Source organism: Salvia hispanica, chromosome 1 (genome assembly GCF_029641045.1).
Source record: "Salvia hispanica isolate PSC_SH4W2 chromosome 1, Shi_PSC_v1, whole genome shotgun sequence".
NCBI classification, from domain to species: Eukaryota; Viridiplantae; Streptophyta; class Magnoliopsida; order Lamiales; family Lamiaceae; genus Salvia; species Salvia hispanica.
In genome coordinates, this window is record NC_142692.1 from 2,623,396 (window position 1) to 2,678,470 (window position 55,075).

General features: G+C 38.1%; 4 protein-coding genes and 1 pseudogene across 5 annotated transcripts; 2 read left to right on the forward strand and 3 right to left on the reverse strand.

Annotated features, from left to right (window-relative positions):
* Positions 1-492: 492 nt before the first annotated feature.
* On the reverse strand, positions 493-2,938 carry LOC125221453 (uncharacterized). Its single transcript, XM_048123572.2, has 5 exons — positions 2,237-2,938; positions 1,829-2,184; positions 1,629-1,744; positions 818-997; positions 493-710 (listed from the first exon to the last, which is right to left on the reverse strand). Exons 1-5 carry the CDS (start codon positions 2,936-2,938, stop codon positions 493-495), a joined length of 1,572 nt encoding a protein of 523 aa, XP_047979529.2.
* A 3,970-nt stretch (positions 2,939-6,908) lies between these two features.
* On the reverse strand, positions 6,909-9,847 carry LOC125224094 (UPF0481 protein At3g47200-like). The gene is made up of 4 exons (XM_048127441.2): positions 9,729-9,847; positions 8,965-9,620; positions 7,462-8,132; positions 6,909-7,095 (listed from the first exon to the last, which is right to left on the reverse strand). Exons 2-3 carry the CDS (start codon positions 9,607-9,609, stop codon positions 7,470-7,472), a joined length of 1,308 nt encoding a protein of 435 aa, XP_047983398.2. The 5' UTR covers positions 9,610-9,620; positions 9,729-9,847; the 3' UTR covers positions 6,909-7,095; positions 7,462-7,469.
* Positions 9,848-12,155: 2,308 nt separating this feature from the next.
* Positions 12,156-14,238, reverse strand: LOC125218941 (UPF0481 protein At3g47200-like; annotated as a pseudogene). The gene is made up of 2 exons (XR_016135601.1): positions 13,519-14,238; positions 12,156-13,009 (listed from the first exon to the last, which is right to left on the reverse strand). The product of XR_016135601.1 is annotated as a UPF0481 protein At3g47200-like (transcript).
* A 7,815-nt stretch (positions 14,239-22,053) lies between these two features.
* On the forward strand, positions 22,054-27,548 carry LOC125218943 (uncharacterized). The gene is made up of 10 exons (XM_089063108.1): positions 22,054-22,335; positions 23,204-23,293; positions 23,385-23,519; positions 24,299-24,404; positions 25,173-25,225; positions 25,510-25,557; positions 25,674-25,709; positions 26,108-26,150; positions 26,319-26,649; positions 27,337-27,548. The coding sequence occupies exons 1-10, from the start codon at positions 22,207-22,209 to the stop codon at positions 27,359-27,361; spliced, it is 996 nt and encodes a 331-aa protein (XP_088919234.1). The 5' UTR covers positions 22,054-22,206; the 3' UTR covers positions 27,362-27,548.
* A 3,133-nt stretch (positions 27,549-30,681) lies between these two features.
* Positions 30,682-31,485, forward strand: LOC148933073 (uncharacterized). Its single transcript, XM_089062420.1, has one exon. The coding sequence runs from the start codon at positions 30,682-30,684 to the stop codon at positions 31,483-31,485; it is 804 nt and encodes a 267-aa protein (XP_088918546.1).
* Positions 31,486-55,075: the final 23,590 nt, after the last annotated feature.

Here is a 55,075-nt window from a genome sequence, read left to right on the forward strand (position 1 = left end):
GTTGTGTTGCCTACTGCAAGGGGTTGCTGCAAAGTAAGACAGATAAAGCAGGTTTGTCCTTGGACGGTTTCCTTATATTATAGGAGTGGACTTAGCTGTTGGCAGATTGGAGCTCTGAGTGATATAAACATGTGTAGGGGTGCTTCTTACAACCACGGTTGTGCTAATGCCAAGTACTTGGCACGACTATTCAAGGAGGATATGAGGTTATTTCCCACGATGACGGTGGCTCAGTTTGTTGAGAAGGTGCATTGGGAATTGAAGATAATCATTTATGTGGGAAAGGTGAAGCGTACAATGGCACGTGCGAGGAGACTGATCGAGGGTGATACAATCAAGCAGTACAAGAGGTTGCATGATTATAGGCAGTGGCGGATCCAGAGACTTAAAACAGAGGGGGCGAAATTAAATAAAAAATAAAATAATAAAATATTAAATATCATTAACTTCAATATATATTTTTATATAATAACAAAAATTACATATTACAATTCAAGTAGCACTTGCATCCGCTAATCGCGATGACTGGCTTCTACGGGTATCCATATTTTGAAAACGTGTCAAGATTCTTTCACTAGAAACGGTGGTGAAGATGGACCTTTCACTGTATATCACCAAACTATCATTCAACCATTCATCTCCCATCCAGTTCCGTCGATCAGTCTTGACAATTTTCATATCAGAAAATATTTTTTCAACGGATGCAGTTGCTACGGGTAAGAGTAATACCAATTCAATCAAGCGATAAACTAATGAAAATATATATGCTTCTTAGTTTCTACCATCTTCCGAGCTAGGCCACCCAAATCTTCAATACCAATCAATCGGTCATCTTTTCTCATCACTCCAACAAATAGTTCAAGTTCTTCAAGCAACATTGTTCGTTCATTCGATGAGAAATCTTTTGTATAAAGACTAGCAAGATGAGCAAGCTTCTCAACATCAAAAGCGGCGAAGTCATTTTTCGGATTGAGACATGCCATACAACGAAGCAAGTCTATGGATGATTCAGAAAATGATTTTCCATCTCTTGCATGAGTAGGTCAATGACCTAATTGTACAAGCAAAATTAAGTATAAAAATAAATCTAATGTAATAAATTAATAAGATATTAAATTTTATCAAATTACCTGGCAAAATATTTCAACGCGGTAATGATGGTAGTTAGTGATCTTTGTGCCATTCCTCATGCAAATCCGTTTCGGAGCAACATCATCCATTTTAGTACCGCAATGTCATTTGCCCCACAAAAACTATCCACTTGTTGCAAGAAAGTATCACATCCAACTTCTCGAATTATCTCAAGCTTTCTTTAGCATTCTCAATCAAGTAAATTGCATTTAAAATATCTTGATCTCTTTCTTGCAAGGCACAAGACAATGGTTGAATCATTCCTAACAATTTTTTCATCAAGATCATAAGAAATACAAATTCATATGTGTCCATTTTTTTTAGAACACCAACCACTTTTCCCCTTGTTGGGACCTCAGTTCCATCAACAAGTACGTTTCCAAGCACTTCTGTTACCGAAGGCCACATACTTTCAAGATGAATTATAGAGGCATAATGAGATCCCCACCGAGTGTCACCCGGTCTCTTCGAAGATGTTTCTTGATTTTTGCCTTTACCTGTTTCAATCTCCTTGTTCTCCAACATTTGAACAAGTCTATCATGTTCATTTTGTCGAAGTTGATCGGCCATTTTGGAAGAAGATCCACATAATACAACAATTAAGCCAAGATAACTAAAAAAATCACAAACATATTGATTTGTTTGAGACACAGCTACACAAATCAATTGAAGCTGGTGGGCAAAACAATGGATATACCAAGCAGATGAATTTTCCTTTAAAATTAATGCTTTCAATCCATTGAATTTCCCTCTCATGTTTGATGCTCCATCATATCCTTGGCCCCTCAGTTTTGACAAAGATAATTCAAACTTAGCAAATGCAGAATCAATAGCCTCTTTCAAACAAATTGATTTAGTTTCTTTAACATGAACAAGGGCTAAAAATCTTTCTATTATCTCTCCTTTTTCGTTCACAAATCTTATAACAATGGCCATTTGCTCCTTTGTTGAGCAATCCCGAGACTCATCAACCATAATAAAAAAGAATCGATCTTCGAGCTCTCTCAATATTTCAAGTGTTGTTTCAACTGCACAAGCCCTAACTACATCTTTCTAATTGACGAGATGTCATTTGATTATTTCCTAGAGCATTTTTCAATATTACTTTACCAACTTCATCATTCCTCAAACCATACCATTTTAACCGCTCATGAAAATTGCCTTGATTTAAAGAAGTAGATGACTCATCATGTCCCCTAATAGGCAAACCTTGACTCAAAAGAAAACGAATAAAATCAACAGTTGCAGTCAAACGAATCCGGTATTCTTTTTCTTTTGTTGTAATACCTCTACGAACAACATAAGTCACACTTTGCCTTTGATTCAAAATATTTTCATATTCTATTCTTGCTTTTTTGTGTGAACTATTCTTATCTCCAACATGACTATTGAACTTTTCAAGTGCTTTTTTCCAATTAGAAAACCCACCAGTAGTAAATGCTTCATCCCCCGGTGCCACAGAATCACGCTTGAAAAGAAAACAATAGAAGCAATATGCGGCATCATTCAAGACACTATATTCAAGCCAATCACGATCCTTGTACCAAACATCTCTAAAACATCTATTGTCTTTTCCTTGACGTGTTTTTTTAAAATCGAGACCTTTTGGTTGACAAGGACCTTTAGCTACATACTCTCTACGAATTCGGTCACGAATATTCACATCATAATTTGCAATTGAACTTCGTTTACCAGGGTCAGCTTCAATTTCATCTTTATCAATTATGTGGTCCGGATCTTGTGACTCTTGCCTAATACTAGAAGATCCACTTGAAACTCTAGGCCTCTTTGTCAAATATTTATCCATTTGCTGATGTTTCTGATAAAACAAAAGACACCACACAAAATTAATAACTTAACAAAAAAAAATGAAATTAAATATATACCCTGACCCCACCACACCACACACTAATTCCATTCACAGATGACAGATTCACTTTCATTAGAGAAAGAAACTACACTACACGACAAACACTTGTCCACTACTCTCCTCTCCACTTTCCACACCAAGTCACCACTTTTCTCTATTTAAATAAACTACTACCATTAAATAACCCTACGGCAGTCCCCATCCCCAAATCCAAACCCTCAACTTCATATTATTTAGCAAAAAATCAAGCTCCCTACTTTATAATTTAAAATTACTTTATTAATTCTGCAAAAGGGAAGAGAAAAATTGAGATTTGAGAACTTACTTTGTCGGATTGTAGGCGTGAGAGTGAGAATGGAGAGGATTAATGAACTGAAGAAGAGCAGCGACGCAGCGTCGGCGTAGGGTTAGAAGTTAAGTAATTTGCATTTTGCAATCCCTTTCAAAAGTTTATAATTAATTAAATGCGTTTTTTAGTTATAATTGTTATATGACATATCACGACTATGGAGTGTGGACTGCTGCCATTGGGCTTAGTTATATTTGTGATTGAATGTGAGCTTTAAATTTAAAGTACTTGGCCTTCAACAAACTAGACCCAAGTTGAATTTGAATAACAACCAATTAAACTCTTCTTCTCAGGCCAGCCTCACTGCGACGCAAACTTGGTAGGGCAGAGATATTGAGGACAAATCCACGGAGCACCGTTGTCCTAGCAACTAGGCGCCTGTCGGATGGAACTGACAAGTTCAATGGAATCTACATAGCTTATGAAGCTTGTAAGACTTCATTCAAGCAGCATTGCAGGCGCATCATAGGATTGGATGGTTTCCACCTCAAAGGAAAAGGGAAGGGCATACTGCCCACTGCTATTGGATTAGATCCGAACGATCAGATCTTACCCATCGCATATGGTGTTGTAGCCATTGAGAACACTGATACTTGGAGTTGGTTTTTAAATTTGTTGGTTAAGGATCTGGACATCAAGGATTCGAGCAAGTGGACATTCATCTCCGATAGACAGAATGTACATAATTAAGTTGTAAATTAGTCAATTAATTATTAGCTAATCTTTTTTCTTCGTCATGGGCAGGGCCTGATCAATGCCATCCGAAGCTGCTGCCATAATGCCGAACATCGCTTATGTGTGTGGCATATGCACAACAACTTCAAAAAGGTTTTCCCGTCTCCAACGCTAAAAGACAAGATTTGGGAAACAGGCCGTGCAATAAATGAATACGCCTTCGACAAGGTCATGGAGGATGTGAAGGAGTTGAACACGACTGCACACATGTGGCTTACCGTGCACACTGCCAAGGAGAGTTGGAGCTAGACTTTCTTTGGTTTTGAGGCAAATTGTGACATTCTAGTCAACAACATTTCAGAATGTTACAACAGAGTCCTATTGTTTGCGCGAGAGAAGCCCTTGTATGGCATGCTGGAATGCATTCTCATGTATTTGATGGACAGGTTCACTTCCTGACGGAAGATGGCTGCAAAGTTGGAGGATTATGTCGGACCCAAGATAAGGAAGAAGCTTGAGAAGATAAAAAAAAAGATAGGAGAATGTATGGTGAGAGAGGCTGGTGAATAGGTGTATCAGGTGAACACCAAATTCAATGAACAGTTCGTGGTCGATATACGGGATCGAAGTTGCAGCTGTAGGCATTGGATGTTGACCGGGTTACCGTGGCAACACGCAATTGCTGCTATTGAGATGACTGGCGAGGATGTGGACTCCTTTATAGCTAAATACTACTTAACGGAGACGTTGCAATTGGTGTATGCGCCCATCATCTACCCGGTACATGGTCCAGATATGTGGCCGAGGACTCCCCATCCCGATATCGTTCCACCAGAACTTTCCTGATTGCCCGGACGTCCGAAGGGAGCAAGACAAAAAACGGCTGAAGAACTAACTGCAAGAAGCAAGGTCAAAGAAAAGGCAGCAAGGATAGCCCGTCAAGTTGTCACAGTCCGGGATGGGGAGGATAGACGCCAGAGAATGTCGAGGAAGGGGCTGATGTCGGAGTAAAAGTGTCGGCTTTGTAGTGAACAAGGACACAACAAAAGGATATGTCCCAAGGCATTCAATTGGGCAAATCGAAAGGTATAACTTTTTTTGAACTATTTTCATTTAACTGTAAACCACAATCAATGATACTTCTTTTCTAATTTATTTGTAGGGTCAATGGTTAGGAAGGAGCGTAATCGTGATAAAGAACAACCGACTTGTACATTGTGCCACCAACCCAGCTACAATAGGGCAAGTTGTTCAAGTGCGGTTGCGGATATGTTTACAGAACCCGGCTCCTCAAATGTTGTTGTCTCCTCTGTTCCCGCGAAGAAGAAAACACCTAGCAAGGAGAAGGGTGTTTGATGTTGGCATTTTACTTTGAAAATCATGTCATGTTGTGTAACAAATACAATCAATATTTGGTGTTGATGGTTTTTGGGTGTTGATGGTGTTAAGGTAAATACATTGCCTTATGACAATATTTTTTTGTTGATGTAACTGTGGTTGTTTTTTAGCGTGTATCAGGTGTAAATGGCTTATGACAATAGGACTATGTTGTTTTTGATGCAGTACCTTATGCCTATGATTTTTTTATCACGTAAAATGTAAAGGACCAATTCGAAGTAAAAAATGAATATGAAGGACCACGTTGTATTGTATTTTGTTGTCCATTTATTGGTTCAATTTGATGTCAGTGTATTGAAACCAACATCACTTACAAAATTTTGTCTGCAATTGGTGTGCGTAAATGTTCAGGACCAAATGGAAGTAAAAAATTTATATGAAGGACTACTTTATCTTATATTTTAGGATTGTCCCATTAGGGCTTTTTGGCGATTTTTCTAAGAAGATTATGAACGATTCACTTTAAATTTCAAATACGAACAACAGTGTTACAACAACAACAAATTCAAATAACTTATTACTTCAAATCCAAATATGATTCACTTTGCAAACACCGCATCAAATTACTTGAATATACACAAAAGTGTTGCAACAACAACAAAACAAAGAACAAAGCTCAAAACATTCACCAAGATTTTTTTCTTAATTTCGGTTATATTCAAAGCCAGCTCATCAAAATTGGCACCATCGACTGAGGTTGACGAAGAAGAGGCCCGAGCTTTGACATCACGATTTGGCTCGCACCACTTGAAGAAACTGCATTCCTTCCTCTCACATACGAAGTAAAGCTTCCCTCTCGACGGTTTGCCTTGTCCGGTGAAAATACAGAGCGCCGCCGTCTTCTTATAATAACATAAAGCGTAGCTAAATCGGAGGTCTCCAAAGTCACGAACACGGCCGCGGTCGCTCTCGATGTCGACGGAGTTCCGGCTACCCGTCGAATGGCCCATGTTTGAAGGTGTTTGTTTGTTGCAGAGATGGAGAAAACGAATTAGGGTTCTTGGGGAGAGGGAGGGGGGGGGGAGAAATTTGAATGAAATGAGTGTTGGATTTTGTATTTAATATTAGAGTATTTTCACTATTTTCATTTAAGATTTAAAAATGTAAAATCTGAAAAAAAAAATCAATTAGCTACAGTAATTAAAAAAAGCTAATCGGGTCAAATTTTCGCTAATTGACGGTTGACCGTCGAGAATTAATGGTTCCGTAAAAAATGGACGCAAACGATACCATTTTTCATTTGTTTTGAACTTACTTTTTGAAAAGTGAATGTTCTGTACCAAAATCATAAATCGACCATATATTTAGGACCAAAAGAGGATTATACTCTAGTACAACAACTTGAAGGGGCTTATAACCAAGAGTTGAAGAGCCCTCATTCCAAGCTTGAAGCCTATGTAATTTATCACACAAGAAGCGCCCCCATCGTAATTGTTGCTACCATTCTTGGCTTGAAATTTGTCACCCAAGAAACCATTAATTGGATTTTAGCAATTTATCAAGCAATATTTCTCAAGTCTATCATCAAATAAAATACAATTAATATAATTAACAATCAACACATTTGCACTTTAATTAAGAAAACTCTTCACCATATCAACCCTTGCCTTAATTCTTGAGCATCTTCATTTGTGCCTGAGAGAGAATCGACTTCCAACACCCTTCAAACAACCTGTTGGAGCATATCCAACATGAAAAGATATATAGAAGAGCTATTTACTTTCTCAAAGAGTGAAATATACACTTTTAAAAAGTAATTAATATATTCCAAAAGAATAAAAAGGCATATAGAAAGGTTTAAAAATTAAATAATAGTACAAATGATATTAAAAAACATAAAGTGCAATAATATCTTCTCCCTTGGACAATAATTTTTTAATAAAAAAGAAGGCAAATATGATAGTTGTAAGATTTTACCTCTTCATACCTCTTCAAAATGGAAACATGGAAACATGTATAATACTTTCTCAAATACCTTTTCCCTTGGAGAATGATATTTCACGAAAAAAAGATAAATAAGGTAGTTAGATGACTTTACCTCTCCATTTACCTCTTTCCTTGGAGATATTGTAATATGCTAAACACCGTTTGCATGACTGCAAGATAAAGCCCCCATACACCAACTAAAAGAGTAAACATAGAGAAAGGTTTACTAAAATAGTTACGTAACAAGTTAGCCCTCCACATATTCCAGTGTTCTGTGCAATGCTTATGCACATCCTCAAACATCTTTGCATACACGAAGCTATTCCCCGGTTCAGCCACCGAATCACCCAGCTTGTTCACCATCTCCGCTACCTTATGTTCATCCCCTAACCAGTTGTGGATGATCCCTTTTTGAGACAGTCTCTCCACATCCATGGAGGAATCAACGATGGAGTAAAGGAATTTGACATAATCAGTCACGAAGTTGTTTTGATTATGCTCAAAATATTGCTCGTACGCAATGAGGTTCTGCAAGAACGACTCTGTCCTATCCTCGATGGTTAGTGGCGCCATTGTCATCACCCCCTTTTCGAATCTAACGTCGAACAACGTCTCTCCTTGTGATCGGTTCTCAAACTTGACCTGAGCCTCCTGAAGTCTCGTTGCGCTGCTGATGAACCGCAACCGCGTTCCTAGTGTTATTACCTGGTGACTGCTTCCTCCGCCCAAGCACTGGGGCGGAGGAAGCCAGCTCTGATGGAGGAAGTCGAGCAAATGCTTCACCTGAAAGATATGTGGACTAGATTAGGTTATTCGACGTTAATTAATTAAGGTTGGACTTTAATCAATGTGCCTGCAAATATTTGTCACACTTACTTTTTACTACTTTTAGTAATGGATGTCACATTCTACTAACTCATTCCCCTCACATTTTAATATAAAACTGCATAAAAGTAGAACTCACATTCTACTAACTTTTTCAACTCACTTTCTATTACATTTCTTAAAACTCGTGCCGGGTGAAAGTATGACGTTTATTCACAAACGGAGGGATTAGTAGCATGTGAACCTAGAGTCTACTGTGCGGTTAATAAATACTCCATCTGTCCCAACTTAAGAGTCCTAATTAGTTAGGGCACAGGTTTTAAGTAATGTAAAGAAAAGTGACCGAGTTGAATAATTTAGTGGAATATGGGTCCCACTTATATATATCACTTTTATAATACAATGTGAGTGGAATAAGTTGGTGGAATATGGGCCTACATATCATTTATGGTAAAAGTGAAATAAGACTCTTAAGTTTGGACGGACGGAAATGACAAAACAGAAGTCGTAAGTTGGGACAGAGGGAGTACTTCCCTTTGTGCGCCATTAAATGTCTCATTTTAACAACGGCCAATAAATAACTCATTTCACTACTAAGCAGACCTCAATATATAAAAATATGGACCACATTGTGCTACTAATTTTTTCTCTCATATTCTTTTACCAAGTCAAACAAATTTTAAAATCAAAGCCGATAAAAAGTAGGACATTTAGAGGTAGTATTCTCTTTCACGTTTGTTGCTATTCCCATTTCATTTCATTAGACGATGACAAGAATTTATAACATAACCTGGCGAGGATCTACAATCGGCATTGCCTTGCTGCCCTGTCCAGGATAGAGACTGGTGAAGAAGTTGAAGAGAAGGTTCCAAAACCTAGAATGCTGGCCAGGTGCCTCGATGAGGTCGTAGAGCTCGCACAACACGAAGAAGGGCAATTGATTCTCAAAGAGCATGAGATCACGCTGCAAGCTTTTGATCATCCAGTTCATTTGGAAGATGGGATCATTCTCCTCCCTCAAGATCACTGTTTCAAACTTGCGAACTAGCTGGATGATAAAGCAACCATCTAGAACAAGCATTTGTACGAACTCGGCCGGGGTTAGGGTTTCAGGCAAATCTGCGTAGCATTTTCTTGCCTCTGCTTCCAACCTGCTTACAGCTGCTACGTACCTTTTTATATCATTCAGTGGATCATTTGCGTCAAGCAGCTGCTGCAGGTAACGCAGCTTGTGGCCTTCCATCCTCTTTAGATGCTCATTATTATTATGATAAGGGCCGATGGCGATCACCTCGGGCTCGTAGGCCTTCGGGTTCAGGTCGCGTAAGTGTCTGTGAACTCTGTAGATTGTGCATTCCGGCTGTGCCCTGGAGACTTCTTTCAGTTTTTTATTTATCCCATCTGAGGCTAATTGAGTTATGCTATCAGGATCCATGTATGTACAAGCTGAAAAGTGAGAAATTTCTATGACTATAAGTAACATTGATTAAACTAAGTAAGAGGAGTGTATGTTTTTAAAGAAGTAACAAGTCTCTAAAATTAGTTTATACTAACCGTAGATCACCGACAGAATTTAGGCTTTCTTCATCTAAATTATCAACAAATGAATGCTGCAAAATTTAGGCTTCCTTCCTCTTTAAAACGAGATGAATGATGGGGGTGGATCGTATTTTAACACAACTAACAACGCATTGATTGGATCTAACATGTAATTAACAATGCATTGATTAGATTATATTTAACATGAGTAATTACAAATTTTTGTATCGTGCAGTGCATTGATATTCGCAGTGCTGTAAATTATTTACATATTCAAATCTGAGAACTTGAAATTTAAATTCATTGGCAAGACATATTAAATAAACTATTAGAATGACAATATCTGGAGTACTACTAATAGATGATGAATAAAATATGCAAGGACTCTTGGGATACAATTGAGTCTCTAATTATAGTTGAGACACTAACAATAAATGCATTTTTTGAAGCATTAGTGATACATTTAGAAACATAAATTAGCATCTTTAATTGCATTAGAAAATGTTTTTAACGGTTTTTTTTGTAATGTACGTTGGTATAGTTCACTCCATAGAGATAGATATGTATACATGAATTAGTTGCCAAACAATTGAGATAGAGAGGCTAAATCTTTTCTTCATTCATAATAATAAACCAAATATTAATTTTAAAGATAATAAAGGGAGGATACCCCATTCATAAGGAAACAAATCAAATCACATGAAAATCCTTATAAAAACCTGTTTTTAAACATAATAAAAAATCAAATCACATGAAAGGGACGTATTAAGATGACAACCCTCTTTATTGTAACACCATACCACCATTTTAGGCTATTGGATCTGAAAATCGTGTGCTTGTCATGCTGCCACGTGTAAAAATACGGAGGGATAAAATAGGAAATTTCTAATTTTACGTTACCAGATTGCAGTGCTGTTCATTGAATATTGCAGTCTTACCACAACAATATTGCAGTTTACCACGACTGCAATATCTAATACAGTAGACTGCAATACCTAATACAGTAAACTGCAAACCCGTGTTTTTTCACGAAACTTAATCCTAGGCGTCCATAAATGAGATCTAACGGACTATATTGGTGGTATGGTGTTATCCTATCTATGGTGGCACCATAGTGCACCCCTCACATGAAATCCTTATAAAAACCGGTTATTAAACATAATTTATAGTAGGATTTGAATAAAATTAAAGTATAATTTTAAAAAAAATAATAATACTACTATTATTTTAACGGGTTATCCAAATCCATCCAAAATTATTGGATTCCTAAGGACTCAATTCATCCATAAGCATTAATTTCGTGTATATTCAACTCGTATCGGGGTCGGGGTCGTATTGGAAGTAAGATTATAACATATGCAAGAATAGGTGGCGGATTATAAATATGTTAGGTGCGTAGACAAATTCACGTGAATTAGTGCGATTATTATGCTTAATCACATGGATTTGGTGGCGGATTATAAATAAGTTAATCACATGGATAAGTACAAAGATGCTCAATTCTTATATTAAAAAGTTTGCAAAAATTAGTGGGATTATTATACATATTTATATCCAGTCCCACTTCTAGTATTACGGCTCAACTATGAGTTAAATAGTTGAGGCCCAAAATCCATTTAATTTGAAGAGCCCAAGTCCTAAGGAGGACCCGTACCGATCCTACATTGCTCTCCTTCTTCTCCGCATCCAAATTAATAAGATAATTGAAAAAAATATATTAAAATTATGATATAATTAGTTATTTTTTAATACTGTGGCATTGACTTTTTTTTACCCAATTTTTCCTTTCAAAAAATTGTTGTTTTACTTTTTATTTTCCATCCTACTCTGTTTTGCAAGGGTGCATTCCTTTCCATGAATAGAAGATGACAATGATTGAACATGGTTTGTAAGATCAGTGGTATTGTAACACCTTTCTCTTTGTATGGATTATGCTTGCAAATTGCATTAATCACTAATACAGTTGTTGATGACATACTTGATACTAGAAATACTGAAATTAAATTAATTAATATCACCGCTCGTTTCAAAGGATATACTCCTTCCGTCCCACAAAGTTTGTCTCATTTTTTTCATTTTCGTCCGTCCAACAAAGTTTTCCCTACTTGAAATCTATCCAAAAATAGACATAAAATACACTCTTCAATCCCCTCAATGTGATATCCTTATTCCACTACACACCCCTCTTTAATACAAAATCAAACAATCTCTTAAAACGCATGCCGGGTCCTGTGACAAACTTTGTGAGACGGAGGGAGTATTTATCATTGTAAATAATACTAATGTATATCTCAAAACATTGAATTTCACGTATCTCTCGGTTTAAATTAATTATACTCCTTCGACCATATCAAATAGATGCTATAGTTGCTAGTTCTCCTATGTAGTTTATCACACAAGAAGTGCCCCATCATAATTGTTGCTACCATTCTTGACTTGAAATTTGTCACCCAAGAACCATTAAATCGATTTAGCAATTTACCAAGCAATATTTCTCAAGTCTATCATCAAATAAAATACAATTCACATAATTAACAATCAACACATGATTTTCACTTCAATTAAGAAAACTATTCACCATACCAACCCTTGCCTTAATCCTTGAGCATCTCCACTTGTGCCTGAGAGAGAATCGACTTCCAACATCCTTCAAACAACCTGTAATATAGTAAACAATGTTTGCGTGATTGTAAGCAGAAGCAGCACTAGACCAACAACAAAAGAAACAATAGCCCAAGGGCTATTAAAATGGTTACGTCTCAACTTAGCCATCCAATTATTCTTGCGCTTTCTGCAATGCTTATGCACATCCTCAAACATCTTCGCATACACGAAGCCATTCCCCGGACCAGCCACCGAGTCACCCAGCTTGTTCACCATCTCCGCGACCTTACCTTCGTCCCCTAGCCAGTTGTCGATGATCCCTCTTCGCGACAGTATCTCCACATCCGCGGAGGAATCAACGATGCAGTCAAGGAACTTGACATAATCACGAAGTTGTTTTGATTATGCTCATAATATTGCTCGTACGCGATGAGGTTCCGCAGGAACGACTCTGTCCTGTCTTCGATGGTTAGTGGTGCCATTATCATCGACCCTTTTTCGAACCTGACGTCGAACAACGTGTTGCCGTTTGATCTGTTGTCAAACTTGACGTTAGCCTCCTTAAGCCTCGTCGCACTGCTGATGAACCGCAACCTCGTTCCTAGTGTTATTACCTCGTGACTGCTTCCTCCGCCAGAGCATTGGGGAGGTGGAAGCCAGCTCTGATGGAGGAAGTCGAGCAAATGCTTCACCTAGAAGATATATGGACTAGATTTGGTTATTAAACTTTAATTAATTAGGGTTGGACTTTAATCGGTCCGTCCGCCAATATTTGTCACACTTTTTGTAATGGACATCAAATTCCACTGACTCATTCTCATCATATTGTATTATAAATCTAATATACATAAAAAGTAGGACTCGCATTCTACTAACTTTTTCAACTCACTTTCTATTACATTTCTTAAAACATGTATCGGGTGAAAGTGTGACATTTAATTGTGGACGGAGGGATTAGTAGCATGTGAACCTAGAGTCTACTGTGCGGTTAAATGTCCCATTTTTCCTTTATCAAACAGGCCTCAATATATAAAAGTATGGACTAAGTTTTGCTAACTTTTTCTATCACTTTCTTTTATAAAGTCAAAACAAAATTTTAAAATCCGAGCCAAGTGGGACACTTAGAGGTAGTATTCTCTTTCATGCTTGTTACTATTTCCATTTCATATCATTAAACGATGACAAGAATTTCTAACATAACCTGGCGAGGATCTACGATCGGCATTTGCTTGCTGCCCTGTCCAGGATAGAGACTGGTGAAGAAGTTGAAGAGAAGGTACCAAAACCTAGAATGCTGGTTAGGTTTCTCGATGAGGTCGTAGAGCTCGCACAAGACGAAGAACGGCAATTGATTCTCAAAGAGCATGAGATCACGCTGCAGGCTGTTGATCATCCAGTTCATTTGGAAGATGGGATCATTCTTCTCCCTCAACATCATACATTTAAACTTGCGAACTAGTTGGACGATGAAGCAACCATCTAGCACAAGCATTTGTATGAACTCGGCCGGGGTTAGGGTTTCAGGCAAATCTGCGTAGCATCTTCTTGCCTCTGCTTCCAATCTGCCTAGAGCCGTTACATATCTTCCGACATCATTGGGTGGATTCTTTGCGTTAAGCAGCTGCTTCAGGTAACGCAGCTTGTGGCCTTCCATCATCTTTAGATGCTCGTTATTATTATTATGGCGGTGATAAGGGCCGATGGCGATCACCTCGGGCTCGTAGGCCTTCGGGTTCACGTTGCGTAAGTGTCTGTGAACTCTGTAGATTGTGCACTCCGGTTGTGCACCGGTGACTTCGTTCAGTTTTTCATTTATCCCATCTGAGGCTTGAGTTATGATGTCAGGATCCATGTATATATGCACCTATGTACAAGCTGAAATTTCAGAAATTTCTATAACGTTTATATCATATAAATATGGAATCACAATCAAGTATGTTTAAGTCAAGAATTCAAAAAAATATAACGATTAAACTAAGTATCTCAAAGTTAGTTTTTACTAACCTTAGATCACTGATAGAATTTAGGCTTTCTTCTTCTTTACATGCTGCAAAATTATCAAGAAATGAATGTGGTAACGATATGAATGATAGAGGTGTGTACATTATGTTAGGCGTAGAGATCCATCGTAATTGTACAAACGAAATGAATGGACAAGGCATGTGGAAATATTAATTGAGGTGTCTATCTTTTCTATGGGTGGGTCCATTTTCAGTAAATAAGTCGTCGTTGTAGTAATTACTTCCTCCGTCCGCCGATAAGTGTGACAAGTTGATCCTAACACGGGTGTTTAGAAATGTGAAGGAAGTTTGGTGGAAAAAGTTTATGTAATGCGGGTCTTATTTTTTATACTCACTCCGTTCACAAAAAATAGTCTCATTTGTGGACGATACGAGTTTTATCGAGAAATTGGTTAGAGTAAGAGAGAAGGAGAAAAAGTAAGTGAAATAAGAGAGATATGAATAAAAAGTAGATGAAGTATGAGAGAGAAACTTTCTATTTTTAGAAATGAGACTATTTTCGTGGACATCCCAAATAGCAAAATGAGGCTACTTTTTGTGGACGAATGGAGTATGGTTTTATAGTAAAATGTGAGTGTGAATGAGTTCGTGGAATATAGTGCCTATGATCAAAAGTAGTAAAGAAATAAGTTGGACAAATATTGGCAGATGGACCGAAAAGAAAAAAGTAAGGAAGGAGGGAGTGTTTTAATTTTCTATCATTTTTTCCCATAAGTTTTATCACTCAAATTGCACTCTACTTGCTGATGCAAATCAAGAATTGAAGATACATGGAGTATGTAATTATTTCCAATTTTATTATTATTTGTATGTTTATTTTTAGTAGGGTATAGTATTTTAAATTGCAATTAGGAGTATGAGTCTTTGTAATTACTAAGGCCATCCGCAACGCTATCTCTTATCCGTCTTTTAACCATCTCATCTCTTCACTATTCATGGGCCCCACTGTACTTTTCAGCTCATCTCTTAACTAAGAGACAGCACCTGCAACCCTCCATCTCTTAACCATCTCTTAACTATTCATTCAATTTCATTTTTTATTTTTAATTCCAACAAATTCAATTAATAAAAAACACACTTCATTATAAATAAAATAAAATTACAATTTAAAATACCTAAAAAAATAAAAAAGACATAATTAAAAAATTAGAAATTACAAATTGCACACTTAAACTCAAATAAAAAAAAATGGAGGCAAAGAAGCAGAAGAAGGAGTTCTCTAGTAACGATCATCTAATGGTTGCCGAATTTTGCCCAAATGTGCTCCATTAGATCCTCCTGGAGTTGGGCGTGGGCGGTAGAATCACGTGTCCTTGCCCGAATAGAAAACCGCTCTTGCAAAGACGGATGCACTCCCGTTCGAGGCGGACTACTTGTGGTTGAGCTTCCCGGGGTTTCAGGGTCGAACCAATTTCCCGCCTCAGGTCCTTAGTCGGCGACAATCATGTTGTGCAAGATTATGGACCTATACATGATGTCGACCATATTCTCCATAAACCACTGTCGAGCCGGGGCTTTGATAATGTTCCATCGAGCTTGGAGAACCCCGAACGCTCTCTCCACATCCTTGCGAGCAGACTCTTGCTTCTGCGCAAAAAGAGACTGCTTTTCGTCCGTAGGCCTGTTGAACGTCTTCACGAAGGTTGGCCACTTCGGATAGATTCCGTCGGCAAGATAGTACCCCATTTTATACTGGCGATTGTTAGCGACGAAGTTGATGGCCAGCGCTTTACCATTCAGAACTTCAGCGAAGAGGTCGGAGTTGTTGAGCACGTTGATGTCGTTGTTCGAGCCGGGCACCCCGAAATACGCATGCCAAATCCATAGCCGGTAGTCGGCGACGGCCTCGAGTATAACGGTGGGGTGGGTGCCTTTGTGGCCGCTCGTGTATGACCCCTTCAACGCCACAGAGCAATTCTTCCATTGCCAATGCATGCAATCGACACTCCCGAGCATCCCGGGGAATCCGTGCACTTGTTCGTGAAGACGGAGCAGAAACTGACAATCTGCGGTGGTTGGCTTCTTCAGAAATTCGGCGGTGAAGGCTGCCCGGACGCCTTTGCAGAAGTTCAACAAACAAAGTCGCCCAGTGGATTCTCCGACGTGCAGGTATTCGTCGAACGCATCCGCCGTTTGTCCAGTAGCAAGCTGACGGATCGCCGCAGTACATTTCTGCAGCGTCGTGTGGCTAGGACGGCCAACAGCGTCGAACCCTTCTGTGAAGAACTCTTCCCGTGCCGCCAATGTATTCGCGATATGCAAAAATAGCGGGTGTGACATACGGAAACAGCGACGGAAGTAGATATCTCCCCACACCGGTTCGGACTGAAGTAATCACGTTCCAACCTTGCGGCGGCTTCCTCCCGGTTACGGTGGATGTATGTCCGGCGTCGCCTAGGAGGCGCGACGGCTTCCTCCTCCCTACGTCGATCTGCTTCTAGCGATTCTTCCATTATTCGACGCATTTGCTCAAATGGATCCATAATTGATTAAATTTGGGAGAAGAAAAAAATAAAGGAATGATTTTATAGAAGTGATTGGAGAGGAAAGAAAGAGAGATGAGAGAATAGATGTGTGTTTGTGTGTAAAATGGAGAATGGAGAAGAGTATATATAAAATATATATAAAAAAAAAATTAAAAATATGACCGTTCAACGGTAATATTACCGTTTTTTATTTTAATTTTTTTTTTTTTTGAAAAATCTGATTTTTTTTAAAAAAAAATTGAATTGTGACGTCATAAATCCGACGCCCACTCGCGAGTGGGCGTCACGCCAGCAGCCCGCGCGCGCCACGTGGCGCCGGGCGTGTGTCTCGCGAGCTCGAGGCTTGCCTCGCCGGGACGCGTCGGGCGTCGAGACATCTCGTCTCGTCGAGACGAGACGGGAGCCGCAACGCTATCTCGATGCCGTCTCGTCTCGTCGAGACGAGACCGAGTCCGCAACGAGGCAGCGTTGCGGATGATCTAATTAGCTATAATTATTTCGTCGATGATTGAAGAGATGTATCCATGTGATTAAATAGTTGTGTCCGACAAGTGCATGTACTGCCTTTTGTCCTGAGGTAGCAATGGAGTATGGAATCTTTCAGACAACAAGTTGATGTCACCGGGTAGAAGAGAGAAAATGGAGAGAGACATAAAGAAAGAAGAGATGTTATATCATGAGCGTAAATTTTACTCTATTTTAACTAATTTTGCAATTTCAATTCGAATTAAAATAAGTTGTTGTCTTGTTTTAATTTGGTCACTTTTGTCTAAGTCTTATATTTATCTTTATCTTTATCTTTATAGGTCCACCTGTAAGTGATAGTTTGATTAGTTTCAAATTACACTCCATTGTCTCATTGAAAATAAAATATTTTATTTTTTGAGTTATTTTATACAATAAAAAGATAAAATAATAAAATAGTATCTCCTAAAATAGAAATAACACCATCTTTGTATAAAATCTTGTATCAGAAATTTAATATTTAAGTTTTATTGACGTACAGTATTTCAAGTCAGGTTTGGATGGGTGTTAATAATACTTCATCCGTTAAAATAGATCATTTTTGATTTACATGAGTTTTAATATATAATTATTAAAGAAAGAGAGAAGGGGAAAAAATAGTTGACATGAACTATATATATGAGACATGAAATAAAGAAATATTCTCTCTGTCCACAAAAAATAGATCACTTTGTTTATGACACGAGTTTTAATGTAGAATTGGTAAAGTAAGAGAGAGGAGGAGAAAAGTACATAAAGTAAGAGAGATAGGGAGAAAAAGTGAGTAAAGTTCGAGAGAGAGAAGAAAAAGTAGGAAAAATATGAGAGATAAACTTTCTATTATCAAAAGTGGTGCTATTTTTTGTGGACGTCTCAAAATGGCAACAGTGATCAATTTTTTGTGGACAGATAGATGAAGTACGATTTTTTATACGGGGTGAAAGTGAGTATTATAGAACAAAGATACCCGAATTTCAGATTTTAAAAAGTGAAACACAAAATCAAGGATGAGAAGTCACGTGGATTGAATAGCGACACAACACCATCTCTTTCGTTAATTTTGAAAGAGTTTTAAGGGTTATATTGTCTGTATTAGGCACAGAGTAGAAAGGTTCATCCTCTAATTTTTGACGTGTCACTGTGTGAACGTAATTTGCTCGATGTAGGATTGTCACTTTTGGGAATTTTGGGCAAGTCGTGTAAACTTGGCTTACTACTCCCTCCATTCCACAACCTATTTTTTGGATGGCACGGGATGTCATGCAGATTACTTCCTCCGTCTTAATTTAAGAGTCTTGATTCGCCATATCCGTCAGTCCCAACTTAAAAGTCATATTTCACTTCTACCATAAATGGTAAGTAGGTACCATATCCCACCAACTTATTTCACCCGCATTTTATTATAAAAGTAATATACTCCCTTCGTCCCATAATAGATGTCACACTTTCCTTTTTAGTTTGTTCCACAAAAGATGTCGCATTTCTTCTTTTGGAAAAAGCTCCCTCTCACATCAATTATAAAATTATATTTTCTCTCACAACTTAACACATAAAATAACATCTCCTAAAATCTCGTGTCATCTCCCAAGTGTTACATCTACCTTGGGACGGAGAGTGAGACTCATATTCCACTAACTTATTCAACTCATTTTTCTTTATATTTCTTAAAACGCGTGTCCTAACTAATTAGGACTTTTAAGTTTGGATGGAGAGAGTATTTTACTACTCCCTCCGTCCGTCACTAGGAGTCTCATTTCTTCGCGACACGAGTTTTAAAAAATGTTAAGAAAAGTGAGTGGAAAAAGTTATAGTAGAATAAGAGTCTCACTTGTATATACTCCCGCCGTCCCCGATTAAGAGTCACATTTTGACCGGACACGAGTTTTAAAAAATGTAAAGAAGAGTTGGTTAAAAAAGTTAGTGGAATGTGGGACCTATTTTTTATACTCCTGAGTGAATTGAATTAGTAGAATGTGGGACCTACTTACTATTTATATAAAAATGAAGTGTGACTCTTAATTAGGGACGGACCGAAATGGAAAAGTGTGACTCTTAATCGGGGACGGAGGGAGTATTAATTTTAAATGAAATGTGAGCGGGATGAGTTAGTGGAAGGTGAAACCCTATTACCATTTATGGTAAAAGTGAACCGGGACTCTTATTCGCGGGCGGACTAAAATAGAAAAAAGGGACTCCTATTCTCGAACATAAGGAGTATGTGTTAAGTGGAGTAAATAAAAGAACAAAAGAAAGATCAAAATAGAAATATTTTTTTTTTTTTTTGAGTAATGAGCCATTTTAGATGTAACAAACTAAAAAGAAAAGTTTGTTATCTTTGATGGAACAGAGTAAATATATTAGTTTAATGAATGGGTTGAGGATGTATCTAACCCTTAGCCAGGAAAGCATATTTTTTAAAAATAATTAATTATTCTTTATTTTTATTATTATCTCCATCCTACAATAGGAATCCATATTTGATTAAGCATGATTTTAAGAAATTTAAAGAAATTGGTAGTTGAAAAAGTTAGAGTGGAGCAAAAGTCTCACTTTTATTTATTAGTTTAATAATAAATGTGAGTGGAATGAGTTAGCGGAATGTAAGACCTACTTACTATTTATAGTAAAAATAAAAATGGACTCTTATTGTGAGACTAACTAAAATGATAAAAAATGGACCCTTATGGGACGGAGGTAGTATTTTATTAGAGTTAAATAAGGACAATATTTTATTTTCTTACTTGTCATGTGGCGCTCTTCACCGCCATGACCACCACTATTGATCAAGGCGCCTGGTGGTATCTTATCCACATCACGCTTAAATTATTTTGTGTAGTTTTATGTGATTTGGAATTCGTGTTGCATCAACACGAATAATAATATCGTATCACTAATATATTCATGTTATGTGTGTGTGTGAATCGTGTTTGTATTAGAATTTAACAGTTTAAGCATTACCATGCTGAGTAATTCGATAACAACTCAACCCGCAAAAGTTTATCAATCCTGCTTGTTGATTTATTTATCAATCCTGCTTGTTGATTTATTTGACTCCTTGCTTTGGGCTTCCATTATTAATTGGTTGGGTTGCCCTGTGCTGAGCCCATATGATTAATTGCTGGTCCAAATTAAGTCAGACCCGTTTCCTTGTGAGGGCTGCTGGATGTGCGCCACCTGGCAGCTCCGCGCGGATCAAGCTCCACAGCCGTCGGATGTGAGGTGTGTTTGCCAAGTGAGAGAAGGCCTTTTGGCTTCTCTTATTCGATTCAATCTCTCTCTCTCTCTCTTGCTCTCAGAAACCGTCGTCTCTCTCCCTTCTCTCTAAGATTCCGACGTATCCAGCCGGAGTTCTCCTTCGAGCTTTCTGTTCCACCGATGATTCTCGGTTCCTAAGAGTTCTACCGGTGTAGATTGAGTGTTAGACAACTTCTTCGGTTTCCTTCTCTATCTAGGGTTTGGTCTGTTGTCTCTGTGACCAATCTCGAAGTGCTTGGAGTGTTTTGTGAGGGTTCTTGTGTTCGCGGTAACGTTCTGAGTTGTGTGGGCTTGTCCGCGTGTGAGAAGGCCGTGGTGATCGTTGACCGGTGAGATCTAGGGTTCCACTGATCTCTGATCTCTGGTTTGAGTTCGTTTAACGGTGCTCTCCTTTGTGACTTGCTGTGAGGATTGGGGAGGTCTGAGGCCTAGTGCGGTCACTGCTGTGACTTGAGCCACTCGTGGCCCGATTCTCTGACTTAGTCTCTTTTGTTCTTTGATTCCTTCGGGATCATCTTTCTTGTGTGACTAATCCTTCTACTAAGTGAGCAGGTGATAAATCAGATGGAGCTAAGTGTTGAGTCTGGTTGAAGACTTACCCAGAGCTAGGGTTTCTGATTATATCTTCTTGTATCATACTTAGTGTGTAATCGTGATACCACTGTTGTATTGGCTTATACCTCTGAGATTAGCCATCTCAGAACCAATCAATAAAAGAGGTCCCGGTAATTAGTGAATCCTAAGTGATCTGATCCCTACAGGGAATTGAAAGGGAGCAAACCATATCCCATATCGGAGAATGAACAAGACTTGCAAGTGTATAAATGAGCTACTCCTACTCCATTAGTATGAGGCCTTTTGGGGAGTACCCCAAGAGCAAAACCGTGAGGGCTTTGCCCAAAGCGGACAATATCATACTAATGTGGAGTTCGGGTGTGCGCCACCCAGACCCAACAGTGGTATCAGAGCCCTGGTTTAGGGCTGGGCCTGTGTGGCTCGGGGTTCGGTGGTTGCGATTGCAAGTTCTCCGATGTGACGAGCTCGACCAAGACCTGTGGTGACCTGTAACATGGGGTAGGCATGTGGTCTGTGGTCTGGTGGTCTTGGTTTGAGGGGAGGATTGAAAGGGAGCAAACTATGTCCCACATTGGAGAATGAACAAGACTTGCAAGTGTATAAATGGGCTACCCCTACTCCATTAGTATGAGGTCTTTTGGGGAGTACCCCAAGAGCAAAACCGTGAGGACTTTGCCCAAAACAGACAATATCATACTAATGTGGAGTTCGGATGTGTGCCACCGAAACCGCTAAATCAATTATTGTTCTCTCTCGTCAATAAAGTACTATGACGACTTTTCCATTGACTCAGAAGCATGTGGGCATTAAATGCCATCTATACTTAACAAGGAATAGAGAATAAATAGACTCCATCTACTCATACTTACACTGATAAATCATAATGCAAGTTGAAATTTATATCCCACGTATAATTAGTGCAAACCGACACACATACATACATACATACTCCTATATATCTCTGTTTCATTATTAATCTAGCAAAAGTTAAGAAAGAATATTTGTCTCTCTGGTTAACAGCAAGATAATTATAATCGAAGGCGATCGATGGAGAAATCTTCTGAGGAGAATCAAAATTCCAACCTACCTTCCGAGGAGAAATCTTCGAATAGCTCTGAAAATGTACTACTTTCTCAACAAACCAAACAGCTTAGTACTACTTCTGATCTTGCTCAAGTGAGTTTCCTACCTAATTTAAATAAAGACAGCTTAATATGTAGCAATTTTTATCATCTTAATTTACATACAAATTGATCAATTAATGATTCCAAACTAATTTACTGCAAAAATAGGTAATTTTAAAGTGTATCCATAATATGTTCAAATTTCTATTAGTGATAAATGGTGGAATTGATTAATGTATGTGGATCGATAAATTTGCAAATCCAATTCACTGGTTACTGGGGACTGGGGAGTATGTAAATCATTAATGTGTGGTTTTGTTGGCAGAAAACTAACTGTAATCTCTCGTATTTACTTGCTGTGATAATTCGAAATACTAGCAAAATTAAGTAAACTACCTTTGCCCGAAAAAAAAAAAGTTTTGGTTAAGTGTATAGTTAGCCAAAGTGGATAATTATTGGGGCACAGAGTGAGCACTAATTTTGAGGGATGGATTAAATGGAAAAATACACTTCCTCTGTCCAAAATAATAGTTCAATTTGTGGATGATATGAGTTTTAATTAGAAATTGATAAAGTAAGAGAAAATGAGAAAAAATATAAGTAATAGAGATAGAGAGAAAAAGTAGGTAAAATATGAGAGAGAAGAATAAATAGGAGTAATTGTGTAAGAGAACATTTCCATTTTTAAAAATAAGACTATTTATCATGGACGGAAGGAGTGATTATTTTTCATGGATGAAAGAAAATTTACTTGAAATTGAAAAAAAAATATATTAGGTTAATGATTGTATTCTAACTTAAATTAGTAAATGGTAGTAGTAATGACTAAAATCCAAATTACTAGTAATAGTTAATTATCTGTTTAAGTAATTAGCATATTTAGTGAGTCTTGTGAAAGCCGCCTAATGTATCAAATGCAGGAAGTAAATGACGTAAAACAAAAGGAAGTAGACGGAGAAGCAAAATCAGATGGGAAAGAGGAATCCCCACCACTTCCTTCGCCTCAACAAGTACAAATGCACCATTTTTTTAATTTAATTAATTATTTTGAGGATTTAATTAATGAGTCATCTTTAACTTTTCTTACGTGAATTAATGTAGCCAAAAGAACAGCCTGAGGGCAAATCATCGTTGGCTGAAAATGTCCCACAGTCGGAAAATAGCTCTGCTGCCACAGCCACAACCACAACCACTCCGCAGAAGATTGAGTTACAGAAAAACTTGATTATCGAGCAGGTGCGGTCCGGACAAAAAAAAATATTCTATCACCTAAAAATAGAATCTCTTTTCTTTTTGGTATGCCATCTAAAAATAGAATTTTCTATTTTAAGAAAAATTTCTTTCTCTCTAATGAGGCGAGGCTCATTTTCCATTAACTCATTTTTCTTTCTATAATTACTTTATCAATTTTGCATTAAAACTTATTTCATTTTTAAAGTTTATATTTTGGATTACAAAGGGAGTACTATCACTGGCCTAATTTTTATTTTTACTTAAAAATAAATTTTATGTTCAGATCATTTTTGAGACTTTTACATAATAATTACTTGTATATATAAAATATAAAAAAGGAAATAATTAAAAATACAAAGTTGGTAGGGGCTAAACTAAAGTCCCTTTTTTGTCCGCTTATGTTACGTGCCACTTAGCAGCACCAATCTGCGAGAAAATAGCGAGGGGTACCTGTGTAATTAAGCAAAATAACGAGCACCTTTTTGTTAATTATGCATTCTTCATGATTAAATTCATTTGTGATTAATCTTAATCAAATTTATCATCTAAATGCGCGATAGGTGATTAGCATATCATTACTTTAGTAGGGCAGATAATTAGGCACATACTGAAATCCATGTAATATGTTAATTGAATTAATTCTGGTACATTATATTATGTACATGTATAAAATGCATTATCAAGAGATGCATGATTACACATTACATATCATCTCTTCATTAAGTTGGAATAATATTCTTATTTATTTAATTATTTACCTCGGAATAATTAATGATTTGAAGCCAAAAGAAAATAAGGATCCTGGATCAGAACCCAATGGGAATGAGACATTGGCAATCAACGAGACTAAGAAAGATATCCTCCACAGTCCATCACCAACGGACCAAAAGATGAGTGAGTTATTTTTATCATCCATGAAATAATGATCCATTTTTGCCATTTTATAACATTCATTATTTAAAATTATGTTTATTTTTTATATTTTAGTAAATGGACTATACCCTATGTTAAATTATAAAACTAATAAAAAATATATCAAAGTGAGATACACGTTGTCAATTTTTATAAATTGACAACCGATATTAATTAAGTATTACTCCTTAGATTAATACTAAAAAAAACTTATTTTTTAAGGACATAAAAATTGATACGCAATCACTTGGACTAGAAAATTTTAAAAAATACCAATTTAGGACGCAAAAGAAAGTGTTTCTAAAATAAGCAAAAATTATCTTAATCTTTTTTTTTGCAGGACGCTTCCATTTGCATTCTCTAATTTTAATTGAGACATCAACAATAACGACATTGTTTTAAACGTTGATGGTAAATTTAGAAACACAAATTAGTGTTTTTTAACGGTTTTCGGTATTCTACTGTAAACTGACATTTCTTAAATAAATGTTCACTTTTAATTGGTGGGTTAGTAGCTTGACTTGTAAATCACTAAAATTAATCAAATTATAATTTTACACACCAACCCAAAAGTCTATTGACATTTTTGAATTAATCAGATTTTGCCAAAATGCTCTCTGATTCATTCAAACAAGAGAATGACATATTGATAATCATTTAGTTTAATATAATTATTTTTATATATAGTTCTCGTGTAATTTATTTTAAGATTCCTTAGTTATTTATTTATGATTTCAATCCTGCAGGAAAATGATGATCTAGTGATAAATAAGATCACAACGAATTCATCACAAGTCGTAAGTCACCAATTTGATCTCTCAATTGATCATATCATGCATGTGTTGATCTTATGTATGATGTATATTACATATATGATCTTAAAGTAATAATATAAAGTTTTCTTTTATTGTTTCAAAAAAATAATCCAATTTTGTCATTTGGTCCCTCCATAAAAATTAATTCAGTTATATTTTTATAATATTTTCACCATACATTACACATTTACACTATTAATGGGCATGTGATATGTTTAAGAATATTTAATCACTCATAGTATTAATTTTTTTCAATCATCATGTAGATAAGTGATGAAAATACGACGACAACTGTGAAGGCAAGTTCAAAAGTTGTAAGTCACCAGTTTGAGCTCTCAATTGTTTTGATCATGCATGATATATATTTTACTCCGTATATTTTATTCTTTTATGAAATAATGATTTTTTTTTCTTATATTGTTTCAAGTAGAACCCTGGAGAAGGCCATTTGCGTGTTTATATACCGGTGAGTGTGCATATATAATGCATTATTTTATACAAGCATATAGAGAGGAATTTAAAAACAGAGGTAATAACAAAAATTTAATTATATCTACCGTTTTCATATGTAGATATACCACAATAAATTAATTTATTTATCTTGTCAATTATATAGCTCATCATTTTCTCTACGTAGAATATATTTATATACAAAAACTATTCCTAAAATGAGATATTTTCTCCACTCATACTATACATACCGTTTTTAGTCAAACTCTCCGTAAGCTAAAAATCATGATTTTTCATGCAACATTTAAAGTTTACGAGAAAAACCAAATTTTTGTGAAAGTTCATGATTTTAGAGGCAGTTTGCCCTATATATTTCGGATGCTAATACCTAACATTATTACACACACGTTGTAGGGCCAACATTATGTCATCGTGGAAATTGACGATACTACCAATGGTACGTATTTTCTTTTAGGTCATTCGTCTGTAATTTTTTTAATTTTTGCCAATTTTGGATTACATAGTCTGTTTTTTTAAAAAACAAAAATTGGTCAATTTTCTTTTAATTGTTATCATCATATAAACAAATTTATGAAAATAATCTGTTCTTTATGGAAATTTGCAGGGGGGGCCACGGTCCCACTTTTACCTTTGCCTGTGGATAGTGCATCAACAATCGTTCACAAAGAGGAGGCAACTTGTATACAGTGCAACGCGTTGGTAACAGAAGAGTGGGTAAGAGAAGGGTTGGCAATATTGAATATCAAGTGTAAGTGTTCAGACACCTCTCTACTCCATCTGGTTTGCAAGGAAGCATGGCTTCAACTCAAAGGGGATAAGTGTTCCCATTGTGATCAAAAGATCAGAGTTAAGAGTGTGAAGCTGGGATTCTCCTCTCCTCGAACCGATAGTGATAATTCTCATGCCCACGAACTAGAAGTTTCTACGTGGAAAAGGTAAATGTAGTTAGATATCAAGTTCATGAAATTTGATTCGATTTTGGTCAGTCTCATAACTTTAGATTAAGACCGACTAAGAGTATAAAATTTAACATTGTTCGCAACTGTCCCACAGGCTTAGATTTCGGATTTGAATTCATATCTCCATGACCCAGTGGCAGAAACAGAAATGAATGGGAGTAGGGGCTAAATTCTCACATTTTACCTTAAAAATAAATTTATAGGTAATTTAGATTATTAATAGGGGCTTTTATATAATAATGTGTATAGAATATGAATAAATTATAAAACTTTATAGAAGAAAATAATTTAAAAAATGAATTCATTAGGGGCTAAAGCCCCTCCCCCATTGTGTGTAGGTCCGCCCGTGTCTCCATCTGAATCTTCACGTTTGGATATTTGATAAGTTTGTCAACATATTTAACTATATATTACATGTAAAGCACCTGAATATTTCAGTGTGGGATTAGTGCGGACAATGTTAAACTTTATGGTTTCTTCTGCCGATTTTAAAGTTGTGGGACAAACCAAAATTGGACCAAACTTTATGTTTTTTCCGGCTTATTTGCCAAGAGTGGAATTCTCATTTCCCGACTTGGAGATCGAATTAGTGTTCCTTGTTTCATATGTTTGTTCTTGTTGTCGAAACTTGGCCTGCTTAATATGTACTCTACCCTAATGCAGGTCTTGCTGCTGTTGGCATGACTGATGACGTGGAATTATTGAGTTAGATTTCGAATATCTATGTTATTTTTCCGAAATTTCATGATTGAAGGGTATGTTTGTCCTTTTTAATATTCCATTGCCAATTTTTATTGATCTTTTGTAAAAGTTTGGTACTCCATGTCTCCATTAAGTATTGCCTAATATTGGTGTATGATTCGATATTTTCAAAACACATGCTTATAATGATTTCTTTCTGCTTACTTAATTTTATAGCTGAAATAACAGATTAAATACTTTTTTATTGAATTCGGATCGAATTAAGTCATGGGCCTCGTGGCCTTTTGTCTTGTAATTTGGCTTGTTTCAATTCATCATTGAATTCAGATAAACAATTTGTTGAACTTTTTGATGCAACATATAATGTCAATGGTTGGAATACAATGATGAGTGATGAAAAAACTTGGGCTTGATTATTGTTGAGATTAATATATTTGTTGGAAGATACCGAGAATAATGGGATTGACTGTAAATTGATTTGTTACCAAAGATAGAATAGGATTTAGGTTTATCATATAGATGTATATTCTATGCCTATAAAACAATGTAACATTCTGTATCATGATCATCAAGTAAATAATGGGATCCTTGTGATCTAGGTTTATTGTAACATCTCGGAATTTAGAACCCTAATTTTAGAGCCTTAGAATTTATTAGTGATGACGTGGAGTCGTGAATGCATTTATTGCATGTGATGCTATGGCCGAGTTGAGTCTAGGGTTTGCGTTGAAAGTTTGAAAAGTCAAACTTATTGATTTTATGATGTGGCATGTGATTTATTAAATTATGAGATTATGTGGTTAATTAATTATCTAAGGGTGAGTGAGAATATTAGAGAAAATTTCCATAAATAGTAGTCACCCTAATTCTTGAGATTTTCGACCCCCTTGAAATTTTGAAGAAGAAATTCTATTTTTTTTTCGGATTTAATTTAATTCTTGGGATATTTATCCAAATTAAATCCAAGACCCAAATATTTCCTTTTGAAGAGAGAAAAATTGAGCCCCTTTGTTTCTTGGTGATTTTCGAAAATCACCTATTGTGGGAAGGAAGAAATTATTTTATTTTAGTTAATCCCTTACTTGATTTCCTTCAATACCTAGAATTTAATTATTCTACCAAATCTTTCCATACTTCAAGAGATCTTGCCTTACCTTATTCTAGGCAATATTAAAAATCCATGCCTTATTTAATAGGCATAGGGACGCCTATTTCCATCCCAAGTTGGGAGAATCCTTATTTTTATTTTGTTCCGTGATATTTTATTCTACTCCGTAAATTATACCAAAACAAAACCATGGCTAATTGGAGAGCCTAATTTTCGAAAACTAGGGAGATTTGCCCTAGGATCTATTTTTGTTAATTCTTCTTCCCTACTTCACAATATTATTTTATTTATTGTGTAGAATAAAATCTTACCAAATCTTCTATTTTAATTACCTAAAGATCTTGTTGAGCACTATAAATAAGAGAAGACCCCAACCCTAGACCCCAAATTTTCAGCCCCCACCATTCCTCACTCTCTCAAATTTTCTTCTTCCACACACCAATATTTTGTCATCCTTTGAGAAGAATTTAGAGTTTGAACGCCAAGATTCTTGAAGAACCAAGTCTCTACTTTGTTTCTACCGATTGTTTTTCTCTAAAAAGGTATTTTGTTTATGAGTTCTTCTTATTCTTCTTCTACTTCTTCTTTTTCTTCTTTATAACCGATTAATCAGTCTTCTTGAACCCTCATGCATATTGGTTGAGTGAAAGAGGGATAAAAAGGGATGTGGGAATATGTATGTGTGTGTGTCGTGTATGTGTGTGTAGCGTGTGTGTGTGTGTGCGACGTGTGTGTGTGTGTAGTGTTTGTGTGGTGTGTGTTTGATGGCTAAATGATCTTGTGAGATAAACATGATCTTGATTAATTAGTAATGATAAGATGAATCAATGGAAAAGGGAAAAGAAGTATTGAGACATGCATGAGTAAGAGTAGACTAATTTGTGATATGTGCCTATGTGATTAAAAGGTGAAACTTTGGTTGCGAAGCCGGATAACGGAAAAGCGAAACTACTTGAAAACTAAGCAGTCGAGGTGGGCTTTACTCTAAAAACTCTCTTTTATTTTATCAAAATGTTGTTTGGTGTTATAAGGGTGGTTTAACTGTTATGCCATGCCTATGTTTGTTTTAATATGATGTTGGATATGCTTATACGAATTCGGGTCTGAGTATGGCCGCAAGCCCTATCAGGCTGTGTACACGATGGGATCGGGAGCCATCCTTGCTAGTCGGCCGGTCTCGTGGGCGAAAAGTGTGGCCACACTTTCGTCGCACCATGGAATATTGTGATTGTTATTTTGATGAGAAAATGGGGGATTATTTTGACTGGCCAGTCTATGAAAATATATTTTGTGATACTCGTGATATTTCTTTTATAACTGCTTAAAACTCGAGTTCACTTGGTAAGGGTGGCATAACTTATAAAATGTTTTGGCAATGAGCTCACTGAGTATTTCAAAATACTCAGCCCTGCATGTGTTTTCCTTATGTGCAGGTTGAACGATGGCGAGTGGTGGCGGGTGTTGAGCTTGTTAATTAATTAAGAATGGTGGTTATGAACTTCAAGTATAGTTGTGTCTTCATACATAGCTATTCTTTCTCTTGGTCGACTTCCGCTGAATTTTGATACACTTTGAAATCTTTTTGGAACCTTTGCATCTTGCCTTCGGTTTGAGCCCTTAGCCTTTTTCTTGTGATTTTGTCTTGAATGTTATGTCGTACTCTTCAGATATTTTGGATCGTTATTTATGATACCTTCCTTTTTTTCTTTCACATTCCTAGGTTAAGTTATTGCTTTAATACTCTGATATTTCTTTCAAATCTTTTGGTCAATACTCTTTAAATGAAACCCTAGCCTATGTTTACTTCTTTGGAGTCTGTTTGGGTAGCAGCCACCGCATTTATTGTACCCTAGGAGGGCGGGCTGTTACATTTATCATATAGATGCATATTCTATGCCTATAAAACAATGTAACATTCTGTATCATGATCATCAAGTAAATAATGGGATCCTTGTGATCCAGGTTTATCATATAGATGCATATTCTATGCCTATAAAACAATGTAACATTCTGTATCATGATCATCAAGTAAATAAACGATTACTTCCTCCCAATCTTTCTTCATGGCGTCAGAGCAGAGAAAGCTCCGGCTCAAAAAAACTTCATCATAGCCGAGTTCATACCAATCCCGGCCAAGAGGCCAAAATCAAATCAAAAAAACCAATCCCTACCAGAAAAACAATCCCTGCACACAAAACATGTCGGATTCAGATTCAGAAGGAGATACCAAACCCCAAATTAAACCTTCAAAGTTGAAGACAAGCAAGAATGTTACTATTGCATTCAAATTAAATGGAAAAAACTATCCTTTATGGGCGCGACTGATGAAGGTCGCGATAGGAAGCCGAGGAGGATACTCGCACATCAAAGACCAGCCACCGGAACCAGAAAGTCACGGATATGCCGATTGGGAGGAAACTGATCTCGTGGTGTTTTCGTGGATCATCGAAAACATCGAAAACGACATAATCGCAGACTTCGCCCACCACCAAACCTCGAAAGCTATATGGGATAATCTCGCCGTAACATTTGAAGGCAAGAGGGATCCATATCCCATATATGATCTGGAGGATAAAGCTATTGCACTTAGGCAAGGGAACTTGGATCTTGAAACTTATTACCGGCGAATCCACGGGTTGTGGATTAATGTGTATCGGTTTCGAAAACAGCCAGTCGACTGCTGTGACAAGGGAGTCAAGCAATTCAACGAGTTCTCAAACACGATGAGGCTTATCAAATTCTTCACAGGGCTGAATCCAGAATACGATACAATCCGAAGGGACATCCTCAAGGACGAGCCCTATCCCTTAGTTGAAGAGGCTTACGGAAGGGTCCAGAGGGAAGCGGCTCGATTAAAAATCATGCCACCGGCATCCCCTAAGACCACCGAAGACTCCGGCGTTGGTAGCGCCGATGCATCATCGGGAGAAATTGGCTATGGATTCGTGATACGAACACCAAGGAAGCCTCAACAAGTACAGCAGCATCACATCATCAGCTAGGGGGAATGCAAGGGGGGGACATGGAGAACGAGTCCAATGATGAAGACGAGCCAGCGCAGGATGCATGCAGGTAGCAGAGAGGAGGAGCAGGACAAGGCTGCCGTAACAGCGGGAAGGGAACTGAGACCGAGGAGTAAACTCAAGCCGCCGGAGAAGTACCGGGACCTTGCCGCAAAGTAGAGGAATATGATTCTAGTATTTATTTCCATGTTTTTCTATTTCAATATCTGTAAACTCTGTTTTTGTTTTGACTTTGAGTCGGGCGATTCTATAAGCCCCGTTCGGGTTTTCTTGTTGGTTCTTTCCGAATGTCTAGGTACGTCGAACCAAACTAGGGTCCTTAGAATATAAATAGGGCTATTTCATTAACTTTATTTTTTATGAATGAAATATTTTTCCCATCCGAACGGCAAAAGACAAGTTACTCTTTCTCAAACTGCTGACGGGAACTCCCGCGCCAGTTTAATTATCATCGCCGCTGAGCTCTGCGAGCCACTAGCTGTCGCCAATTCACTGCCGGATATAGTTGTCGGAACTGTTACGAAAGACGTCTGTAACAACTGGTGCTTTCATCCAGTACTCATGGCTTCATCTCCACCAACGAAGCCGGAACACACGCCAAGGCTGACCGGTGCCAATGCCATTCCGATTGGCACATCGCGAAACAACGGGAAGGGAGTGGTAGACCCAATTTCACAAGGCTTCGACATGGTGATGGAGAGATTTGACAAATTGGAATTTCGCTTGGATCGTACCGATCGTCGTGTGGACGATCTGGAAGATCAGGAGGAGATAGATATGGGGGAGTTTGATGAGCAGGGAGACCAAATTCGCCGGGATGGTGACATGGACGTCCGATTCCCTATGGCGGGCTTGCGTAACCGCTGGGGTCAGGGTCGAGGAAATCGTGGTGACAACATAGCAGTTGGAGGGTACCGGGGCCGAGGAGGTCGGCATCAACTTCGGCGCGGTGGTCCAGATTTTCATACCCGTGGTAACCTCCGACAGCGCACGATCAGGGACCCACCAATGCATACTCCGGATGATGGGGAGGACGACGATCAGTGGAATGACCATAACCACACGACATGGGACCCACCACAGCGGCGTGGTAGATATCCAAGACAGTATCATGATCATCCGAAGGGGGTGAAAATGCGGCCTCCACACTTCGATGGATCCAATGCGCCGAACTGGATATCTCGAGTCCAGTATTATTTCGATCATGTGAGGATTCCGGAGTCCGACCGACTACACTATGTCGTGATGTTGTTTGAACCACCCGCGTCGGAATGGATATTTAACTATGGCACAAATAATCTGTGGGTGTCTTGGGCCGATTTTCTGGAAGACGTGCGCCATCGCTTTGATCCACATAGTTTTAGAAATTATTCAGGCCTTATTTCAAAGCTAGTGCAGACAGGAACAGTCGCGGAGTACCATGACACTTTTGAGCGGTACTTGAACCGTGTGGAGGATTTATCGGAGGCTTCTCTCATACCAATTTTTATTGCAGGCCTTAAGGAACCGATTCGGGAAAAGGTAGACCTTCAAGAACCCTCGTCCTTGGCAGCGGCTATGGCTCTTGCACTTAGGCTGGCAGCGACGCAGGAGGACCGGCAGCAGCAGTCATTGTCGTTTGCTCGCTGACAGTGGTCCAGCCGGGAGTTTAAACATGGTTCGAGCAGTGGGCCAACCGCTACTGCAGTGAGAGCCCCATCAGTGCAGCCTTCTTTGGCAGGGAAGAGAGACGGGGAACAACCTCGTTTCCAGCCGATTCGGGTGTCCAACGCAGAGAAGTCAGAATGATCACGACGTGGCCTCTGCTGGCACTGCCCGGAAAAGTGGGTCGTGGGCCATATTTGTAAGGTGAAGTTGTTATGCTATATGGGGGACGAACTGGAGACAGTTGATGAGACAGAGCAGCCCAACCAAGCGGATACTGAGGAAGTGATCACAGCTGATCTCTCCCACCTACACACCATGGATGGCCACCCCCGTTCACGACCGTTTCATGTGCTGGGGTCGATAAATGCTGCTGACGTCCGAGTACTAATTGATACAAGAGCGACGATGGATTTCTTACACCCACGAGTGGCTGCTTCTTTGCATTTGGAACTGACTGCAATTCGCCCATTCCGGGTGTTGGTAGGGAATGGTGCTTCCTTGTTATGTACTCATGTTTCTCGTCAAACGAAACTTACAATGCAGGGGACTTTATTTTTAGTCGATCTTCACATCCTCGATCACCATGGACCAGATGTTATTTTGGGCATGGCTTGGCTCGAATCACTGGGTAAGATTTCAGCCGATTTTGTGACAAAAACGTTGGAGTTTTACAGAGATGGGCGTTCGGTGTTGCTACAAGGAATAGCGCAGGGGCCAAAGTAGATATCTGCTCAGTCTCTTGCACTTATGACGGCCCATTCTTCGGACCATGAACTGTACGAGCTGATCCGATTAGAGCATGAGGACAGAGGGGTGGCAGATAGCAATGAGATCAGTTTTCCACCTGGGATTCCAGACTTGGTACTCACGGTGTTGGAGCAGCACCGTGCTGTGTTTGCCATGCCGCGCGGTATGCCCCCCCCAACGTCAGTTTGATCACAGAATTCACTTGGTTCCGAATACCAAGCCGATAAATGTGCGACCCTACCGTTATCCATATTTTCAGAAGAACGAGATTGAGACACAGGTGCGCGATATGCTTGAGCAAGGAATAATCCAACGCAGTCAGAGCCCTTTTTCTTCACCGGTGTTGCTTATTCGCAAGAAGGATGGGACTTTTCGATTTTGTATTGATTACAGGGCTCTTAACAATGCCACGGTGCCGGATCATTTCCCTATCCCTACTGCAGATGAATTATTCGACGAGCTTGGTGGGGCGAAATTCTTCACTAAATTAGATCTAAGGGCGGGTTATCACCACATCCGTATGCATGACGAAGACATATTTAAGACGGTTTTTCGAACCCACGAGGGTCATTATGAATTCTTGGTGATGCCTTTCGGTCTTACCAACGCTCCATCTACTTTCAAAGCTGCCATGAATGGTATTTTCCAGCCTCTGCTCCGTAAATGTGTAATTGTTTTCTTTGATGACATTCTTATTTATAGTCTGACTTTGGAGTCTCATGGTGTTCATCTGGCCAGCGTCCTATCGCTTTTAAATGATCACAAATTTTTTGTGAAGCTCTCCAAATGTTCTTTCTGCAGCACTTCAGTGGAATATTTGGGGCATATTATTTCAGAAGGCTTGCTTAAGGCGGATCCCGCTAAATTGGAGGCTATGTCGGCTTGGCCAATTCCGGCAAATGTCAAGCAATTGCGCGGTTTCTTGGGTCTCACAGGGTATTATCGTCGGTTTATTGCACAGTATGCGACAATCGCATCACCTTTGACAGATTTATTGAAGAAGGAGTCCTTTATTTGGACAGAGGCAGCAACTATGGCTTTCAATATGCTAAAATCGGCAATGATGACAGCTCCCGTCCTTCGTCTTCCAGATTTCACAAGCCCATTCTGCATTGAAACCGACGCTTCCGAGACAGGTATTGGGGCGGTTTTGCTTCATTCAAACCATCCTCTTGCCTTCTTTAGCAAAAAATTGGGGCCTCGACGGAAGGTGGCATCTACGTATCATAAAGAATTGTATGCCATTGTAGAGGCGGTGTATAAGTGGAGACAATATCTCCTCGGTCGAGAATTTGTAATACGCACCGACCAGAAGAGTTTAAAAGAATTGTTGCAGCAGGTAGTGCAGACACCGGACCAACATTTGTATGTCCGGAAACTCATGGGTTTCAAATTTCGGATTGAATACAAGAGGGGCATCACGAACAAGGCAGCAGATGCGCTGTCCCGTAAGGAAGAGGCAGATTCATCACGACGGGCAGCCACATTACTGACACTCAGGAGTCAAGGCAGGTCGCTGAGTTGCTTGCCATGGCGACGAGGCCGGTGCCGCAGGTATTGGATCTGATTCGAGGTGAAACCGCAACGTTTCCAGCCTTAGTGGAACTCACTCACAAAATTCAGGCAGGTGAGGCTCCTCGTCATTTAACTTGGGCGGAGGGCCTGATTTACTTCAATAGGAGGGTGTTAGTGGATGCTAATTCAGCAGCAAAACGAGATTTATTGACTGAGCATCACAGTTCTCCTATGGCGGGACACCCGGGGCAGGAGCGCACGTTTCGGCTCCTTGCAGCAGCGTTCTATTGGCCTAAGATGCGGAAAGATGTCAACACATTTGTGGCTGAGTGTGTGGTGTGCCAATCTACTAAGTATTCCACTCAGAAACCGGCTGGGTTGCTACAACCACTGCTCGTTCCTTCGCAAGTATGGGAGGAAGTTTCCATGGACTTTATTACTGGTTTGCCGCAATCTCGGGGGTATACAACAATTATGGTTGTGGTTGATAGGCTCTCAAAGTACGCTCATTTTGCACCATTTCCTACTCGTTTCGATGCTTTACGAGTTGCTCATTTATTAGTCAACACTGTGGTGCGTCATCATGGGTTTCCTAAAACACTTGTCTCTGACCGGGATTCGGTATTTCTCAATGCTACTTGGGAGGAAATAATGAGATTGAGTGGTACTAAGTTGAATTTTACCACAACTTACCATCCGCAGTCGGACGGTCAAACGGAGGTACGCAATCGAGGATTTGAGCAATATCTGCGTGCTTTTACAGCGGATAAACCATCCAAATGGGCGAATTTCTTGCCTTGGGCTGAATTAGCTCTTAATTGTTTCCATCATGCAGCATTAGGTACTTCACCTTTTCGGGCGTTGTATGGGAGAGAGCCTCCCTTGCTCGTAGCGGCGCCGCCGTCGGCGAAAACTCCTCCGAAGGCGGCTGACTTGATTCGCCAAAGAGGGGAGCTGCTCGTTCGGTTGCGACGGAATCTGGAACGTGCACGCATGAGTATGGCAGCCTCGGCTAATCGTCATAGACGACATGTGGAGTTCGAAGTTGGGGACTTGGTATGGCTGAAGTTACAACCATAGAGGCAACATTCGGTAGCGAAACCACTGTCCGCGAAACTGAGCAAGCGCTTTTATGGTCCCTTTGAAATTTTGGATCAAGTCGGTCCAGTAGCTTACCGTCTTCGTTTGCCGGAGGGAAGTCGCATACATAATGTTTTCCATGTGAGCTTGTTGAAGGAGTTTGTGGCAGGAGAAGGATCTCAAGAGGGAGTGCCGTTACCGGAGCATTTCTTGGGGGACCGGCCTATAGTTGTTCCTGAAGCTGTGTTGGAGAAAAAGGTTGTTTGGCATGATGGGAAGCCGACTAAACATGCTCTGATACGTTGGTCGGATGGGTTAGATTCAACGACGTGGGAGCCGGTGGAGCCGCTAATGAAGAAGTTTCCCGATGTCTTCCTTGAGGACAAGGAAGTCTCTAATAGGGGGGGAGTTGATACGAACACCAAGGAAGCCTCAACAAGTACAGTAGCATCAGCTAGGGGGAATGCAAGGGGGGACATGGAGAACGAGTCCAATGATGAAGACGAGCCAGCACAGGATGCAGGTAGCAGAGAGGAGGAGCAGGACAAGGCTGCCGTAACAGCGGGAAGGGAACTGAGACCGAGGAGTAAACTCAAGCCGCCGGAGAAGTACCGGGACCTTGCTGCAAAGTAGAGGAATATGATTCTAGTATTTATTTCCATGTTTTTCTATTTCAATATCTGTAAACTCTGTTTTTGTTTTCACTTTGAGTCGGGCGATTCTATAAGCCCCGTTCGGGTTTTCTTGTTGGTTCTTTCCCGAATGTCTAGGTACGTCAAACCAAACTAGGGTCCTTAGAATATAAATAGGGCTATTTCATTAACTTTATTTTTTATGAATGAAATATTTGCCCATCCGAACGGCAAAAGACAAGTTACTCTTTCTCAAACTGCTGACGGGAACTCCCGCACTAGTTTAATTATCATCACCGCTGAGCTCTGCGAGCCACTGGCTGTCGCCAATTCACTGCCGGATATAGTTGTCGGAACTGTTACGGAAGACGTCTGTAACAATTCGCAGCACAGAGAGACCGACCGATCAACAGAGAACCGCCGCGACCGTCACCTACCGGAACCAGTCACCAAGCCGAAGGAAAAATTGACAAGAGCAAGCTTTGGTGCTCACACTGTGGGAAGAACAAACACACAAAAGATACCTGCTTCTTCTGTGTTGGATTCTTGGAGTGGTGGGATGAAAGGCAGAAAGCATGGGCTCAGATGAAGCTTGCCGCCGTCAGAATTAGTGAGACGGGGCAGAGACAGAATAATGCCCCAATTCAACACAGAGACGGAGCAATAGGAGGGTTGAACAGATCTCCCATTCAGAAAACACCGGCGGGAGTGGTGGTAGCGGCGGCAGCGGCGGGGTTCGAGTCGGAAATTTTGTGGAGCGAACTGGAGCAACCGAATCGGAAAAATGGAATAGCAGTGACTACACAGGTGGTAACGGGTTTGATCTAGGATCAAACCCTAAACATTTAAGTTATTTACAGCCTGGTCCAAACTTATCCCATAATTCAAAATACCCCAGCCTCTTAAATGTGATCCCCCATATATGCATAATTATGAAAAAACCCCATGAATATCCGAAAATCCAAAAGAACCCCAACTGTTGACCATATTTCAACACATAACCGTTTTGCACCTCTGATGAATATTTTCCGCTGCTTTTTCGCCGAGAGGGCGGAGGAGCTGAGGAGCGGCACCGGTGCTGGAGGTAATGGGTTTGGTTTTAAACCAAACCCTAGCATTTTCCCTAATTATGTGTTTCAACCCATGAAAAATGTTTATATCAAAAAGCACCCCACCCTATTAAGCTAAAACCCCATATTCTGCGAAATATCAAATACCACCCCAGAATATGACCACCACTCGAAAATGCTCAAATATTTGTAGTTTTGTGTCGAAAAATCCTTTTGCAAAACTAGAAAATAATTCCGCTGCATTTCATGTCTATAATGATGATAAAACGAGAACTACGAGTTGGATTTTGGATTGTGGAGCCACGGATACTATGACCCCAGATAGAGATGATTTTAGTAGCTATGATACAGTTACTGATACATATATTAAGAGTGCAAATGGGGAATTGATTACTGTTGTTGGGTCAGGAACCATTGATATATCTCCTACTCTCCGTTTGTCGAACTGTTTGCATGTTCCTACATTATCACAGAGATTGATGTCGATTAGTCATGTGACTAGAGATTTGAATTGTACACTTCTCATGCATCCCACTTTCTGTATATTACAGGATATTCAGATTAGGAGGATTCTTGGACGTGGCACTGAGAAGCAAGGACTTTACTATGTAGATAAGATAGCTCAACATGGCAATGCGATGATGGCTCACGCATCCACGAAACAAGAAATTTGGCTGTGGCACCGAAGACTAGGACACTCTTCTCCTGTTTACTTTAAACTTCTTTTTCTGAACATTTCGATTCCGGCTGATTTTTCATGTGAAACATGTGTTTTGGCCAAGAGCCACAGACAGTCTTTTAAACCTACAAACAATCGTATGAATTTCATTTTTTCCTTGATACATTATGATGTGTGGGGTCCCGCGCCAATCACTAGTGGGGGCAGTTTTCGTTATTTTGTGATATTTGCGGATGATTGCACTAGTATGACTTGGATATATTTTTTAAAACATAAATCTGAAGTTGTCGAAAAATTTGATCCAAACCGAATTCCATACCACCATCAAAACCCTTAGGTCAGACAATGGGAGGAAATTTGTTAACAGTTCGATGACCCAGTTTTGTAAAGACAAGGGAATGATCCACCAAACATCCTGTGCCTAAACACCAGAACAAAATGGAGTAGCCGAAAGGAAAAATAGAACAATCCTCGAAATCACCCGAGCCTTAATGATTGAATCCAAAGTACCAAAGCATTTTTGGCACGAAGCTATAGCCACATCTGTCTACCTCATGAAACGACTTCCCACAAAAATCCTCAACAAAAAAACCCCACTTGATATCCTATTGAAGCTACTGGATATGAGACCGTACAAGTGTAGTGTGTGTGCAGTGTTGCGATATTCAAATAAGGCAGGTTCCCCAGATCCAGCAAGTCCACTAGATCACTTGGTCTAGGAACTCGTAGGTTGTGCGGAATCCCGGTCGTCGGACACACAAGTACTTCCCCGCTTCAAAAAAAAACCCTCAACCACTTTACTAAACCTAGTATAAGGAAGTAGGGATCGATCCCACAGAGAAGGATGCGTAAGACTCGTTATCAAGGATTTGGGAGTATTTTTGGTGTTGGCTGCTGCCACGCATTTTCTTGGGTTGAGGAAAATTAAAATTAACTTGACTTGGGAATATTAGAAAGAAACTTAACCAAACAGCTAGACCTAGGAGATAATTCTACGGTGGGACCACATCTGAGAAAAAGCAGAGTACGACTGGAAAGTGGCAGAATAACTAATTCTCGTACTAACTGACAGTGACATCGTCTTCTACAACCAAATTCGCATAAAACTTCTTGAGAAAACACATAAGCAAATAAAAAACAGGGCTACTAACTTGAAATCAAATCCATGCATAAATAACGAAGAACTTAACAGATCTGCATACCTAGACGAAGTGAAATAGAAAACAAAAGGAAATAAAACAAGTCTATCAACTACTGTTTCTTTCACACGCCAAAACCAACTTCAGACGCTAAATCCACTCCGGATCCAAGCGTCCGACACGAACTCCAAACAGAAGAAATTCTCCATCACGTCAGATTTACAAATTTAAGCTCCAAACACTCAATCAACCACAGATCTGTCACCAAATTCCACATCAAACACCTCAATAACGAAATAAATAGAGATCGACATAGCAATTTAAGAATTACGCTAACAGCAGAGAGATCTAAGCAAAATAACTTGAAATTAAACAGCTAAACTCAGATCCGTGAACGTAAAAGCAGTTAAACATCATCAACATTAAAGTCGACTCCCAAAAGTGAAGTTCGACGGTGGAAACTAGCAAAAACAGCTGAAATTAAAAGCAATTGTATCTTCGTCCTCACTAGGACGGTGTTACCAAACACGAAATCTTTAGAAAGTACCCCCCCTATCACTATAATCCCCAGAACTATTCCCAAGTGTGTAAAATATGAGCTAAGAAGAGTGAAAAAAAACTCTCTATTTATAGGCGTTTTAGTGGGTCCAGCGAGGTATTGATAATGACTTTGTTGCCCTCAGCTGTAGAATTCCTTTATCACGCCAATTTCCTCGTAATTCCTGCTCATTTCGTTCCATTCTCCTGCTAGACCATCTCCTCCATAACTTCCTCGATCTAGCAATTTTCTTTACACACCTGGCTTAGGAAACGTGTTAGACCCAGCAAATTATAACATAATTTTGCACAAAACGATGCATGAAATTAGCCTTATCACCTATCCACAAAGACCAAGATTCCTCAACAACTAAACCTTTCCCCAAAAGTCTTCGGCTGCACCGTCTTGTTGGGACTACCGCAACGGAAGACACGGAAACCAAACAGGTCCTTGACCGGATCTATTTAGGTGATTATGCATTCAACTCCAATTTAATGCAATTAACATAGATCTATAGATATAACATCAAATAAACACGTAATCATGCAATTTTGATGTAGATTCGATTGTTACCTCATTTTGATCCATCATAGGATCGAAGTTGCTAGCTGCACCACCCGGAGATCCTTGGTTTATCGACCGTGGATCTTCCAACCTATTCCCTAGTCCTTGATCATCCATCCGTGTGGGCGGATCTTGAATAATCAATAATAGTCTTGAAGAGATCTAGGGAAACCCAATCACAAACTCGATATTGTCTTGGTCTAATCCTATGAATTAGGATAGAACAAGAACAAAAACAAAACCCTAATTCTCCCACGTGCCAAGGCACGAAAACCGAGGCAATGAGAGAGAGAGAGAGAGAGAGCCGGCGACGGCTTCTAGGGTTTAGGAGAGGAGTGTTGTGAATAATGGTGTGCTAGGGTTTCCACATCTCATCACTATTTATAATGGACTTGTTGGGCTAGGTTGGGGATCCATGGAATGACTTAAGTGTTGGGCTCACCCATTAGATAAATTGCTAATTAAATCAAATGACCCATGATTTAATATATTATCAATGGAATATTATTTTATTCCACTAAAGAATAATATTGCACTCCCACTTAAATCACCAAATTACAAATAACGTGGGTCCATTTTATTTTATAATATTTTCCGCGTTTAAAATTATCTTGATCCGTCAATATAATTCTTTTGTCTGCTATGTGACTAGATTTAAATTAATTCTCCAAAGAGTTTTTCTAGTTTGAAACTTTATTTATTATTCGTGGAATAAATTCCAACTGCGCAGTTTTCTGAATAATAAATTCCTTTTTCAAACATCTCTTGGGGATCACCCTTTAGGGATTTAATCATACCACACTGGGCACGCGAATTCTATGAAATAATATTCCAATACCTTCATGTTATTCAATTACTACCACCCAAGATATCATGAACTTGAGTTACGTACAAACTCTCACATATTGATAAGTCAAAGTGGCGTTTGATTGAATAAACAATATTGATATTAATATCATAGACTAGAAAATACTAAACTTTCTGAAATATATTCTTTCAGTAGATAGCAATAAAGAATACATTTCGGATTAGATCCTTTCAGTGCTTTACTACACCGGTGTTACTAATCTCATCTTAGGTAAGAGAGAATTATCACAAACACCGCAACCGTACCAATAGGTAGCCAAAGCCTATCTAGGTTGTGAATACGTTTTTCTTCTTACTAGATCTGGCCAAGTCCCCTACTGGAAAAACTCATGAGGAGATTCATCGAATTTCCCTACTTGATCTTCTTAGTAAAAAGCCTTAGACTTGTTTATTATATTTCAATAATAAACCATTATATTATATTATTTATTCTCATAAATAGGTAAACAAGTGGATGTGGCGTTTCTCGTATACATGCACAAGCTGACTGTACAAAGGCATGTACGCTCGAAGCATCTTTTAGTATACAAACCCCAACAATCTCCCACTTATACTCAAAGAATGCTTTCGAGTATACCAACCGCTTTATTGGCCTTGTGCTACATATTCACACACATTTTCTCCCACTTATACTCAAACCAGGCTTTGGCCACTATGTACTCAAAACTATAATTCTTTAAAAAGAATCTACCAACATAGTTTGCTAGAGTACATAAAACGAAAATATACTTGTAATTTATAACCTTAATTCTTGCTAAGGAGCACGATAATTTGATCAAAATATTTCTAGGCTCTTTGATCTAGTGGAATAATTTTATGTGCCTTTCTCAAGTGCACTTATACATATTCCTCTATCAAAATCCATTATTTTGATCCTTCTGAATTTCTACTAATTAAAGTAGAATACTTATAGCAATATATAAAGTTTTAATCATGTCGAATATGATTCTCAAAACTTTAATTATATAATACCAACCTAACTTGGTATTAACCTTGCTATATAATTTGTGATGTAAATTTATGTATGAACATAATTACCTCATCACAATGACTAATTGGAAATTAGTCCTTATGACAAAATAAAACCGAATGATTGCATTCTTTGTTTTATAGTCATAAATTCCAAGAGTTCATTTATTTAACAATTTGTTGTGATCTTTAGAAATACTTTCTTTGGAAATCCAAAAGTAATTCTAATTTTTAATAGCTAACTTGGAAATATCTTTAAATGTTATTAGAGTCTTAGAAAGTGTGCAATTCATCACTTCTTTCATTCTAGGGTGTGAACCCTTTTAACTCTATCAAACATTACCTTAATTCCATTTATGAGATATTCTATGAGACAAAATTTAGCTCTCACTTTTAAAAGTAGAAAAATACTAGTCTCAATATTCTTTAAGGCTATTAAAACAATTTAAACAGTGCTTGGAGTTAAATTCACCCTAGTTTAATAAAATGAGCTATGAAGCTCTTATTAAACACTTAGAATTTAATTATTCATTTAAGAAAAGCTCCCACTATTTTAATTATCACTTTCACAACAAAATAAATAAAACAATAACTAGTCAAACAGTCAACTCTAGGCTTGGAACATTAAAATAAATTTAATGTGCTCACTATATTTACTACACAAGAATTTCTAGTATTTATAATAAATACTTATCTTGTTTCTAGTTGAATTTAATTTACTTGTCTTGTAATCAATTATTGTGATTATTTTTCTTACACCTTTATTTGAACAAACGCGATAATAAGATCATTTTATTTTGTATTGAATCCATGTCGAACATTAATGTTCTATTGACTCATCAACAAAATAATGGTTCAAAAGACTTAAGGATTAAAGAAACTTAATAATCAATAATTCTAGAAGAACACTTCATAATAATTGAATCAACAAATTTAATTACAAGTAAACATTTTGATATTAACCATGTTACATTTGATGTCATAAATAATTGGATAATCAAAACTTCATTTATCTAATAATGCATGCATTATAAAATGACATCGATAATCCAAAAACACAATTGATAGTCTAGGAATAAAAATTCCACATCAATAATCCATATGATATCAAAACCAAACAATATCAAAAACTCTTAAATTCAACAATGTAAACATAAAAGCAAAAATAAACTCTTCTGACTTGAACATGATCATCTCAAAAATCCACCCCTTTTTCTCATCTCAGTTTGAGCATTCACAAGCTTGTTATAAAGTTCCAGAATTGAAAACGTTTTGTCGCTAAACAAAATTTCATCTCTGACTTCATTAAAGCTATCTGGAAGCCCATCAAGGATCATTATCTTCTGGGTTTTTGGGCCAACTTTCCCCCCGATAATAGAAGTTCATGGAAATAGCCATGCATGACTAAGACGTATTTGCCCACATCATGGCCCTCTTCCAATACCTCTCTCCTTAAATGCTCCACAGCGCGACCAGCTCTTACCTTAGAGGACTTTTCTTCAAACCACTTGGGCTTGTTGACCAACGGCCTTTTGGGTTTGTCAAACCTCTCAAGGGAATTGCCAACACCGGCTAAAACGAAGCCCTTGAGATGACATTCCGCGGTATGCCACTGATCACGAAACTCCTTGTCCTCTCCTTGTAGATGGTATGTGGGCGGACGATTCTTGCTGAGAATCAACCTCAAGTCATTGATCAAACGATCAACATCAAGCTTACTTTTTTCATTCCTTAAACAATTCAGAGTCATGCTTCCTCGAACTAAGTATGGCATAGTAAATATCCCAAGTATCAATCATCTTTCCTTTAAGCTGAGAATAAATACCAATAATATAAACATGTAAAATTTCAAAGAATTGCAAATAACCACAAAACAATTCATCAATCTTACATCCACAAAAATCAAGCACAAACGTTCTTCTACTAGGAAGCCGTGTCATATTCATGCAAGAAATTCATTATTTTTACTGGCCACAATGTCGACAGATAGTCCAGAGACCATAAGAATGGCATGGCTGACTAACAATGCTAAAGCGTATAACCATAAAATTAAGCACTAAGGATTCTTTACCTGTGCGTGAACTCCTCTAAAGAAAGGTCGAACCGGACAAGCACCTCCTCCTATAGCTCCCTCTAAGCATTATTAAAATACAATCCTTATAATTTCGCAGCAATATTGCTCCGGTAAAGACCAGTCGCGATATTACTGAAAAACTAATTTTACGATTTTAATAACCTTTATCTAGAGAAGTCAAAACTTACGAACTGGTAATGTTCCTCCCGTAAAGACAGGCCGGTCACTACTTCGCACTAAGACCAATTTTATGGAGGTCATATACAAACGTGTTGTAATTATCGCTTCATATTTTCTTGTTGGTGGTTTTAATAGTTTAATTATCACTTAAGCAGATAAGACAGGTATCCACAATCAAAGAATAATTAAACATGTATTAGCTATGCATGTAAAGCAATAAGTACATAGGCGATGCACAAGTTAAACTAGATTTTAACAAATAAAATCATAACTCAAATTAAATATCCATCATTCATCAATAAAACATGTAAACACATTTACATAAGGTTCACATAACCATAAAGACGAAACTTGATCATTTAATTAAGCATCTAAAATAAATATAGATAGAAACAAAATTCTACCTTCACATAAACAAGATTATCTAGACATTAAGTCCAATCTTAAACAATCATACATTATTAGTAAAAATAACGTATCTTGATTATTAGAATTACCTTTTAATACTATTAGGATTTTCTTAGATAGAATTAATCCATCCTTATCCTAAAATTAATGTCTAGGTGTATATCATAAAAGATTAGCTAAGTCTTAATTTAAAATGCCCACTTTGATACATAAATCCGCATTTATCCAATTAAGACAAAATCCATTTAAAACACACCAATTAAATCCGAGAATTAAAACTCTCATAGCTTTCATAAAATCACATGACAAGAAGAATCTTATTACATCTTTAATTCAAAATGATGTTTTCTAGATGAAATAAAATTCACCTTCATCAAAATTAAAGACAAAATTCAACTTAAATAAATAATTAGGGACTTTAATAGAAAAATTAATGCTCTATGAATTTTCATACCTTTAAATCACATTTGATGTTATCTAGATGAAACAAATTCACCTTCATCAAAATTAAAGATAAAATTCAAATTAAACTAGGAATTGAATTCCAATTAAAATCCAACTAATCATTTAACACTTTAATAATTTAGGATTTAAGTAGCATGTTAATGCCAAATGAATTTTTCACTTCTTTAATTAAACCGATGTTATCTAGATGAAATAAAATTCACCTACATCATATTAAAGACAAAATTCAAACTAGGAATAGGATTCCAATTAAAAATCCATCCAATTATTACTAGTGCAATTTTTGAAAAATTTAAAGGTTTAAAACAATTGAAAAACTCATGTCTTTTCCTTAGGTATATATCTAGGAAATAATTCCATAACACACCAATTAAAATATAGACAATTTTCAATTAAACCTTGAAATTAAAATATGAAAGCTTATAGTGAGAATATTCTTTAAAATTCCATTCTATTATGGAAAAGCCAAAAATTAGATCAAACAAATATTGAATTTCCTTATGTTAATTACCATGATATTATCTAGATGGAAAGAATCCATCAAAATCAACTAATTAACAAATTAAATCAATTACTTGACTAATTATTCCAATTGGCAAAATTAAAGAAGACAATCATTCTCTTTAAATTAGAATCTTGACTTAATTGCAAAATCATTCTAATTCCCACAAGATATTTTAATTATTCTAGGTTTAGGATTTTAAACCACAATTATAAATAACTTGTGCCTTAAGAAACAAAACACGAAAACGAAAAATGAGACGACGCGACGATGCAACCCAAAACCCTAATTAGGGTTTGGGCCGCCACGGGCCTCGCAGCAGCCGCTGCTGCCGCGCCCGACCACCGCTGCCTCTCGCGGCTGCCGGTGCTGCTCCCACTGCAGTAGCCGCCGCTGCCGCTGCCTGCCTCCGCCCGAAGACGGCGCCGCTGCTGCTGCTGCCCGCCGGCGCCCGAAGACGACGCCGCCGCTGCTGCTGCCCCTTGGAAACGCCGCGGCCAGCCACACGGCTGTGCAGCCGCTGCCCGGCTTGCTGCCGGAGCTCCTGTGACTGCAGCGTCGCTGCTGCCTGCCCGGGAAGCAAGCTGCCACTGTCCGAAGACCATGGCTGCTGCCCGGTGAAGACGGCGATGTCCCCAGCCACTCCGATCAGCCGTGACTGCCCGGAGATGACGTCTCTGACTCCTCCGACCAGCCGAAGCCGCCGCCGCCTTTTCTCACCAGATCTGGATCGGCGATCCCCGATGAAGGCAGCCCGGTTCTTGAACACATCTAGGGTTTAAACCCTTGCATTCATTTATTCGTTTTCAATTTTAATCTACTTGATTCATCGCGGTCGCTTCGCTTGACCGCGATCTTAAATCTTAATTAATCGTTTCTTAATATGTAACAATCTTTTATGTTCATATCAAATATGCATATTTAAATATCTAGATTTTTAGCAATTTAATTTATTCTAGCATATTAAGAACATAAAACTATAGAACTAATGAATACTTGTTTAGATCTAGAATATTCTTGTGAAAAACTCAAATAAAATTCGATATTCATAATATTCTTTCATCGATCCAAGTATTCAATCATGGACCACTTTATCTCTTGATTCAAAAACATATATTCACTTAAACACATACATATATGTAATCAACAAACATATAATCTAGTATATATTACTTAGAATATATAGATCTAATGATGTTCATCATAGATCTAGAATATTTTTGTGAAAAACTTGAATAAAATCCAAGATTCATAATATTCTTTCATCGATCTAGAACATCATATCATAGATCCAAAAATAAAAACAAGAAAAACATAGATCCAACACATATTGCATTATTTTCGAAAATCCCAAGTTTTAACACTATAATTTTCGAAAAATTCAATTAATCAAATACATAATCAGAGCCTAAAAAATGGCTCTGATACCGGTTGTTGGGACTACCGCAGCGGAAGACACGAAAACCAAACAGGTCCTTGACCAGATCTATTTAGGTGATTATGCATTCAACTCCAATTTAATGCAATTAACATAGATCTATAGATATAACATCAAATAAACACATAATCATGCAATTTGATGTAGATTCGATTGTTACCTCATTATGATCCATCATAGGATCGAAGTTGCTAGCTGCACCACCCGGAGATCCTTGGTTTATCGACCGTGAATCTTCCAACCTATTCCCTAGTCCTTGATCATCCATCCGTGTGGGCGGATCTTGAATAATCAATAATAGTCTTGAAGAGATCTAGGGAAACCCAATCACAAACTCGATATTGTCTTGATCTAATCCTATGAATTAGGATAGAACAAGAACAAAAACAAAACCCTAATTCTCTCACGTGCCAAGGCACGAAAACCGAGGCAAGGAGAGAGAGAGAGAGCCGACGACGACTTCTAGGGTTTAGGAGAGGAGTGTTGTGAATAATGGTGTGCTAGGGTTTCCACATCTCATCACTATTTATAATGGACTTGTTGGGCTAGGTTGGGGATCCATGGAATGACTTAAGTGTTGGGCTCACCCATTAGATAAATTGCTAATTAAATCAAATGACCCATGATTTAATATATTATCAATGGAATATTATTTTATTCCACTAAAGAATAATATTGCACTCCCACTTAAATCACCAAATTACAAATAACGTGGGTCCATTTTATTTTATAATATTTTCCGCGTTTAAAATTATCTTGATCCGTCAATATAATTCTTTTGTCTGCTATGTGACTAGAACTAAATTAATTCTCCAAAGAGTTTTTCTAGTTTGAAACTTTATTTATTATTCGTGGAATAAATTCCAACTGCGCAGTTTTCTGAATAATAAATTCCTTTTTCAAACATCTCTTGGGGATCACCCTTTAGGGATTTAATCATACCACACTGGGCACGCGAATTCTATGAAATAATATTCCAATACCTTCATGTTATTCAATTACTACCACCCAAGATATCATGAACTTGAGTTACGTACAAACTCTCACATATTGATAAGTCAAAGTGGCGTTTGATTGAATAAACAATAATGATATTAATATCATAGACTAGAAAATACTAAACTTTCTGAAATATATTCTTTCAGTAGATAGCAATAAAGAATACATTTCGAATTAGATCCTTTCAGTGCTTTACCACATCGGTGTTACTAATCTCATCTTAGGTAAGAGAGAATTATCACAAACACCGCAACCGTACCAATAGGTAGCCAAAGCCTATCTAGGTTGTGAACACGTTTTTCTTTTTACTAGATCTGGCCAAGTCCCCTATTGGAAAACTCATGAGGAGATTCATCGAATTTCCCTACTTGACTTTCTTAGTAAAAAGCCTTAGACTTGTTTATTATATTTCAATAATAAACCATTATATTGTATTATTTATTCTCATAAATAGGTAAACAGGTGGACGTGGCATTTCTCGTATACATGCACAAGCTGACTGTACAAAGGCATGTACGCTCGAAGCATCTTTTAGTATACAAACCCCAACACGTCTATGTCCATATCCCGTAACACGAGAGAACTAAACTATCACCCTGTGCAACCAAATGTGTCTTCCTCGGGCATGGGATAAACCAGAAGGGATACCGATGTTTTGACCCCCACACTAAAAAAATCACCACCACCATGAATCGTAACTTTCTAGAAACTGAGTTATTCTACCAAACCCACCTTAGTAGTCAGGGGGAGAGTGAACCGGATAGTTCGTCAAACTATATAAGTTGGGTTGTGCCACTTCCAAACTCTTCGACTGAGGATCTAACATAACCAATTTTCATTACCATCGAGCAAGTCTTACCACAAGAGTCATCTCATCCACGATCTCCAAATCATCCTCCGATAATATCCGAGGTAATTCCTGAATCAAGTCCCAATGAAAATATAGTTTTTCCTGACTCTATGAGTATATAATCTCTAGAAGAAGACAACACGATGGATAGTGATACTGGGAAGTATATTCTTCCCTATCGGACGACAAAAGGAATTCCCTCAAAGAGGTATTCTCCCGAAAAGATTGGGAAAAAGAGCCGTTATGGAGTAGCGAACTTCGTACAAGGAAATTTGGCTAAAATGGCTCGAGCCTTTGAAACCGCACTATATGAAGAAGAAGAAATTCCACAATCAACAGAGGAAGCAATGAAACACAAACATTGGAGGGAGGCTATGATCACGGAAATGAGGGCACTAATGAGGAACCGTACGTGGGTGAAGGGCAATTTGCCTGAAGGAGTGAAGAAAGTTGGATGTAGATGGATGTTCACTATCAAGCGAAGGCTGGACGGCACGATAGAAATGTACAAGGCTAGATGACATGATTATCAACGGAGATGATACAGAGGAGATGACCAAGCTAAGGAGAAACTTGTTCAACGAATTCGAGATGAAAGATCTAGGACTCCTTAAGTACTTTATGGGAATAGAAGTGCTAAGGTCGAAAAAGGGAATCTTCATAAATCAGAGAAAATTCATTCTCCACCTCTTGGCGGAAGTTGGGATATTAGACTGTAAGGCGACACTCTGATGGTCTAAAATCATGGATTGCAGAAAGGAGGCAAAACTGCCGGGGGGGGGGGGGGGGGGATATCAAAGACTGGTTGTGAAATTGAATTATTTATCTCAGGCCAGACATTGCCTACGCGGTGGGAATAGTAAGTCAGTTTATGCATGCACCGCAAGAGGAATACTGGGAAGCAGCTATAAGGATCGTCCGATACTTGAAGGGAACAACAGAACATGGACTCCTGTTTGAGAAACATGGGCACTTAGAAATCCATGGCTTTACCGATGCAGATTGGGTTGGCAATCCGAACGATAGGAAATCAACTGCGGGATACTTTACCTCTGTGGGAGGGAATCTTGTGACTTGGAGAATTAAGAAACAGAAAGTTGTAGCACTATCTAGTGTAGAGGCGGAATTTCGTGGGATTAAGAGTGGACTGACTAAACTACTATGGCTGAGGAAGCTTCTGCAAGAATTAGACCTGCACTCATCTCACACGTGCAAGTTATTTTGTGGCTATTAGCATTTCGGAGAATCCAGTCCAACATGATCGGACTAAACATGTTGAAGTAGATAGACACTTCATAAAGGAGAATATTGAGGCAAAGATGTAGAGATGCCATATGTCAAATCTGAAGATAGAAGATTCAGCTGGCAGATATCCTTACAAAGGCGGTGAACTTGAAGCTATTTCGAGAATTGTTGTGCAAGTTAAGCATCGGAAATCCCGTCGCTTAACTTGAGGGGGAGTGTTGGAGAAGATTGCACCATATCAGACGGGAGATACACGAGAATCATTCCTTGCCAAAGATAGAAGATTGCAATCAATGTAATTATGCTAATTAGATTTACCATGTATAGGAGCCCTTAGCATTATATATTGGTACTTTGTGTATAATGTAAAATTATCAAGAAATAATACACATCCTTTACCGATACAATTCTTCAACGAATAATATCGTATCACTAATATATTCATTTTTTTTATCACTAATATATTCATTTTATGTGTCAATCGTGTTTGTATTTGAATTTAACGGGTTAAGCATTACAAGATTAATTCGTTAGCAACTCGACAGGGGCAGATCCACCTTGTGTCAAGGTGGACAAATGCCCCGCCTCAAATATTTTAACCTATGTTATTTTGTTATTCAATTTTGCAATTTTCAAAAAAATTCTTTATATTTGCCCCATTTCAAAATTCTCAAATTTCCCTTAAATATAATTTCAACCCTGTTCATTTGTATTCATGGATCCGCCCTGCAACTCAATCCACGAGAGTTTATCTTCAGCCCCACTAAATCAATTATTGTTCTCGATCGTCAATAGAATAGTAGGACGACTTTTCCATTGACTCAGAAGCATGTGGGTATTAAATGCCAACTATACTTAACTAGGAATAGAGTCCATCCACTCATACTCACACTGATATATCATAAATCATAAATACAAGTTGAAATTTATATCCCACGTAGTTGTGCAATTAGTGTAAATCACACACCGACACACATACATACATACTCCTATATATCTATATTTCATTATTGATCTAGCAAAAATTAAGAAAGAATATTTGTCTTTCTGGTTAACAGCAAGATAATTATAATTGAATTAAGGCGATCGATCGAGAAATCTTCTGAGGAGAATCCGAATTCCAACCTACCTTCTGAGGAGAAATCTTCGAATAACTCTGAAAATGAACTACTTTCTCAAGAAACCAAAGAGCTTAGTACTACTTCTGATCTTGCTCAAGTGAGTTTTCTACCTAATTTAAATAAAGACAGCTTGTGTGGTCTTGTTGGCAGAAAACTAACTGTAATCTCTCGTATTTACTTGGTGTGATAATTCGAAATACATGCAAAATTAAGTAAATTACCTTTGCCCGAAAAAATAAATTTTGGTTAAGTGTAGTTAGTAGAAAATGAGACTCATCTTATTATGGAAGAATTAACTTATTATAAATAGATAGATACCAACTTCATCTGCTCCCCATTAATTGTACATTTTTAATATTTTTGTGTATTTTCCATTAATTATTTACTTTCGTTTTTTACTTTTTACTACAAATGGTACGTAAGTTCCACATTCCACTTACTCATTCCACACACATTTTATTATAAAACTAATACTTCATCCGTCTCCTAGAAATGGAAACATTTTAAACGGAATGAATTTTAATGCAAAATTGGTAAAGTAAGAGAGGGATAGAAAGAAGAGAGTGTTAGTGGAAAATGAGTCTCACCTTATGGAAATAAAGAAACTTTCTAAAAATGAAAGTTTCTATTTTTAGGGGACGAAAAGGGTATATAAAAGTGTAACCTATACTACACTAACTTTTTCAACCAATTTTCCTTTATATTTCTTAAAACTCGTGCAAAAACCAAAGTAGACAATGATTGAGGGACGGAGTGATGAGCACTAATTTTGATGGAAGGACAAAATGGAAAAACATACTCCCTCCGTTCACAAAAATAGTCTCACTTGTGGATGACAAAAATTAGTAAAGTAAGAGAGAACTAGAAAAAATGGGTAAAGTAATAGAGATAAGGGAAAGTAGGTGAAGTATGAGAGAGAGGAGAAAAGATAAATAAAATGTGATAGAGAAACTTTCCATTTTTGGAAATGAGACTATTTTTTGTGGAAATCCTAAAATGACAAAATCATACTCCCTTCGTCCCGCTTTAAGGGTCCCGGTTGAGATAAATTAATAAAAAAATGCCTACAAAGTGTTAAAAGTGGGTCCCAACATCTACTACAACTAATAAAAAAGTTTTAAAAGTGGGTCACAACATCAACTATAACATTTATTTATTGGACACTCAATTAAAAGTGGGTCCCAACATTCACTACAATATTTATTTATTACACACTCAAACACTTTTTTCTTAAAACATGTGCCCTCAACCGGGACTGCAAAGCGGAACGGAGGGAGTACTATTTTTAGTGGGCGGAATGAGTAATTATTTTTCGTGGACTAAAGAAAATGTACTTGAAAAAATTTATATTGGGATTAATGAGTGTATTCTAACTTAAATTAGTAAATAGTAATGAGTAAACTCCAAATTACTAGTAATATTTAGTTATCTGTTTAAGTAATTAACCTATTTAATGAGTCTTGTGAAAGCTGCCTAATGTATCAAATGCACGAAGTAAATGACGTAAAACAAAAGGATGTACAAGGAGAAGCAAATTCAGATAGGAAAGAGGAATCCCCATCAGAGGGAGCAGGGCAGCGGCGAGAGTCTCGTGGATGTGTGCGACAAAGCAATCCAATCGTACATGTCATTGTACGGTGAGTTCAAGCACTACCAGTCCTGGGCGCTCTTGAAGAAGAAGCAGAAGTTCGTTAGTGGTGTGATTCCCCAATCGACGGCGACGAAGAAGAGGGCGTGGAAGCGCACCTTCACTGATTATACAAGCAGCGAAAGCGACGCATCTCCAATGGAACTCAACAATCCGGTGTTCGAGGATGAGAGTTCCGGCACACCTATGTCCCGGCGTCCCCCTGACATCAAGCCTGCCAAGGCCAAGGGCAAGGCGACCTCCTCCACCGCGGCGCCGCCTGACCAGCCCCAAACCTGACCCTGAGCGCGACCCCGAGCGCGACTTCGGCTGCGTCACATGCCTACACGGATTTTGTGGCCTCCTCCGACTATAGGACATTGTTGGACGTGCACAATGCCCTGATGCAGGCGACCAACCCGGCTCAAATCAAAGGCATCCAGCGGATGATCAATGGCCTCAGCCGCAGGTTGGGACTACTATAGACTAGCCGGGGTTTTTTTATATGTAGTGCACTTTTTTTTAATTTCATATTTTGTAACTTTTTTTTTTAATTTCTTATTTTGTAACTTTTTTTTTTAATTAAGTAAATGTAGGATTTTCCTTAATTGTGTTGTTTTTATTTATTTATTTTGCTTGATATATTTGCATAAATTATATAAATACAAAATAGAAGTAAAATGCTTAGGACGGGCTATAGTCCGCTCCATTGCAGATGGAATGAGCGGAGGATAAAATGTTGACGTGGCGGTGCATAGGGCGGGACTTAGTCCGCCCCATTATGAATTCCCTAAGTACAAATGCACCTTTTTTTTTTAATTTATTTAATTATTTTGAGGCGTTAATTAATGAGTTATCTTTAATTTTTCTTATGTGAATTCATGTAGCCAAAAGAACAGCCTAAGGGCAAATCATCGTTCGACGAAAATGTCCAACAGTCGGAAAATAGCTTTGCCGCCACAACCACAACCACTCCGCAGAAGATAGAGTTACAGAAAAACTTGATTACCAAGCAGGTGCGGACACAAAAAATAATACTCCCTCTGTCCCCTAAAAATAAAATCTATTTTCTTTTTGGTATGTCCTCTAAAAATAAAATTTTCTATTTCAAGAAATTTCTTTCTCTCTAATGAAGCGAGACTCATTTTTCATTATTTCATTTTTCATTAAAACTCATGCTATTTCAAACGTTCATAATTTTGGATTATGGAGG

Coding starts and splice junctions, on each gene's coding strand:
- LOC125221453 (XM_048123572.2), bottom strand. CDS start 2,938: ATGGATAAATATTTGACAAAGAGGCCTAGAGTTTCAAGTGGATCTTCT. Junction 1,745..1,828: donor AAGGAAAATTCATCTGCTTG/GTATATCCATTG, acceptor TGATTTTTTTAG/TTATCTTGGCTTAATTGTTG. Junction 711..817: donor AAAAGATGACCGATTGATTG/GTATTGAAGATT, acceptor TCTTACCCGTAG/CAACTGCATCCGTTGAAAAA.
- LOC125224094 (XM_048127441.2), bottom strand. CDS start 9,609: ATGGATCCTGATAGCATAACTCAATTAGCCTCAGATGGGATAAATAAA. Junction 8,133..8,964: donor CGATTGTAGATCCTCGCCAG/GTTATGTTATAA, acceptor CATATCTTTCAG/GTGAAGCATTTGCTCGACTT.
- LOC125218943 (XM_089063108.1), top strand. CDS start 22,207: ATGGAGAAATCTTCTGAGGAGAATCAAAATTCCAACCTACCTTCCGAG. Junction 23,520..24,298: donor AAAACTTGATTATCGAGCAG/GTGCGGTCCGGA, acceptor AATGATTTGAAG/CCAAAAGAAAATAAGGATCC. Junction 26,151..26,318: donor AATTGACGATACTACCAATG/GTACGTATTTTC, acceptor GGAAATTTGCAG/GGGGGGCCACGGTCCCACTT.
- LOC148933073 (XM_089062420.1), top strand. CDS start 30,682: ATGTCGGATTCAGATTCAGAAGGAGATACCAAACCCCAAATTAAACCT.